At 50.5% G+C, this 60,948-nt stretch overlaps 1 protein-coding gene across 1 annotated transcript; it reads left to right on the top strand.

Moving 5' to 3' along the window:
• Positions 1–561: 561 nt before the first annotated feature.
• CHRDL2 (chordin like 2) lies at positions 562–35,120 on the top strand. The gene is made up of 11 exons (XM_068989122.1): positions 562–643; positions 11,786–11,898; positions 16,893–16,986; positions 18,872–19,014; positions 21,663–21,756; positions 23,429–23,484; positions 25,470–25,638; positions 26,527–26,721; positions 29,813–29,986; positions 34,285–34,377; positions 35,041–35,120. The coding sequence occupies exons 1-11, from the start codon at positions 562–564 to the stop codon at positions 35,118–35,120; spliced, it is 1,293 nt and encodes a 430-aa protein (XP_068845223.1).
• Positions 35,121–60,948: the final 25,828 nt, after the last annotated feature.

Raw genomic sequence — 60,948 nt, 5'->3', positions numbered from 1 at the left:
CAAAGTACAAATGCGCCCGAGCGCGGCGCCTGGCGCCCTTGGCGTGCACAGCCGGCCCGCGCACAGCCTCCCCCCGTGGCCGCCGCGCCGTCGCCGCCGCGGGTACCGCCGCGCCGCCGGGCTCCAGGACCCGGCAGCCCGACCCCGAGCTCTGCGAGCAGGGGGCGCCGGCCGCTTCTAGCCCGCACGCCCGGAGCAGCCCGCCGGCCCCGCGCGCCTGGCCCAACGCTGCGCGCTCGGCGGACTCCGGTCCCCCCTCTCCCGTCTTTCTTCTCCTCCCCTCCCTCTCACCTTCTCCTTCACTTTAATTGCTTTCCGCTCTTGCATACCTTCCTGTGTCCCTCCAACCCTTTTTGCTTTCCACCTTCCTCCTATTCCACCTTGGACCTCCCTTTTTGTCCTCACCACCTTCTTCTCAACCCTTCTCTGAATCTCTAACCCTAACCCTCCCCGGGTCTGTGGATTGCTTTGTGCCCCTGGGCGTCGGTGTCCCCCTCATCTCACTTTCCCCCAAGTCCCCTCCCGGCTCAGCGCTTGAGGGCCTGGCCCTGGGGAAGAAGGATGGTTCCCGAGGTAAGGGTCCTCTCCTCCTTGCTGGGACTCGCGCTGCTCTGGTTCCCCTTGGACTCCCACGCACGAGCCCGTAAGTAGCGGAGTGGGTGTGCTGGGTGGCAGAAGAGGGGACCCTCGGGATGTACTGGAAAGTGCCGGGACTTGGAACCCCAGACTGTTCTGACAGCCATCCAGGGAGCACCTGTGCCGGGAGGGTGGCGGCTTCTCTGCGGACCAGTTCGGGCTGACCAGACTGGGGGGAACTCGGCAAGACTCAGAGCCAAGGGGGCTGCGGCCACGGACCCGAGGGCGAGGGACCTGAGAGCGGTGGGAGAGAGGGCAGGGCACGGTGCTTCTTCTGGAGGAGCGGGGGATGCTTACTCCTAGCAGAGAGTCTGGCATGTTTGGCAGCAAGTGTGTGATGATGAAGTTATTGCATTTAAAGAGAGCCGGCGGAAAGAAAGAAGAGTTAACTAGGAGGACTTTCCCATTGCTTTTCTCTTTTGAGGCTTACAACACTCCGGTCAGGTGGGTATTATCATTTGCATTTTACAGATGAGAAAACTTAGACTGAGAGAGGAAGAAACTTGCTCACTGTTGACAGAGCTAGTGAGCCATCCGAAGCCAGAACCCTTTAATTCCCAATCTGATGCTTTCCCCCCAGTCCCACAGCACCTGGAAGGAACTCTGATTTTGAGCTGTGACACTGGGAGGCAGCAGGGCACAGGGAGATAGACCAGGGTCTTCATTATCCCAGATCTGCTGACCACCAGCTGGTAGGAGGCAGATATGTCTCTGAGCCTCAGTTTCCTAATCTATAAAATGGGAGTGAAAATCCCAGGACTGTTCTGAGGATTCAACTGAAGAAAACATGGAAAGCAACCAGCACCAGCAACTAGCTGGTCCATGGTAGGTTCTCGAAACACACGTTCCCTAAATCATGTTTTTCCACTTGTACACAGTGTAACCTCAGTCAGTTGATATCAACTCTCTGAACCTCAATTTCCTCACTCTTTCCACGGTAGGCTGGTGGCAGACCTCCTACCCATCTTTTGACCCTCTCTTGGAAGGCTGGGAGGGTGAAGAACAAAACCAAAGATTCTCTTAAAAAGAAGGAAGCGTCTTAGTGTAAATGCACACATACCCAGTAAAGAGACCAAGGCCCAGCACGGGCAGTGGTCCGCCCCAGGTTACGCCGGGTGCAGCCTGGGATGAAACCCCATTTTCCCAGCCTAGAGCACGTTCCTCTTCACAGCTCAGCTCCTCCATCTCTGCCTTCTTTTGCACATGACTTTCTGGAGCCAGCATTGCTGGGTATTGTTTCATTCCTGTCTCTGATCATCAGGGCAGGCTGCATGTCTGTTTGTCTCTGGGCGGCCACCAGCATGAGATTCACAGAAGTCCTTAGTAACAAGTCCTAAAAAGAGCCCAGTGTTAGTTCCAGTCCTGGCTCTGCCTCTTGGTAGCTGTGTGGCTTTTTGGAAGTGACAGCCTCTCTGAGCCTCACTTTCGGCATCTAAGACACACACTCACCTGAAGGCTTCTTGGGAGGATTAGAGGAGATGACTGTTAAGTGCCCAGCACAATGCCTACTGCTCTGTCCGTGTCTCTTCCTCCTCCCTGAGGCCTGGAGGTTTCCTCCCAACACCTTCTCGTTGCTTCGTAAAAGAGAGAATTAGCACAGGATGCCCTTAATGCCTGCCTTCCTTCCACTTGGCACATGGTTCTTAACCCCCAGATTTCATTGCCCTGGATGCATCTTTGAAAGATGGCCTAGAATCATCTTTATGCAGATTGCTCATATCCTCCCCACACCTCTCCTCCTTGCTGCCCAGAGCCTGTCAGCCCTCTACAGCCTAGCTTAGGTCACACCTCTTCCAGCAAACTCTCCCTGCCACCTGATCCACTCTGATCTTCCCTCCTCTGTGCTTCCACTCTTTGGGCCATACTGCTCACTAGGTGCTGCCAGTATTCCATCTCCCCTAGACTGGAGCCTAGTTACCGACATGCAAGAAAAACCTTGGAGCAGAATTGTTGAGTTAAGGTGACATGGAGGTAGTCAAAGGGGTGTAAGATGCTGCGATTTCAAAGCTGAAAGAACTTTTGAAAGTCTTCTGTTTCTACCCCTCAGTGTACCAATCCTTACAGTTAAACCGAAGCCCAGAAAGGGCAAGTGACTTGCCCAAGGTCACACAGCAAATTTATTAAAGAAAAGAACAGAGACCTGGATCCTAGTCCCTGATTTATCACTGACTGGTTGTGTGAATTAGGACAAATCATTTCCTTCTTTGAGCCTTATTCTGTGTAATGCTAATAACCTATGAATCTAGAAACAATCCTATAGTCATTTGCTAAGGTCTTGTTTGAAGGTCTCCTGTGAAGGCCCTCACTGGAGAAGGAAATGGCAACCCACTCCAGTGTTCTTGCCTGGAGAATCCCAGGGACGGGGGAGCCTGGTGGGCTGCTGTCTCTGGGGTCGCACAGAGTCGGACAAGACTGAAGTAACTTAGCATCAGCAGCAAGGTCTTGTTTGAAGGTCCCCTGTGAAGGTCCTCATCTTATTTTAGTAAGTTTAGTTAGTAAGATCTGGAGCCTATTGTAAGTAAGAAACCTCCTGATGACATCTTAGGTGCTTTTAGAAGTTGTACCCACAGATAGAAATTCTCAAACCCTGTGATGTCTGATTCCTGAGATGGCCCCATCCTGCAGAATGTGTAGGGCCTGTGAACATGTATGGCAGCTTGCTCATTAGTTTAAAGTGTAAGGGTATTCAAGCAAAGGTTATTCTCTCCTTGGCTCTATTTCCAGCCACAGATTGAGCCTTGATCCCAGCCCAGACTGAGTCTCAACTCCAGCCACAGACTGAGCTCTAATCCTCAGACGCTACTATGGATCAAGCCCCATTTCCATTCCCACCTAGAGCCCTTAGCCAGGGTGAGCCCCTGATCTGGTCGCTCGCCAGTGCAGTCCCAGGCTGAGCCACATGCGTGTATGACGTCAGTCACGTTGGGCACCCATCCCCACTTCTGTCTGTGGAATGAGAACCCGCCCAGTTCCTTGACTCCCTCTCCAGTGTTCTCTCCTCTGTCAGCTCCTCTTCTTTGTGCTCTTCCTTTGCCAACTGTACCCCCTCTCCTAACTTCCCCCCCCCCACTTTAAGGTGTACAGCTGCTTCTGTCTTTTCATCTCTCCCTCCATCCAATCCTGACTTCAGGAGAGAGTTGGTTATCAGGCAAAACCACCAGCTCTTCTACTTCCAAGGTTTATGTATACTATGGGAATCAAAGTTTTTGGTCCCAGGTGACAAAACCTCAGACCCCAGAGGCAGGGTGGGGCAGGAAAGGAGCTTCCCTGCTATGACATGGTACAGATGGAGTCAGAAGGTCAGGGCTCCGGTCCTGGCTCTGCCTCCAGTTCCAACTGTGACCCACGGCAGGTCGCCTTTGTCTGCCCTTGACTTTTCCCAGCTGTAGAGCAAGACGGTGGGAGTCAAACAGATAATCTTTGAGGACCTTTCCAGCTTTAACATCTCATGATTCTAAGACCTAAAGATGCTATTGCCTTGGTTCAGGGTCTGCTCTGGCTTTTGGAAAAGGGAATTGGGGGAGTGTGGGTCTGCAGCCTGGTACCCTTGCCCTCCAAGGAGGAGTGGATAGACAGACATCCACTGAGAATCAGGCACCAACAGAAAGGGCCTAGAGGGCCTGGGACAGTGGGTACAGAGGGCTGACATCTGGCTCCAGTCAGACCCCTCTCTGCCTCTATCTAGAGGTTCTGCACCTCTCTCCCACCAGTAGAGGTCTCTGTCTCACTCACTCGCTTGCAGGCTGTCGAGCAGACAGAGCTGGGCAGCAGCTGTGCAGTTGTTCCAGCTGTTGCACCTGTTCCAGGGCTGGCCTCTCAAGTTCCCCTAGCCGCCGGCCATGGCACCAGGCTCTGGGAGAGAGACTTTGAATCCTTGGACTCCAAAAGAAGAGGACTGGCATGCGAGCAGTGCTGCTGGAAGGTGCAATGCAGAGGTCATTGCCAGCATCCCTCTGCCTCTGGGCAGGATCTCATCCCAGAGAAGCCTGTTTCATACTCTTTTACCCATATTTATAGTCAGGATTCTTCCTTTATCTCAGCTAAATCCTTCCGTTTGCAATTCAAACCCATTTCTTCCGATCCTGTCCCTTAGGGGATGGGCATTCCTATGAGAAGCCCCCACCTCCCTGGATCTGAAGACTGGCATTGGAGTTCATGCTGGCAAAAATGAATTATCTTAGACCAGGCTCAGGCTCTCTTTGGAACTGTGTCCACATCTGTAAAATAGGGGATTGGACATAATCTCTCAATCCCTAACTTTCTAAGATTTTGTGTGTTAGTCACTCAGTGTGTCCAACTCCTTGCGACCCCATGGACTTAGCCTGCCAGGCTCCTCTGTCCATGGAACTCTCCAGGCAAGAATACTGGAGTGGGTTGCCATTTCCTTCTCCTTCTAAGATTTCTTGAACCGATAAATGTATTAATACATGTCCATGGAAGAAGAGAATGTAAAAAGAGAATGTAAATGTAAATAGTTTCTTCTCTACCCACTGACCCTTGCCAGGCAACTGAGCTGTCTTTCCTGGTTTGCTGACTCTCTCCTTTAAGGTCCTTCTATGCTCCTGAACATTTGTCATGTGCCAGATAAGAATTCAGGTTCAGAGAAGCCAGGGTCCTTTCCCTAGACCGCACAGCTCATCCACTGAGGAGCCGAGGTTTTTACTTCTGATTCCCTTAGGAGGCCTCCCTCATTGAGTGCCAGTACCCAGCACAGAGCTTATGTCTCAGAGAGGAGCAAGTTTGTTGGTGTGAAAGGGAACTATAAATAAATAAAGTACAGCAGCGTGGGCATGAGGGAAGAAATGTAAACGTTCTCACATCCCCATGCAGGCTGGCTCACTCAGGTTTCCTGAGTTCTTGCAGGCTAGGGTCAAGCCAGTCGCAGTTCCAGCCCCAGGTCCACCTGGTGCCCTTCTCTTGGTCTCATCCTGCCTGTTCTGCAGCCCGGAATATTCTTGCTGTCTTTTCTGCCTCCTCTTGGAAGAATTCCCAGCAACACTACCCACTCCTGACTACTCCTTAAGAGATCTTAAGAGATCTTAAAAGACCATGAGAGTCTCAAGGCAGACTGTTGGGATGACCTTGGATGGGACAGCTTGGAAATTTGGACTTACATGTGAAGATCATGAAATCACTCAGCCTCATACCTTCCTGGGCTCCTGGCTTTTTTGTGCATAATGTTTGGTGAATAGTTTAGGAGTTCAGATGATGGGAACTGGAAAGGGGAGGTCCAGAGCCAATTTCTGTTAGGCGGCAAGGTCAAAGTGCCCAAAGAGATTTGGCTCTTCTGTCACAAAATGAAGTTTTCTTTTTGTTGAAGCAGGAGGTTTCCAAGATGAAGGACCAGCAATCGCCTCCTCCTCCAGAACCTCCCTTAACTCCATTCTTTCATCCCACATTCATTTACCAAGCGCGGATTCTGTGTAGGCTCTGCACAGAACACTGGGGATACAGAAATGTATGCCATTGGCCCTTGCTCTCAAGAGACTCACAGTTTAGTAAGGAAGAGAAGTCCATTCAAAAAGTACTTCTAACCTAGTATGATGCAAATTGTGGCAGAGGGCTGAACTCAGTCTGTAGGACTGCCAGAAAGGACTGGCAAGTGTCCTGGGAGTTTGGGATGGCTTCACAGGATGGCATTTAAACAGGCTTTGGAGGATGAGGAGCTGGTCCAACATTGGAGATGGAGAATCACATTCTAGGTGAAGAAAGAGCATGGGTTAAAAAGGTACAGAAGCATGAAGGAGCAAGGGTAGGGGCTGGGTGGGGATGGGAAGAGTGAGAAATTTAGCAGGAGGATGTGAGGCTTAAAAAAGGGCCACCACAGAGAGTTCTGCTGAAAAAGCAGGTGGGAGCCTGCTCATCATAGGCTAGAGTGACGTGATAACACTATGACAGATAGCAGAGTCTGTCTGATAAACGTGAGTGAAGTCATTCAGTCGTGTCCAACTCTTTGTGACCCCATGGACGGTAGCCTGCCAGGCTCCTCTGTCCATAGGATTTTCCAGGCAAGAGTACTGGAGTGGGTTGCCTTTCCTTCTCCAGGAGATCTTCCCAACCCAGGGATCGAACCCAGGTCTCCCACATTGTAGGCAGACGCTTTACCATCTGAGCCACCAGGGAAGAGCCCTGATAAACGTAGCGACCTTGAATTCAGATTAGGTCAACGAAATTCAATCATCAGGCTAGGTACAGAGATTCGGCTTTGGCCTAGCCAAGTGGGTGTTTCCTGCAGGGAGAGGAGCTAGCACCCAGCATACCCCAGCCACCTTCAGGGGACTACATGGACCACAGTCACTCCTGCCCCTGTGCCTTTGCATGCAACTTCTTCTCTGCCCGACTCCACCTCGTTAACTCCTTCCAGATCCAGTTCAGGCATCTGCTCAGGGAAGACTTCCCTGAAGATCCCGTGCTTCCACTGTTATGGCATTTGTCTGACTGTATGTATTATATCTATCTGTCTTCTTCATTAGGCTGTAGCTCCTTGAGGGTGGGCACTATGTCTTATTTAGGCATGTACCAGGTCCATGGGCACGTATAGCTTGCTATACAAAATGCTCAGTACATGAATAAAGGAACCAATGTTACTATTACTAATGATAATAAAACATCAAAATTAATGATAACATTTACTGCCTATGTGCTAAGAACTCCACATTCACTTGGTTATTCAGGCATGAAACCCCAGTCCCACCGTTGACTGCCCCTTCACCCTCTCCACCCTTATCAGTCTGTCTGAAAGCCTACCCACTGTACCTAGTAGGTAGTGCTCAAATCTGTATTTCTGTCCCCCAGCACTGCTTCTGCCTTGCTCCAGGTCAGCATGATCTCAGAAGAGATGACTGTAACAACCTCCTGTGGTCTCTCTGCCTCCAATCTTGAGATCTAGAATGTTTGGCCTTAGTGGCAGGTACCATGATGTTCTGGGTACCTGGGGTCTGCCCGTGGGATTCTGGGAGTAAAAAGAATAAACTATGAGAAACAGAAATTGTTAGGGTAATTTGGGGTTAGCAACAAGGTCTGCTTTTTCTCTCTTTGTTTTTAGTCTACCATTTGGCTGAGCATCTAATATGTAGCAGGCATTAGTCATATTATATATGTTATTTGACTTAATTCTGCAATAACCCCCAAAAGGTCAAGAATATTACTCCACCATTTGACAAATATGGAAACTGGGGCCCGAAGTGTTTAAATAGCTTGTCTAAATGCATGTCGCAAATAAAGCCAAATTCAGTTGGAACCCCAGCCTATCTGACTCTGAAGTCAGAGTCTGGGGACTATATACACACTGGGTGAGGGGTATGAGACCTGTCCCTGTTCTTCTCTGTCTCTCTAAAGTCTAGAACAGCTCCAGTCATCCTCCTCAAGCAAAAACTTCCTCCACTAATGTCTTCCTGGATTAGACATCACTGCTGGAGGCCATTAACTCCTTAAGTCCCCTGAAAGAAGGAGCAATTGGTCCCCAAGTTGGAGACAGAGATGATGGGTGGTCTGAGATGTGGTGGCGGGGTGCCAGGGCCGGAGTGGGAAGGCCACAGAGGACCACAGAAAGGAGATGAGAAGGGAGGCGATGTGAGAAACAGACTTTGCTCCTTCTCTGTGTCTCTCAGGATCGGCTGCACTGACTGCCTGGGCCTCATCCTACCCTGTTTGGAGCCCCTGCGAGCCTAGGTGTACAGAACCATCAACATATCCTGAATCATGGAAGCCTGAGTGATCAAATCTTAGAATCACAACATCATGCAGTTCTAGAAGCTTTGTTGTCTCATGATATGTAGGCTCTCAGAAGCTTGGAATTCTCAAATCTTAAGTCTTAGAAACTTAGAACCTTAGAGTCTTAGAATGTTGACATCAAGGATTCATAAACTATCTGTACAGAAAACCTGTGAAGATCAGAGTTCATGCCCACTCCTTATTTTGAAGATGGGAAAGTGAGGCCCAGAGAAGGGAAGCAAGAGTCTTCCTCAGCATCACACAGTGAATTCGTGGCATAAGGAGCTACAGCCCCTTACCAGCCAAGTGCAGGGATGGGGCGAGTGCCAGAGCTGCACGACAGAGGCAGCCTGCAGTCTTGCCAGTTCCTTCTCCTGCCTGGTTTTGGTGTGGCCTTGGGCACTCACCTCCCTAGAAAAAGAGGGAGCTCCAGGCAATGCCACCCTTCCTTGTGCTTCTCACCTTGGAGGGCGTGGTGAGGTGGGAATTGTAGCTCCTGGGGTTGAGGGACAGTTTGCCAGGCCCCCCATATTCTTAGCTGCTGCCAGGTCCATCAGTGGGGGGCAGGCGCCTCCTGACCTGGGCATGGGCTGATACATTCTCTCTGTCTTCATGCTCTAAGCAGGCGAGGGGATGGAGTGGGGGTGCCAGCTGGCACAGGGGCCAGGCTGCAGGGAAGATGGAACAAGATTTCTTCAACAGCAAGGCTAAGTCCTAAGGCCGCAGCAGTGTTGCAATTGCGCCCTTTCCTGGTCGGGGGAGGGGACTGAGAAAGAAAGACATTATTCAATCCTTGGAGAGTTGGGCTGGCTCTGACAAGCACCCCAGCTGGGCCTGTGTCCTGCCCTCTTTGCCAGCGGAGGCTGAGAGATAAACACAGCTCATTTGATACGGGCCAGCCGGGGCCTTGCTGGGAATGGGATCTGCTGTCTGATCCCCCCTCTACTTTGTGGGGCTGGGGAGCAGATGGGGCAAACCAAGCCGTGGTCCCCAGTGGCCACTGAAGCACAGACCCTGAGGGCGTCATGGCCATGGCCTCAAATCTTTGTTCTGGGAAACCCAAGAGACACAACAGAAGCAGTGCAGGGAGCTGAGGAGGCTGCTCTCAGCTTCTCACAAAGGCAGCTTTCTAAAGGTTAAGAATGGCCCTTAGCTCCTGTCCTCCATTCCAGCCCACCCTCAACGTGGAGGGGGAATTCCTGTCTCGAGGGCGAGCGGCTCCTGCTACTGTACTGCTTCCGATGCTCTGCGATTCTGCAGAGTTTAGGCGTCTAGGAGAATGATTCAGAAAGTGTGAGACTCTAGAAAGTGTGCAGGACGGAGGCATGGAGAGCAACCTCTGGATTCTAGATTAATAGAGGACCAAGAAAAAAAAAAACTCCAGTACTTTGGCCACCTCATGCGAAGAGTTGACTCACTGGAAAAGACCCTGATGCTGGGAGGGATTGGGGGCAGGAGGAGAAGGGGATGACAGAGGATGAGGTGGCTGGATGGCATCACCGACTCGATGGACATGAGTTTGAGTGAACTCTGGGAGTTGGTGATGGACAGGGAGGCCTGGGGTGCTGCAATTCATGGGGTCGCAATGAGTGGGACACGACTGAGTGACTGAACTGAACTGAACTGAACTGAAGAAAAAAAATTTGGGAAAGGGGGATGGTGGCCAGTGCGGACAAGAAACCTCTAGGCCCTGAGTTTGAGCCAAAAACCGTAGCAGGTGAGGTGGACTGCAGGGAAGTCTGCTTGGGAGCATGGGGTCCTGGGTTCAAATCGATAGCTGGGTGGCCTCAGGCAAGTCAACTTGGTCTTTGCGGCTCCTCAGTTTTCTCATCTAGTTTTCTTACAATTAACAATGGTAAGTAACAATCCCCCCCCCCCCAAAAAAAACAATCCCAGTGACCCTGCAAGAGTGCCTTATCCTCTTGAATCTGGAACAGATGATAATGCCCATCCAACAGGGTCATTGTTACCATAATCGTCATAATTATAGCATTCAACTATGTGTCAGGAACTGGGCTAAGTGAGTGTTTTCCAAGCATTATCCAATTTAATTGTCAAAACATTGATGCTAATAAGATAAGTAATTTATATAAATAGAATATCATTGATAAACATTGGTTCCTTTCTCCAAATTTCAATCTCATTTAATTTAGTATGTCTTTATGGACACTTAGCTTGTTCTGGGCTTTCCAGATTCCCCCCTAAAAGAGCTTAGATTATTCTTTATGTAATGGAGAGTTTTTTGTAGAATGATAGCATCCCTTCTCTGCTGTAAAAATCACGAGGTACCTGTATGCAGGAGGGTTGGCAAGGGATAGGGCCATAGGCAGAGCAGCAGGGCAAGGAGGCCTCAGCCCCCAACACGGAGCCCTGACCTGGGGCTGAGCTGGTGAGGGGTGAGGACGCGAGATTCAGGACAGAGCTCAAAAGACTGGGCAACTGACTGGCTATGAAAGGACAGAGGGGTGGAGGTCTCAAGAAATCAGGATTGCAGGAGAGATACTTAACCCACATAAGGAAATAAACTATTTCAATCATTCTTAAAAGCATTCATCCACATATTGACAACATATCAATATGACAACATATCAACATATCAATTGCTTGTATCAGTTGTAAATCATTTGTAAATATCATTTGTAAATCATTACAAAACAATCAATTGATGTGCAAGTCGTAGTACCATTGACCATTTTTAAGGATATTTTAAAAGTCAGTTTTGTAACAGCCTTTCACTGGGCAGCACTTTGTTTTCCTGATTCAAACACTTAACGATCAGAGCTCACTGAGATATAGGGACACAGCATAGTATGAAAGCAGGAAAGCTGCTGTCAGTAGCTTTATTCGAAAGATATATCTGTGGCCCAGAGTGTGTGTGTGTGTCTGTGTGTGCGTGCATAGGCAGGTGAGCAGCAGGGGGCAAGAGAGGATGGTGCAGAGATGTAGTAAATGAATAAGCCAAATGGGACAAAGGAAAGGGAAGCAAGCGTGACTGTGAGAGCAGAAGGAGCCCTGCTCTGAGAGTCAAGAGACTCCGGGTGTCATCCTTGCTCCATGACTGACTTCCTGTGTGTCCTAAGAGGTATAGTCTGGCCTCTCTGGGCCTCAGATTATTCATCTAATTATAATAACTAACATTTCTACCACAATTTAAATCTGTAAAAAGCGTGTTCACTGCTTGATCCTCTAACCACTCTGTGAGAGAAGTGTCAAAGTTCGGAGAGGGCCAGTGACATGCCCAGAGTCACACAGCCAGTCAAGCTGATACTGAAACTCAGTCATTCTGGCCCCCTGACTAGGAGAGCATGTCCTATGGATTCTCTTTTGCTTGAGTGTTCCGATGACATCCTTCCTAGAGCCAGAACGAAGGAGGGATGAAGCAGGGACTCCGGGCTGGAGCCTCCTGGGACTCACAAAGTACTGGTTGGTTTGCCAGGCCCAGACATGTTCTGCCTTTTCCATGGGAAGAGATACTCCCCCGGCGAGAGCTGGCACCCCTACCTGGAGCCTCAGGGTCTGATGTACTGCCTCCGCTGCACTTGCTCCGAGGTAGGTTCCTCTGGCCTCATGTGACGGTATGTCTGGGAGACTGAGGGAAAGAGGACAGCCTGACTTTGGAGTGGAGGGTACTCTGGAAACAGGCCCCCATAGAACTGGGATCTGTCGGCAGCAGCTGAGGGACTTGGGGCCACACCACTTCACTACTGAGTACTCAGGCATGGGCATACAGGCCTACTGTGGGCCTCCCAAGAGAAATTGCGCAGTGAATCAGTGGCTAGGCTGGGAATGAGCACACGGACCTCCCCTCTCTCACCCAGCCTTCTTTCCTGCTGCCACCAACCTCCCGTGCCTACACAGCAGAAGGCAGAGCCTTCCTGACCTGACCCCCTAATCCTTCCTTTCCTCCTGCTTTCTCCTCCAGTGGCCTTTCTTGCCGCCCAGCCTTAGGATGCATGTCCCAGTGCCGCTGGTCTAAATGTTCGTTCTTTCCAACTTTGCACAAATGCCACCTCCACCAATAGCTTTACCTGATCACCTGAAAGTATTTTCTTCTTCTGGGAGGCCACATAAGTTTCTCTGTCCCTTTCTCCTGATCACTGTCAACCAAGTACAATGGTTGTCTGTCTGTCAGTTACTGCCCCTCCTCCATGGAGCTCTGGGAGCAGGTCTTCCTGGGTACTCACTCTTGCCCAGGTTGGGGACTTGCTGAAGGCTGTGCCAACTAGGGCAGAGACCAGATTTTTTTTAATTAATTTATTTTAATGGGAGACTAATTACTTTACAATATTGTAATGGTTTTTGCCATACATTGACATGAATCAGCCACAGGTATACATGTATTCCCCATCCTGAACCCCTCTCCCACCTCCCTCCCCATCCTATCCCTCAGGGTCATCCCAGTGCACCAGCCCTGAGCACCCTGAGAGACCAGATTTTTTTGTAAACCTCTGTCCTCCCAGCCCACCCCAACCCAGCACTCTCCACAGGACCTTGTATAGCCAACAAGGTGGGGTAAATGAAACTCGTATGGGCTCCAGAATTCTCAGGCCAGGTGTGGGGCTAGAGGATGGAGAAGGAGAGAGTGATTGAGGAGGCTTGGATCCCCTTGGCCCTGGCTCAGCTGCCGGAGACCAGCCTCACTGGTGTGAAATCCAGAGCTCTGTCTGTCCAGGTGCTGGTGCTGGGGAGGGGGTACCTAGTCCCAGCTAGGGCCAGCCCCTTGGACCCCTCTTTCCCTGCACAGCCAAGGCTGTGAGAGCCTCCCTTGTTAAAACAGTCCTCAGGGTGGGAGCAGGGAAGACCTTCTGAGGAAACACCAGAAGGTGGAGGGGTGTGGGCCAGCCCCTCTCCTGACCCTGACCACGGGGGTCTTAGTCCTTTGGGGTCTTTTCCTCTGACTCCCAACTGCTTCTACCATGTTGGCCCCTGGTCAGACCTGATGCCAGTGGGAGCACAAACCCCAATCCCTGCTTCCCCTTGGTTTCTTAGCACATCTGAGGCCAATCAGCCTTTTCAAAAAGAACTTTGTGAAATATAGCCAAAAAACAAGAAGGAAACCATAACAGAAAATTCCAGACATATCATGCGGTCCAGTTGACCAAGTCCAAGTTTTGTGATCAGTGGAGCTAATTCATTTCTCCCTCCCTGGAGTTCACACATACACAACTTCCTCACCCCAAGGGGCTGCAGCTGACATCCCCAAAATACACTCTGAATTCCTTCCTTCTTTCCATCATCATCACTTCCCCTAATCTAAGCCGCTTTCCTCTCTCACCTGGGCTGCTGTGTGAACATCCCAGTCTCCCTATACCCCTTTTCCCTTTTTTAAATATTTTTTGGTGTTGACCACTTTTAAGGTCTTTATCGAATTTGTTACAATATTGCTTCTGTTTTAGGGTTTTTGGTTTTTTGGCTGTGAGGCATGTGCTATCTCAGCTCCCCCCCAGTTAGGGATCAAACTCGCACCCCGGCATTAAAAGCAAAATCTTAACTCTTGGACTGCCAGGGAAACCCTCTTCCTGTGCCCTTTCTAATCTGTCCGCTGTATGGCAGCTCAAAGGATCTTTCCTGAACATAAAACTAATCATGTCATTCAGAAGCTCTTAAAACCCTTCAATAGCTTGTATTGCACCTAAAGAAAAATTCAAATTGCCCGCTGTGGGATCGACACTATCTGAACCATCTGATTTCTGCCTTGTTCTCCAACCTCATCTCCTACCTGCGTCAACGCTGCAAACTCATTCCAACTTGCTCCTCCACTCGGAATGTTCTTCCCCCAGATCTTCCCAGGAATGGTTCCTTCTCATCTCGCAGTGCACGACATAAAGTTACCTCCTTATGAGGCTTTCTCTACAGCCGTTTCTAAAACAGTCTAACCTTGTTAGCGCAATCACGTTACCCTGTTTTATTCCTGTTATAAATTTAACATCTGACATGATCTGGCTCCTACTTGTTTACTTTTTATAGTCTGTCTCCTCCGCTAGGATGGAAGCTCCGTGAGAGCAGAACTCTTGTCTCTTGCTCACTGTCCCCAGTGCAGAAGAGGACATGGCACCCAATTGCCATGCAGTAAACATGGAGTGAATGAATGAGGCCCTGTTCCCTCCACCTGAGGCATTTCCGGCATCACGGAAAGTGCACAGACCTACACAGTGCTCACCTGCTGTGTGTCTTAGGCAACCTCTCAGAGGCTCTTTTCTCATTTTGAAATCGTGAATAATAATACCTACCACTAGGGTTGTTGAGAGAATGCAGTGAGATAATACATTTCTATATAACATAATGCCTCTAGTATCCATTCAATAAATGCCCCTAATTATTAAAGGCCCATTTATTTTAGAGAGCCGGCAGCCCACCAGGTTCCCCCGTCCCTGGGATTCTCCAGGCAAGAACACTGGAATGGGTTGCCATTTCCTCCTCCAATGCATGAAAGTGAAAAGTGAAAGTGAAGTCACTCAGTCGTGTCCGACTCCTAGCAATCCTATGGACTGCATGCAGCCTACCAGGCTCCTCCGCCCATGGGATTTTCCAGGCAAGAGTACTGGAGTGGGGTGCCATTGCTTTCTCCGAATTATTCAAGGCCCATTTATTTTAGAGAGCCTATGATAGAGATGCTAAAATGTTCGAATTTATGAGTTACACTGCAGTGGTTAGATTTTTATGATTTTGCAACTGTACTCCTTATACTCACAAAATTTGTCTTGTAAAACCTGTTTTGGGGGGTAAGTTTGATAAAATCATTAGCCCTCGCTGATACACCTTAACGTTACATATTTGAAATCATCAGAACCACTTGAATGCTTCCTCCATGAAAGCTGTATCTTCAGTAGCTGGAATAGTACCTATACAAAATAGCTGCTTAATAAGCAGTTTTTATATAAATAAATAGAACCTCATTTTCTTCGATTAAAACAGAATAATGACTTAAAAATAAATAAATAAATGCCCCTAGTAGCCATTCCATAAATGGTAGTTATGATTTTCCTGAGAGATACCCTTTGACTGCAAGGCCTCATGCCTAGCCGCCACCACCACCTTTTGTGCCCTGGGTATTTCTACCTTACTTCCTGCTGCAGCTCACTCATCATCTCCATTCCTTGCCACCTTCAAGGCCAGAATCAAGAGACAGATTCTAACTCTTCAGATACCAAAGTTCCTTGCATTCTATCCCAGTTTCTCATCTGAAGGGCTCCATTCATGCTCTGGATGTTTATCCAGCACCCCTGGGTCCCAGGCCTCAGGAAGGCCACTTTTAGAGCTCAGACAGATTCTGTGGACTCTAGGATGCCCTTTAGCACTGATTAATCCTTGTGATCACCTCTGGCCATTTTAGGAAGCAGTGAGCCCAGAAGGACTAAGGCCTGGTCCAGGGTTCTCCATGGGGCAGGAAGCTGCTTTGGTAGAAGTGTTTTGGGGGCTCTCAGGTGGGCCAAGGGTCTGGAATGTCACTCGGCAACTTCAAAGTTTAAACAAAGCTGACTCCAGTTGACCAAGAAAGAGACCATCTCTCCCCCTGCTGGTTCTCATTCATTCACTCATTCAGACTTCAGCAGGCACTCGCTTGGAGCAAGGCCCCGTGCTGACAATTCCGAGATGAACATAATGAGGTTTTGTTGTTGTTCTGCTGAACAGAAGAGACAGATGTACTGTTACAACCCAGGGCAACACCTCTTAGAGCAGAAGGGGAAGGTGTGGGGTGCCTGAGACAGGCCGACAGACTGCCCGGGAAAGCTTCCAGGGGGGCCTCTCCCTCCAGCTCTTCCACGTCTGCCCGTTGTCCTGTGCACATTTCTCTGCCCCTTCTCTCTCCTTTGCTGTATTTGAAAAAGCCTAAGAACTTCAGGCCCTTCCTCTGGTTCCAGTCCCAAGGCTGTGTGTGGGATCACCCACACCTCTCTGAGACTTAGGGAGCAGATCACAGAGCCCTGAGTCTTCTCCACGTCCCTGTCACCTGCCTTCATGTGTCACAGTCCTGCATTAGCCACGAGGCTCAGATCCAGAGGTAAAAGAACAAAGCCTTGGAGTTAAGACAGCACAGTCAAGATCAATGTTGAGGGACTAATCTGGCAGTCCAGTGGTTGAGACTTGCAATGTAGGGGGTGTGGGTTCACCCCTGGGGACGCTAAGATCCCATGTACCTCAGGGTAAAAACCCAAAACATGAAACAGGAACAATGTTGTAACAAATTAAATAAAGACTTTTTAAATAGTCCATATGAAAAAAAATCTTTAAAAAAAGCCAATATCAAAATAACCCAAGTCTTTTACTCGGATTTCTCTCCTTAGTCCCTCACCACTAAGGGACACAAGATCTGTGCAAATCCAGGCACGTGGTGTGCTCCTCCTTGGTGGGAAGGAACATGGATGAGTGCGCCACACAAGTGAGCAGGCGGGAGGGAGACTGGACATGTGGAATTTGTCACTTTTATCCCACTGCAGGCTGAAAAGGAGTGCAGCGCCCCATAGTTAGGAGGGGGTTTGAGGAGAGGACAGTGGGAGGCAATGGCTCTTTGGAAGCAGGACTGACCCCTGTGTCCCCTTCAGAATGCCCACGTGAGCTGTTACCGCCTCCACTGCCCGCCTGTCCACTGCCCCCAGCCCGTGACTGAGCCGCAGCAGTGCTGTCCCCGCTGTGTGGGTGAGTGGCCTTGCGTCTGCCCCTGTGCCAGCCTCCCACCTGCCCAGTGGCCCTTGACCCACTCCTGACACACCCAGAGGAGGTCCCTGGAATGAGAAGGGCAGACTCCAGCCACCAGAGCTGCTGAGACCCCAAGGTGCTCACGGAATGCATCCTCCATTGATCCGTGAGGAGGGCTGGGGTGGCCACAGACTTCTCAGCCTTGAGTAGCTGTGCTTGGCAGGAGGAGGGAGGGAACGTGGGAAAGAGCTGAAGGAAAACAGGCGTGCTTGACCTCTTGATGGCACAAGTGGGCTTCGTTCTCTCAGGGGCTGGCCAAAGCCTGAGAGAGTGGATTTACCCTGTGTAAGTGAAGGTGAGTGAACTGGGGCTGGGAGGCCCTGCAGGGTGACCCCGGGGTTACCGCCTGGGGCTGGAAATGGCCACAGGAGTTGACTATGTGCTCTGAGACTCCTCCTGTGCTGTGGTTTAGAGGTTCTAATATGTGCCCCAATGCTAAATGTCCATGATTTTAAGAATCTACGAATAGCCTCTGAGACTGGGATTCCAGGAAGCAGAGGTAAGAGAGGAGAGAGGGGAGGTGATCTGAGAAGAAACTGACATAACCAAGGGGCAAATGAGGGGCAGTCAGCAGGGTGGCCAACTCAGAAGGCAGGAGGAGGACCCATGTTTAGTAACATCGAGAAGGTGATGAGGGGAGGGAGTCCCAGGCTGTAGCCTCAGCTCCAGACTCTGGAAGCACCTCTCTTGGGGGACTGGGGACCTGTGCGGAGTATGGGCGTAGGGGGGCTTCTATTCCAAGTGGGATCCCAGTAGGGATCTGACTGTGACTCCAGCTTGGGTCATGGTTTCCTGGCTCTGGGTTCACTGGGGAGCGGGATCTCTAGGCTTCATCCTGCCCAGTGAGGGGGCATCACACCTCCTCCCGGCTGAGGCTGACCGCAGGAGTCCTGACCGCTCCCTGCTGTGCCTCAGCCCAGCCCCCTTCTTTCTGCCATGCTCCTCACTCCCTCTTTCCCAACCTTGCCCCTTTGCCTGCCTTGTCTGCATATTCCTGAAAACTCACCTCAGCCATCGGCCCCTTCAGGAAGCCTTCCCTGACAGCCCTTCCCGGCTGAGTTAGGGGCGCCTCTTTTACGCTGCCACAACTTCTGTGTTCCCATCTCCCCTAGCCCAGACCATACCAGTGTCACTGCTTGGGGCCTGTCTCTCTACCCAGTGAGACCATCAGTTTCCTGATGTGAGGGGGCTGGGCCTTATTTGCACTCCATTCCCAGCATATAGCATGGCACCTGGTGCAGAGAAGGTGCTTAGGAATGGTGCCTTGAAAAAAGGAGCAGGAGGGCTACCCCTCTATCCAGTAGGGTGAGGACAGGCTAACTGGCAGGTGATGCGGGGGGTGTCTGGTGGCCAGGGAGTGGAAGGCACTTACTCCAAGATCAGGCACAGTCCAGATCACACCAGTGAACTCCACTCAGATGAAACTCCATATGGAACCTTGTTTTGTTCTCTTCTGTATCCCCAGAACCTAGAACAGTGCCTGGCACTAACAAGTGCTCCATGGATGCTTACTGAACGTTGAGTGAACTAGCACAGGTCTAAACTGAGTGGCACTCAGTGGAGCTGAGGCTTCTGGCCTTGCCTTATTGCTGCAATCAGAGCCACCTCTGACACTCAGGGGCTTAAAGGCCATGGGAGGGAGTGACATGGTCAGAGAGGAATGTCAGGGTTCCTCTTGGTTCATCAATATGAGGTCTGGCTGGGAAGGCTGAGGCCAGAGCTTGGTTTAAGGGATAAGATACAAACATTTCAGAGAAGTGGCCCAGTTAGTTCTGATAAAGCTCTGGACCATTTTCTTCTTCCTCCTTCCCCTTCCCACCTACAGAACCTCATACCCCTTCTGGGCTCCGGGCCCCACCAAGGTCCTGCCAGCATAATGGGACCACGTACCAACATGGAGAGATCTTCAGTGCTCACGAGCTGCTCCCCTCCCATCTGCCCAACCAGTGTGTCCTCTGCAGCTGTACCGTAAGAACTTCAACTCGCCTCTCATGTAGGCCAGTTGTCTGGGCCCTGGGGGATTGTCCCTCCTGGCCAAAGGGCATGAGAATGACTGGGCTCCAGGGAAGGGAACATCTGTGGGTGGGAACCTCCTGCTCAGGGCTTCCACGCAGTTCTGAGCTGCCTGGTCACCTCGCTCTGGCCCTGGCCATTTCTGTGTCCTCTGTAGACGGCACTCCTTGAGGGCAGGAGACATACTCAGCTCATTTCTGTATCCTGCAGGGCCCCCAGCTCAGGGCCTGGCACATAGCATGAATGAATGATCAGTGATCAATCCTGGGGTGCAGAGACAGGGCCAGAGTTTGTAGTAAATGTAATTTAATCTGAAGCTAATTAAACTCCCCCTGCTTTGGTCAGAGCTGGGCCTAGGGTCAGGTCAGGCAGAGCTGAACCAGCAGTGTTATCAGGAGACAGAGACTGGAGTCAAGCAGGACCTGAGCTGGAAAGTCTTCCCCTCCACCTCGGGGGTTCCAGGCGTGGCCCTGCTGCACATTTGTAGGTGGCCTTCAGCATGTCATCCTCACCCTTGGGCTTAGTGCATCTGTGCCCTGGTGGGAGAAATCCCTGCTATCTCGATTTCCCTACCACCTGCCCAGCAAACTTCTCTGAGCCTCAGTTCTTCTGAGTGCTTAAGGGGGTCTAGGCTTCCCTAGTGGTGCTAGAGGTAAAGAAACTGCCTGTCAATGCAGGAGACATGAGACATGAGGCCGGGAAGGTAGTCTGCAGGAGGGCATGGCAACCAACTCCAGCATTCTTGCCTGGAGAATCCCACGGACAGAGGAGCCTGCTGGGCTACAGTCTGTAGAGTTGCATAGAGTTGGACATGACTGAGCATGCATGCACGCACAGCCGGGAGTCTAACAAGGTGATCTCCAAGGTCCTCTCTGATTAAATAATCATCTGATTCAGCAGTGATGAGAGGGTACGAGGTCCATTCTAGGTGTCAGGCACCCAAGTTTCAGCTCTGGTTCTGCCATGGTTCCATCCGTGACCATCAGAGACAGTCATCTCTCTCGGATCTGTCTCCCATCTTTTCAGTGAGAGGATCCCATCACTCTGAGTCTGAATTTCAAAGTATCTGTGCTGCAGAGCAAACAACTTATGATAAAAGGGACCACTTAGAAATAAACCTAGACAATGGTTATTTTTGCAAGGCCTGGGCCTCTTGAAGTAAACTAGGGCACTGTACCTACTAGGAAATGCCTTATGTTTATATACAGTATCCCAAAGGCCCTATGAGAAGGCTATCACTAATCATATTTTATAGATAAGAAAACTGAGGCTCAGAGCAATTAAACAATTGGCCTAAGGTCACATGACTTCTCAGGTGGCACAGCAGTAAAGAATCTGCCTGCTAATGCAGGAGAAACAAGAGATGTGGGTTTGATTCCTCAGTTGGGAAGATTACCCGGAGTAGGAAATGGCAACCCACTCCAGTATTCTTGCCTGCAGAACCCCATGGACAGAGGAGCCTAGTGGTCTATAGTCCATGGTGTCACAAAAAATCAGACATCACACACACACACACACACACACACACACACACACACACACAGCTAGTTAAGTGGCATACTCAGAATTCAGACGCAGGGCCACATGGTTCCAAACCCACACTGTTTTACCTGTACTGTGCTGCACCTGGATGAAGAGGGGGCTGTGGGAAGAGAGAACTCATGGTAGGGGAAGGTGTTATCTTGGGGCCTGGAGTGAGTGGGAAAGGTGCAGGGACCCTCCTCTGAGCTGCCTGGGCCTTGCCCCAGTGCTTGTGATCCCTTGTCCCTTCCCCCTGGATACTTGGGTCTCCCCTTCTTTCTTCTCATCCCTGTTTATATGGGACTTGTTTGAAGGATCAGAATCCTTACTTCTGAGACTCACTGGAAAAGGAATAGGGGAAGGATTCGAAGTAATCTCACTCCTTCCCAGGGACACATTGTGCCTTGCAGTTTAAAAGGGGTTTTCATAACTGTTCCCTCATTTGATTTCACAACCCAGATGAAAGTGTCCCCGTTTCACAGATGAAGAAGCTGAGGCCCAGAGAAGTGACTCACCAAAGGTCATCTGGCCTCCTGACTCCCAGAAGGCCCTTTCTGCTGCAGTCTTGCCTTTCCAGGCTGGGTCCTGAAGTTGGGGACCTAGAGTTTGCATAAGAGCAAGATGAGCTCAAGGAGACATGCCCTCGTCCTACTCATCTATCCTGGGCTCCCTGTTCTAGGCCAGGGGAGAAGGACATTGACAGCAGGAGGAAGAGCCTGAAACATTCTGCCTGGCTGTGTCTCTGACTTCAGGGGATTCAGGCCTCTCCATAGTCCCTTCCCATCTGTAGGTTGGGAAAATCTCACCTCACTAGGTTGCTGTGAGAGCCTAGGAAGAGCCTGGGTATGAAAAGGCTCAGAAGCTGGAGGATAACTGTTACCTTGGGGCCTGGAGTGAGTGGGAAAGGTGCAGGGACCCTCCTCTGAGCTGCCTGGGCCTTGCCCCGGACACTGTGCCGCTCCCCCTCTGCCCACCTCGGAGGAGACCTCAAGCCATGGACCGCCAGAGTGGGGGCTATCCCAGCCCCAAGGCTGGTCCCCAGCAGAGCTCGTCTCCCAGCTCCCGTGTGTTCTGTCTGTCAGGAGGGCCAGATCTACTGCGGCCTCATGACCTGCCCAGAACCAGGCTGCCCCCCACCCCTCCCGCTGCCCGCCTCCTGCTGCCAGGCCTGCAAAGGTGAGTCTGTCCCTACATCTGGCAGTGCGCGCCCACTGCCTCAGGGACCCAGCCATGGACTGTTCAGGGGACCCTCAGGGGTCACCCGGCCCCTTCCTTCCTCAGGATGGTGGCTTAGCTGCACCCCTCAGACAGCTGAGCCTGCGCCAGAGACTGATGTGCAGTATTTGTATTATAATCCCAGGGAGCAGGAAGGAGGGGACAGAAAGTGAAGCAGGGAGGGAGGCAAAAACAGCACAGGAATGTGCTGGGGAGCTGGCCTTGACTTGACATCAAGCGTGACCTATTGCTCCAAGTAGCCTTCTGCTCCTCAGAAAGGTCTGGAGGTGATAAGAGGGAGAGGAGGAATTGGTCCACCAGCCACCAACTCCCACTGGTCAAAGATTCACCCCAAGGCGGGGTCACTCCCTCCCGCTCCCCACTGTGTTGGGCTATCCTGGGAATGGGAGAGGGAGTGGGGATGGAGGGGGAGATAAGACATGGGGGCAGAGACATGGAGGAGGTGTGGCATCAGGGCACCTGCTGCCAGATTGAGTCTGAAGGAAGCTGGCTGCAGTCCATGTGAAGAGGGTGCTGCTGCAGTGCCTGCAAGGAGGGGACAAAATGCCTGCCAAGATGAGGCCAAGAGGATCAGAAGAGGCACAGGAGAGGGGTCTGTAGAGCAGAGACCATGTCTCTTCCTGTCTTCCTCATCACAGAGCTGGGCACAGGCCTGGGTTCACTGGGGCTCCAAGCCCCTGTGTCAAGCAGAATCCTGGTAGCATCTCTGTACGGAACAGAGAGAGACAAGACAGTGGCGAGTGCAGGGTGAGCAGCTTGGGCAAAATGAAGTGCGTGGTTGGCCAGATTGTTCCCTGTGGGCTGTGGTAGTCCAGGAAAGCTTCCTGGAGGAGGCAGACCTCAAGGAGGGTGGTACTCCACCATGAAATGCTTCCCCAGATGTTGGCATTGTGGAAGAGCACTAGATCAGAAACCAGTTTAGTCCTGGTCCTTCCAGTGAATTCCTGCAGAGTCCTTCCCTTCTGTGGGCCTCAGCCATGCTGTGTATGCACGGAGCGAGTGCGCTTGGTGATTTCTAGCAAGCAGTCTGATTCCTGCGTTCTGGGTCTTTGAATCCAGATTGCTCAGTGGCAGCCAGACTGTATGTGAGGCAGGGGTAGGGGGGCTCTAGGAAGTTGCAGGACTTCACAGGGTTTTGAGTGCTGGGGCCCAGACAGGTAGGGGTGGAGGAGTCCTAGGCTCTTCCAGTGGGAGGGACAGAGAGGCTAAAGGCAGCCAGGGAGTGTATAGTGTAAGCCAAGCCTGGTGACTTCAGGTGTGGCTGGGCTGAGAGGCTGCTGGGGGTGGGATTCACAGCCCCTACACCATCTGAGACGAGCACTGAATGACATGCTCTGGCCTAGCCAAGGGGTTCAGTCTTAAGTGACCAAGAGGCCAGTGTGGAGATACAGTCTGCAGTTCAGTTGTAGGGATTTCATCAACCCAAAGGTGAGGAGACGTGTAATGGGAAGTAAGAATAAATACCCATGGGGCCAAGGGAACTACTGGTATGGGGCTGCAGGAGTAGGGCCAGGCTTTGGAGGGGCAGAGTCTAGAGGTGGGGAGGCCCGCAGGGCTCCGGCCAGGAAGGCTGAGGAGGTGGAGGCTCACGGACTACCCTTTGGGTTTCTAGATGGGTCCAGTGAGAAGTCGGCTGAAGAGGACACTACGCAGCCACACCGAGGGGTGGTGAGTGCATAGCTTTATGGAGAGGGTGGGGAGGGGGCGGCGAGGGGGCTGGTATCCTGGGCCTGAATCTCCTTGACTGTGGAGCAGGCAATCCCAGTTATTGCCTTCATGTCTCATTTGTCGCCTGGGTCGGTTCCATTAGCCACCACCAGGTTCCAGGCTCCTCTTTAACTTCCATTACAGCTCCCAAAGTGGCTGGTGAGGAAGGAGAGGGCTGGGGGGAAGAAACAAAAACGCCACACAGGACAGAAGCAGGCCTCAAGCGTCCTGATTTCCCTCCTGGAAAATTCTAACACTGTCCTGTCCAGAGCCTGTGTCTGTCCTTCTTCAGGCCACCTCTGGGCAGCATGTCTTCAGAGGGAGTGGCCTCTGACTTGGGCCAGCCTTCCATCCCTCTGCTAAGGTTCCAGTTCTGTGGGGCTACCTCACGTTTCCGGCTCCGTCTTGACCCCTCTCCATCTTGGTCTAGCGTTCAGATGAGCTAAACTGCCTGACTCTCTCTGGTCAGAAAGAAAAGAGCTGGGAGAATGGGCTCACACCCTGCCTCACGTTCCCGTACACCAGCCGTGCTATGCCTACCCTGTGAACAGCTCCGCCTGTGCTTACCGCCTGGCTCACCTGGACCCTGGGGCAGTCGAAGTGGGACTCCCCTCCCCAGAGACTCCCCAGAGGTCTGAACTAATGAGCCCTCCCTGCTCCTCTGCCAGCTCACCCCCTTCCCACTCTGGGCCTTCTCTGGAGGGTCCTGACCATGCCCCCACCTTCCTCCCCGTCCCTGCCATGCGTGCACGTGTGCTGTCGCTTCAGCTGTCTCCGAGTCTTTGCAACCCCATAGACTGTAGCCCGCCACACTCCTCTGTCCTTGGGATTCTCCAGGCAAGAATACTGGAGTTGCTGTGCCCTCCTCCAGGGCATCCTCCTGACCCAGGGATTGAACCTGCATGTCTTATGCCTCCTGCATTGGCAGCCAGGTTCTTTACCACTAGTACCACCTGGGAAGCCCCTGTCCTTGTCATAGGAGGCAGCTAAGTGAAACCCACCAGACTTAGTTGCAGTAAGTAGTTCCAGCTCTTCACTGAACTGCTGGATGACGTGGGTAAGTCATATAGGGGTGTTGGGCTCTTCAATTCCTTCTTGCCTCTACTTTACTTGACAAATATTTCCTGGCTACCTCCTGTAGTCCTGGGCCCGTGCTGGGGGCTGGGACATAGTATTCACTCTGGGAACTCCTGTGGGCTCAGTGCAGACATTGAAGGACTGTCTCAGAGACTGTACAGTCAGGAAGGGGCTGCAGAAGAAGGAATGTGACTCAGTGTCAGTGAGGGGGTGATAAACTCCACCCCTGTCCCCAGCCCACTTGCTCCTTTCTCAATCCCCAATTTTTGGACCAGGGAGCTCCTGCTCTGTTTCACGGCCATCACACACACCTTTTGCTTTCATCGCCAACCCTCTCAAGACCTGATCTGGCAGTGTGGGGTCTTGAGGTGTTGGATTCAGAAAAGGGGCTCCTAAGATCCATCATCTCTGGACAGGACCTGCTCTCAGTCCTCTCTCCTAGGGGATTCTGCAGTTGGGTGGGATCTTTGGAGGTCCATCCCCTGTCCCATCACCTAAATCTTCTCAGGCAAAGAATGTCCTGACGCTCATGCTCACTCCATTTCTTGAATATTAAGTTCTTGGGGTTCCTGATCACTCACACTTTCCACATCAAGACCTCAGCCCCCTCTGGTTACTTTTCAGCCCCAAGGTTCTGCCGCTGCCAGCTGAAGAAGGGCTCTGTGAAGGCTGGACTTCCAAACCACTGACCTCCGAGAGTCTTCAAAGATTCGTTGCCTGGGAGTGTCTTTGACCCTATCAGACCTTCCTTCTGCCTAGAGCCTATGCCGTCCCAACAGCCACCTTCAGGCCTCTCACTGCAGCCTGTTTTTCTGCTTCTGCACTGGCAGCGGGCCTTCAGTGATCTTCATCTTTCCTGCCCTTCGCAGAGACATTCCCAGGATCCGTGTTCAGGGGACAATGGGAGAAAGAGAGACCTGAGCACCCCGTCCCCCACTGGGCCCAGCGCCTCTCTGGGCTTCATCCCTCGCCACTTCCGACCGAAGGAGGCAGGCAGCACCACAGTCAAGATTGTTCTGAAGGAGAAACATAAGAAAGGTGGGAACTGGAGCCTCTGCTGACCCTGAGGTGGAAAAGGGGACCCCTGTCTGCTCCCACTTCCCATCCCTGCAATCTCAACTTGGCCATGGGCTGGTAGACTCATAGAACATTAGATCTAAACTTCCATCTGACAGATGAGGACACTGAGGTTCAGAGTATTGAGTTAGAGACAGAACCAGTCCTGGAACTAGGACTACGGGCCATGCAACAATATTCTTTTGAGCATGATTTTGCTGGGAATTGAGGGGCAGAGAAGAGAGAGATGAAAATGGTCCCTTTCCTCAAGGGACTCATAGACTAGTAGGGGAGACAAGCATGTAAATCAATTATTACAAGATAAGGAGGTATTGAGGGAAAGGTTTTGATGAAGGAAGGGGGAAGCAGAGCTGGGCTGCAGGAGGATGGTTGGGATGGATCAGGGAAGCAGGTCAAGGAGACAACTGTGGCAGCAGACGGGCAGAGAGACCTCACTGCATGTCACCCTGATTGGTGGAGAGGGAGGAGCCACAGTGGCATCTGACAGATGGGACACTGAGGCTGTGAAAACAGACGGGACCTGCCCACGCTCGCATGGCCCACTATTGACAGCACAGGTCTACCGTCAGGCCAGCCCTCTCCACACCCCACCATGGGTGCCCATGGCAGGCAGGGAGGACTCTTCATCTTCAACAAGAACTTACCAGTCCCACCTCTGTCCTGAGTGCTGAGATGGGGGATGTTTGGGACAGGGGACTGGTTTATTCCCTGGCCTCTGCTTTACAAGCAGTGTGGCTGGGCCAGACTGGTGAAGCAGGGGCACCCCAAGGACCTACCCCCACCCATTATTGGACTCTGTCCCAAGCCCAAGGTACTGACCCTCCTCCCTTCCTGCCTTCCTCGGCCCAGCCTGTGTGCACGGTGGGAAGACATACTCCCATGGGGAGGTGTGGCACCCGGCCTTCCGCTCCTTCGGACCCCTGCCCTGCATCCTGTGCACCTGCCAGGACGGCCGCCAGGACTGCCAGCGGGTGATCTGCCCCACTGCGTACCCCTGCCACCACCCTGAGAAAGTAGCCGGGAAGTGCTGCAAGATTTGTCCAGGTACAAAGAGAGCCTGGGGGCAGGGAGGGCACTGGCTAGAGCAAGGCCTGGGTCTCTCTCCCCAGGGCACAGACATGTAGAACATCCTGTGTGGGCTTGGATAGATGGGGTAGGGGCTCAGAGTCACGGGATTCAGGGGCGTTTAGATGCACAGAATGCTAGAAAGATAGCAGTGAGAAACGCCCAACTCAGTTATGAGGCTTACAGAACCATGTAGTGCTACAGATTCAGAGGCTCTCAGGCACACACAGAATCAAGTAATGTCCTGGATTCGGCGAAGTCATAAAAGCTTAGGCTATTAGGACTTCTTTTTTAACTAATTTATTTTTTTATTGAAGGATAATTGCTTTACAGAATTTTGTTGTCTTCTTGCAAACCTCAACATGAATCAGCCATAGGTATACATATATCCCCTCCCTTTTGAACCTCCTTTTAAGAGGAATGGCCAACATTTATTGAATACTTACCATGTGCCACATAGGTATTTGGCATGAGTTCATGCAATCCTCACCACAATGGGCAGGGCAGTCACCTACATCTTCATCTCCATTTTACAGAATGAGAAGAGAAATACCTTGTCCCAGGTCCCAAAACTGTAAGTGACAGAGTTGGGATATGAACCCTGTCTGTCTTATTCCAAAGACAATGCTCTCTCTCTCTTTTTTTTTTTTTCGGCCATGCCATGAGGCTTGCTGGATCTTAGTTTCCCTACCAGGGATTGACCTCAGGCCACAGCAGTGAAAGAGCCGAGTGCCAACCACTTGGACTGCCAGGGAATCCCCACAAACACAATACTCTTGATCACTATTGTCTTCCTTCAGTCCTCATAAACACATGGGAAAACTGAGACCCAGAGAAGGGAAGGGACTTTCTTAAGTTACACAGTGAAGCTGGAACAAGAAGTCCTTCTAAATCCTCTCCCGTATCACACTCATCATCATCATCACTGCCACCATCACCTCAGCCTCTCCCAAGCCTTTCCTGCTATGTGTGTTCATTGTGAGCCTGTGTTTGGTGGTATGAGTCACTCAAAAGACTTGATTCCTTCCCTTGACCTTATGGGTCTATTTTAGAGAGAAAACACAGCCGAGCAGTTTTAAGGCAATGCAGGGCAGTGTGGGATTAAGGGCATGAGTGGAAGGCAAAAGCAGGAAGGTTTTAAAAGCTAAGGGTGGGAGGAAACAGCGGAGGGTGGGGGGAACAAAGCTTCTAGAAGTCAGGCCTCCAGAGTTGCCGGCTGAGTTCTTTCAACAGTGACCTTAGGATTAATGGCTGCGCAGGAAAAAACGTCAGAGCATCTCATTGAGAAGAGCAGCCTGTGACTGTCAGCAGGAGCTGTTGTAAGGGGCGGGCCTGTTCCCTCAAGCCTGGAAGGAAGGCAGGTGGGGTCGAAGGCACTGTCCTGGTCATGTCTCTGACAGGGCTGGCTACAAAACTGAAAGGAGAAGAACGGGGAAGAAACAGAGGAAGGAAACGCTGAGAACCAACTGTGCACCCAGTATTGTACTATGATTTCAGAGTTTACTTAATTTTTCCATCTCAGTTATTTCACAAATGAGATAGCCGAGTGGCTATGATTACCCTAAGTCTCCACCTGCCCCAGAATTTGCTGTCAGGAGATGTGTTTGCATGGGTTCGCTCCCTGACATACTCATCTACCTAACTTACTCTTCTAGGCAAAGACAGGTTACTTTACCTTTCTGAGCCTTAGACATAGAGTTGATGAAAGTGCTTTATGAATTGCAAATCAAAACCTAGACATAAGGGATAACAGTCACTTATAGATTAATAAATGGTAGGGGCAAGGTGAGAGAGAAGCATGATGGCATGATGGTTGAGGGCTCACCTTGAATTCTCTTTTTTATTTGGCCATGCATGCAGCTTGCAAATTCTTAGTTCTCCAACCAGGGATCAAACCCAGGCCCACAGCAGTGGAAGTGTGGAGTCCTAACCACTGGACAGCCAGGGAATTCCTTCTCCTTTCTTTATTTTAAAATAGATTTCTTTTCTTCTTCTTTTTTTTTTTTTTTGGCTCCACTGCACAGTTTGTAGGATCTTAGTTCCCCAACCAAGAGTTGAACCCAGGCCCTCAACAGTGAAAACACAGAGTCCCAGCCACTGGACCACCCAGAAATTCTCTTGAATTCTCTATGAGAATGGCTGCGGCTCGCTGCTGGGCTCCTTCACAAACACATATAGTCTTGGGCTCACCCTCAGATCCTACTCCATTTCCTCTTAAAGATATTGAGACAGCTTACAGCTTTTAGCTGGACACCTCAAAGGTCTTCATAACTAGAAGAGTCTAGAAGGTGGGGAGATGCATAGGGATTTAGTCCTTTAGTCCCTGAAAGACAATCAGGGAGTATTGATACATGGAAAGTTCTGGGAATGTCCTTGAAATTCCAACATGTCAAGGCTTTAGGACTGGATCCAATTTGTAGGATCCAGAAACAAACTTACCACCATCCCCATCATCCTCACCCCCCCACCCCCCACCCCTCCCACCACCCTACAGTCACCATCATCATGGTTATCACCACCTGTTCCATACGATGCTCCATCATCATTACTGCCATCAGCGCCTCAACCTCTCCCAAACCTTTCCTTCTGTTCATTGTGAGCCTGTGTTTGGGGATGTGAGTGACTCAAAGGACTTAAAGAACAGGATTCCTGCCTTTCCCCCTGTGGGTTTATATTAGAGAGAAAACATACCCAAATGAAGCAACCACAAGGCAATGCAAGGCAGCATGGATCTAAGGGCATGAGTGAGAGGCATAAGCAAGAAGGGTTAACAAGCTATAGGTGGGAGGACATAGGGTGAACTAAGCTGTTCCAGGTGGGCTGCCTGGAGGAGGTGGAATGTGAGCTGGGCCCTGAAGGGTCAGAAGCTTTCTGACAGGCTAATCAATGGGAGGAGACTAGGGGAGAGGCCCCCTCTCTGTTCCCCAGAAATCTCCTTGTCTTCCCAGGGGCACCAGAACTTTCCCAAAGGACCCTAATGACCCTGAGGGAGATGTCAGCCCAGTGGTCCCTCTTCCTGGGCTATCAGGAGTGGGGAGACAGAGCGTTCACAGCTCCTTGTCTCTCCCAGAGGACAAGGCAGACCCGGGCCACAGTGAGATCAGTGCCACCAAGTGTCCGAAGGCGCCAGGTCGAGTTCTCGTTCACACATCAGTATCCCCAAGCCCGGACAGCCTGCGTCGCTTTGCCCTCGAGCGTGAGGCCTCTGAGCAGGTGGAGATCTACCTCTGGAAGCTGGTGAAAGGTGAGCACTGGCCCGTTCCCACTCTGGCCTGTCCCCCTGCCTGTGCTCCAGCCGCCCCCTCCCAGGGGTGTTAGGGAACTGATTAAGTGCCTCTGGCCCAAGAAGACCTGCCTCAGGTCATCTTCCAGCTCTGAGTCCCAGATTCCAAGGAGAGGGGGACAGTGACTCTGACAGTTGCGATACTCTCACCCACTCTGAGATGCCAGAGCCTGGCAGTGCTCCCTCTCCTGGGGGAAAGGGGTTGTTACACTTTGTGAGGAGCCAGGACAGAGTAATGCCTACCCCGAAGAACCAAAGAGCTGTCCATTGGTAGAATTTCAGCAGACTGGGAGGAGAGATCTTTTCAGGCAGGAGGGCCCTCACAGCACCCTCAAATCCTCAAGGCCAGTCTCATCTAGCCTTTCCTTTATGGTGGATCCTATCCCTCTATGGTAAGTCGACATATTTCTCATTCTGTGAGAAAATTACCCTGATCAGTAGGCTGCATCTATCACCAACTGAAGGTTAAGAGAAGGGAATTGCTGAGAGTTCAGCTTTGGGGCTCTTCCTGTTAAACGTAAATCCCCTGGGTAGAGTAAAACAAATTAAACCTTTAACTGGGAATTAGTTCTAAGGTCACTTTTCTCTACTGATGTGGTTGGCTGGCAGTGGGGAGGTGAAGGGGATGGGGGGTGGAAGAGGGAATGATAATAAGAATGATGACAATGATAATAACAACCAATGTGTGAAGCACTTTGAAATTTACAAAGTGCTTTCACATTCATCATCTCATTTGATCCTCAACGATCCTGAGAGTTAGGTATTATTATCCCCATTTTACAGATGAGGAAACTGAGGCTCAGAGAGGTGAAGTACCTGGCCCAAGGCCACACAGCCAGTAAGTGGAGGAGCTAGAGCCCAGGTCTTGTGACGTCAGATGCGGCTCTTTCCCTGCTCTACTCTGCCCCCTGTCGTGGGAGGAATGGACCAAGAAAGCGGAGCTGTTCAGCCTGGAGAAGAGAAGACTCAGGGGAACAGGACCGCTGGCTTCATGGCTCTGAAGGACTGCCCCAGGCAGAGGGAGCAGTTGTGCTCTGAGTGACCACAAGGGTCGAAACAACAAGCAGGGGCTTTGGAATCAGACAGACCTAGGTTTGAATCCCGGCTCTGCCATTTCTTAGCTGTGTGGCCTTGGGCAATCACTTGACCTCTCTGGGCCTCAAATTTCTCTTCTGTGAATGGGGGAGAAGGGGCTTGAGAGGCTTAAGTGAAATGACATAGGTACCAGCCCCTACCCATAGTAAGTGCTAAAAATGTCTGCACCCTTCTCATCCCACCTCATTGGCTGAGTTAGAATGGCAGAGAAGCACATTTCTGTTAATGAGAGGAAGTGCCTTCTCAACCTGAAGTCTTCCTGCAGTGGAAGGCAGGGAGCAAGTTCCATTCACAGAAGTGTGTAAGCAAGAGCAGGGAGGGGACTTGACCAGAGGCTGAGGGGGAGATTCAGTAATCCTTATGGTTGCTCTGAGCGTTGGGAGTCCCTCAGTCCCTGGACAGGTGGGGTTGCAAGTTTATGCTGGGCCTCCTCCCATCTGCTCTGGCACCACAGAGAGTAAAAGGCTGAGCCTCTGTCCTCAGGCCCTCATGGCTTGCAGGAGCTCTCTGGGAGTCGAGCTGGTCAGGGAAACCTTCATGGAGGGTGGGCCTGGACTGGACAGGATGTAAAAAGGCAAGAGGGGCACACTGCAGCGACAGCCTCAAACTCTGGCTCCAGAGCCCATGCTTATATGTCCGGCGCTCTGTGACTGGTGAGTAGCAGGTACTATGTATAACGTGTTGCAGTTCACAGGTGTAAGAAACCGGAAGGGTATGTATTGTATTAAGCCCCCATTTTGCAGATAAGAAAACTGAGTCTGAGAGGTAAAAGGACTTGCTCAAAATCACACAGTTTAAACAGTAAAGATTCAAACCCAGGTCTTACTGTCCCCAGTGTCACATCCACAAAGGTGACCTTATGCTTTTAGGGAAGGACCCGAGGAAGGCGCAGGATGGCAGAGATGGGGGAGTCACAGCTCAAGGCCAAATCTCATTACCCAGGGTGCAGTGAAAAGGAAGAAGTGGGGAGGACTCCTCAATTTCACAATCCCCGGCCCTGCCACCCTCTCACTAGCAAACCTACCCACCCTATCACCTCCTAAGCCCCTGGGTGGCTGAAATACCCCATCAACACCCCCATTCCCTCCCTGTCCCAGACAGAGAAAGTCAGAACGAACTCTCCCAAGGGCCGATTGTCAGTGGGAGACTGTTGCTCTTTCCTCACCCAGACAAGTGGAAACAGCAACCTTGGGAGCCAGCAGAGGAAGAGGAGAATTGACCTGGAGACAAAGTGAGCTGAAAACTGGGCTGAGGCCACCCCAGAGCGGGGCCAGCTCCAGGCCCAGAATCTGAGCAGAGAACTGGCTTAGCGTTAAGGATTTTTCAAGTCTAGCATTTCAAGAGAAGGGACCTCAGGGTTCTCAATTCCTCCCTCACTAGGGAAGGAAGTTCCTCTGTTAGCCTCCCTGATGGTCTTGAGCCCCTGACTGCACTCAGCCCCACCTCACCTCCAGACAAGGTGGTTCACTTGCCATTCTGGGAATGGCTGTGCTCAAGAAGGTTCTTCTGTAAGCTGAGCCTGTCCTGTCTCTTGGAACTCACCCACCACTACACCTCTGCCTGGGACACACAGAGCCCAGCCACTCTCAGGCCTGGAACACCCTTCAAAGGCCAAAAGGCACAACCATGACCCTCAGACAAGCTCTTGCTTCTAGGCCCAAGAGCCCAGACCTTTCAATCATGCTTTGCAAGTGACAGCATGGAGACGACCCTCTTCCCAGTCACTTCTCCAATTTCTGTTTGGGGGTTTGTGCAGCGGCAGGCGGGGGCACCAGGACCCATCCCCATCTCATAATTGTGATGGCCTGGGCCTCTGGAGCAAGTCTCTCCCATATTCTGTCCCTGGCACCTGGGGGGGCGGGGGCGGTGGGGCCTGAGCACAGCACTGGGCATTCCCAGCTTCCTCGAGCTCAGTCCCAGGACCAGAGCAGTCTGTGCCCCTAGGTGGGACCCCACCCGAATTCCCATAGGCAAGGCCAGTTCTTGGTTTTCTTGAGGGTGGTACTGGCCTAGCAGAGGCCTTGCTGTCACATCTGTTCTTTCTGGCCACAGCCCCTGGTGGCAACAGCTGGCGCGACCTCATAGCCCAAGTGCTCAGGGCTTTAACACCATGTGTGGTGCCCGTGGCCAGCTCCCTGGGGGATACAAACATCAGGAGATCCAGCTAATACCTCATTCCCCCTCAGGGCCTGGCCTAGACTGGGTACTCATATATTTGCTTATCCATGCATCCAGGGATTCATTCATTCATTCCTTCAGCATGCCCAATATGAGCCAGGTTCAGGGAACCCAAGAAGAGAGTCCTCTCCATTCCCAGTCTGGTGGAGGAGGCAAGAACAGACACAATGGTAGCATATTAGAAATAGGAACAATCACAAACAGAAGCCAAGAGGTGTGGGCAACCCAAGGAGGAAATTATAACTATTTAAGGGAGGAGGGAGAATCAAGAAGACTTCCCAGGTAAGGCTGGGAGGATGAGAAGTTCACCTGTGGCAACAGAAGCCGGAGTTTGGCAGAAGGGATGGCAAATGGGAAGGCTTCACCCCTTCAGGGACCTCAAGGAGCTGGTTAGACCTGGAGCACAGGCAAGGGATGGGGTGAACTGAGCCTTGAGTGGAAAGGGAGCCTACAGCCCTGACACCTGTAGTGCTTTGGTGTCTGAAGCAAATCACCTGTTGATTTTTATCATACGTTCTACAGTCCAGAAAAAAAAAGACTGATTAGGCCCTACAGGCCTGGTGGCTTCCCAGCCTCGCTCCCTCCCTTCTTCCCTCCTTGCCCCTCTGCACTGTTGACAGGTGAGGGGTGTGAGCACAGGATGATGATGGTGAGAGGAGCAGGGTCATGGAAGGAGGGGGTGACAGGGTAACAGGCATGTTTTCCAATGCCTGCAGCCGGGATCACAGATGAGAGGCGGGGTTAAAGGTCAGAAGTCTAGGGTAGTGACCCAGGTAAGACACGATGGGGCCTAGAGGGGAAGGGTGACATTGGGGGATAGGGTGAACAGATTCAAAATATTTAGGAAACTGAGTCCTCAGGATTCGGTGTCTGGTCAGAATAGGGGAGGGAAGGGAGGTGACTGGGTCTGTCCTGGGTCTAAGTCACCCCATTTCACTGACCACACACCTTCTCTTTCCTGCTCATGCCCTTGTCTTTGCCCTCAGGAATCTTCCACTTGATTCAGATCAAGAAAGTCAGGAAGCAAGACTTCCAGAAGGAGGCGCAGAACTTCCGGCTGCTCACCGGCACCCACGAAGGTGGGACCCTGGGCCAAGGACAGGGGCCTGGGAAGAGAGTCGGGCTAGAAGCTGGGGAGTTCCAGGCTGCTGGTGCCGGGAGGGGGGTGCTGTGAGCCACAGACGTCAGTTCCCGGCACAGGAATCCAGTGGGTGTCTGGGCCAGAGATTTCCCAACTCAGGCGCTCGAGAGCTCGGGAGCAGGAAGGTGAAGCAGAGCCAGCTGGATCTGGTCTTGGGGCAAGGGAGACAGGGCTGTCAGAGGGGACTCTGAGCCCCTAAATCCTAGTGCTGAGTAGGCCCTCTACTGGAACCTCTCCCACTGAAACCTCCTAACCGCGTTGCTACAGAGGCCCCCAGCTTACTCCCCACCACCCTGAGGAAGACGGATCCAGGTGGGTGGAGAGGAAGTCACAGAGGGGAGGGTCACCAACAGGTGTCAGGTTAAAGGTGGGCTCCTATGCCAGAACCCTTTGGGATTATGGGGGTAGGATGGGGTCCCCATCTCCTTCCTCTCTGGGCTTCAAACCCAGCCTACTCGGTCCTCCTTGTCCCAAGTTTTCCCCACCCCAGTCACCCTGCCTCAGTTGTGCACATGTATGCACACGCACATAGCACCAACACACCCTTACACATACATAGACTGCACATCCACACACAACTCTTCCTCTTTTCTCCATTCAGGTCACTGGAACATCTTCCTAGCCCAGACCCCGGAGCTGAAGGTCACGGCCAATCCAGACAAAATGACCAAGACCTTATAACAAAGATCTGAACAGTTGCAGATATGAGCTTTATCATTTTTGTTGTTATATATTAATAAATAAGAAGTTGCATTACCCCTTAACCCTGCCTGTTGAGTCCCTTTCCAGTCTCTGTGTGTTCTCATGATTACAGGCAGGCCTGGTCATCCCCATTTTACAGGACTGGGAACTGAGGTGCAGAAGGGGCAGAGGCTGGCCCCAGTCCTCACAGAGTGGTTTTGAGAGCCAGGGGTAGTACCCACCCCAAGCCCCACCCTGCCTTCTGACCCAGGCCCTTGTCTGCCATCATGGCCTCTCCCCTGCTCTGGGCTGCTGCTGTCCCCGGCCCCCCAGCTACAGCACCTCCTGCTTTTGTGGGCAGCCCCCCTTCCCATAACTCTTTGGCACTGAGCCTAGTGAGGGGGATTGACTCTAGTCAGCCAGCCGAGGGGTATGCATGGAGCCTCAAAGTACTTTCCCGGCAGATAGTGCAGGGGTCCTGACAACCGTCAGCTACACTCTACAATGAGGACACAGAGTTGAAGGAGGAGCAGTAATTTGCCTGAAGCCGCAGAGCAGGGTGGTAGCAGATTCGGAATTGTATGCCAGGTCTCTCGCTCCAAGCTCGCACTCCTTCCCATTCCACCGTGACCAATGTTATAAACCCGAATATTCTCACCTCAGAGGCTTTCCAAGGCTTGGCAGTCAGATTGCCAACCTTGGCACCACGGTCTGGGAAGAAGGCCTAACAGTTACAATTAAAGACATCAGTCCTTTATCCTGCCCATGGGTACAGTTCCTTTCCCTTTCAAAGACGTTTTAATGCCCATGATTCTACTTAAGGTGAACAATATAGGAATTACTCCCATTTTAGAGAGGAGAAGACAGAGGCTCAGGATCACCCAGTGTCTTCCCCAAAGCCTCACAGTGATGAGTGGTGAAGCCAGGACCAGAGCTCGGACCTACTGACTTGCAGACCTGTGCTCTCATCCACAGTCATATGTCACCCCCCCATCCCCAAACCTGATGGGAAGCCATGGAGAGATGGTGTCAAGTGGCCTGTAAGCTGGATTTTGCCACCTGCAGCCACTTGGCTCTGCTCTGAGCCCCTGTCTTGTCCCTGGGCATCTGAGGTTGGGGAAGTCAGCTAAGCTGCCTCCCAACACTGCCCTCATTGAGCAGGGAGGGGTATCATCCTCCCCAAAATCCCCCTGCCCACTCCCAGGGCCTTTTCTGAGACAGTGGGGTTTGAGGAACATGCCTGAAGTCTCCCCCTCATCCTTGGAGTAAGAAGACATCCAGCTCCTCCCAGCTTCTGCCTGTCCCTCCTGGAGAAGACTCCTCATTCCAGCCTGGCTTGCTCACCACATGGGGTTAATGTGAAGTCCAGGGTGGCTTCTGAATCTCCTGAGTTGAAAGCCTAGGAATCAGTTACCACTGTTAACTGGTCATCCTTCAGCCTAGCTCAGGTGTCTTCTACTCAGTGGAGATTTCCCTGCCTCCTGGAACCTACCCCTGCCCCTCCCAGCACAGGGACCCCTTCCCTCGCTGGAGAATGGGGTTGGAGGCAGGGATCTGTGAGCAGAGGCATTTCCTGGGCCTCAGGACAGGAATGACTTCCCCGTATACTTGTCCTGATGTTGCAGGCCAACTGCCTCCCTGGTTTCTCTGATGGACTTATTTGAAGACTGTGCTATACACCCCAAATCTTTCCCACTGTGGGAGGTATGTTCAGCACATCAGAACCTCCTGATTTTGGTCCAGAGCTTTCTGAGTGTGTCAACACACTCAGAATCTCTAAGCTGCTCTCCCAGGGTTTGACATCACTCTGACTTGTCTTTTCCTTCCCTTTATTCATTCTTAAAACACTCTCTGAGCTACTCTGGTCTAGGCCTTGTGCAAGACGACCAGCATGATATAAGGAACCAACATGGTTCCCTGCCTGTCCTGAGTGAGCCAAAATCTTGAGCGGATGAGTCTTTACAACACCATGAGTGCAAGGGCTGTGACCCCAGGGCCATGGGGAACACAGCCCCTGCCCAGATGGAGAACACTTCGCTGAGTCTGAAGGATAAGCAGGAGTTAGAAGAAAAGGTGGAGGGGAGGGAGGGGAAGGTAGGTGGACAGTGGCACAGGAAGAGACCGCTGCGGGGAGGTGAAAAACAGCTTCTTACAGGGAGGACCACAAACAGTTCACTGTTGCTGGATAAAATGTGAGGCAAAGAGCAGAGGGGGCTGAGGCTGAATACCGGCATCACCCCGAGGGCAGCAAAGAGCCCTGGAAGCATTTCAGTGCTTCGGTCAGGTTTGTGGTTTAGAAAGCTGGCCCTGCCTGCTGGTGAAGGGCCGGGTGGAGGAGTGAGACGGAGACCAGGTAGGAGGCTGTTGTGGGATCCAGGGAAGGGAGGACAGTGCCTGGGCAGGAGAGTGGTGCCGGGGCTGGGATAGACGTCAGGCTGAGGAAGAGCAGGGAGTCTGGTGGAGCTGGTGCCTCACGGGGTGGCTGAGGGGAGAACCCAGGAGTTTCAGCTAAGCTGAGTCTCAGGCAAGAACCCCAGTCCTTCGGGTATACTATGGTCTAGAAAGGAGGCTGTGCCAGAGACAGAGATTTGGGAGCTGTTGGCCTGTAGGTGGTAACTAACAGCTGGAGATGGGAGATGCTGGCCTGGGAGAGACGGTAGAGTGGAAAGAGGAGGGAACTAGGACAGAGCCCTGGGGCGTCAGCAAAGGAACCGCATGGAGGCAAGAGAGGTCAGGAGAGGGCATGGCTGAGTCCAGTGGATGAGACCTGGAAAGGGCTCTCCACGGGGAGAGGGGGCTTCTGGGGCCCATGGCAATGGCCATGTCAGGGAAGCTGGGAGGCAGGAGCAGGTTGTGGGGGGCTGAGGCAGTGTCTGGGAGAGGAGGAGACAGATTGAGTGGTGAAAGAGGGGAGAGATGCAGGGCAGTGGCTGGCAGTAGACATAAGATAGAAGAAGCGGGTTTTCAGACAGGATTCAAGCAAGTCTTGGTGATGAGGAGATCTCATGGGAAAGGAAAAAGTAGAAGAAACAGGAGTGAGGATGGAGGAAGGGAAGGTTTAGGAACAAGTTAAGATCCACTCATACCAGGGGCTTCCCTGGTAGCTCAACTGGTAAAGAATCTGCCTGCAATGCAGGAGACCCCGGTTTGATTCCTGGGTCGAGAAGATCCCCTGCATAAGGGTTAGGCTGCTCACTCCAATATTCTTATGTTTCCCTGGTGGCTCAGCTGGTAAAGAATCCACCTGCAATGTGAGAGACCTGGGTTCGATTCCTGGGTTGGGAAGATCCCCTGGAGAAGGGAACAGCTACCCACTCCAGTATTGTGGCTTGGAGAATTCCATGGACTGTATGGCCCGTGGGGTCACAAACAGTCGGACACGACTGAGTGACTTTCACTTTCACTTTCCATTCACTTTCCACTCCATAGTGACTTTCCATTCTTCCTCAGTCACCAACTTGCTGCCTAACTCTGGCTGGGCTCCCCATGAGTGTGATGCAGGAGGAGGATGGAGTGGTCTCCAGGTGCTCCCCAAGACTGCTGTAGGGAGTCCCGTGGGATCCGCCATCCTGCTTGGTGGCCAGGCTGGGCATAGCCTGGGCTCTGGGTGAAGCACGTACATCCCCTCCCACATGCACGGTCAAATCCAGTGTCTTATCTGATGCCCAGGACGACCCAGTGAGGTGGAGACTGTCAACTACATAGTGAAGAAGAAGAAACTTCTGGGCAAGGAAGTGACCTAATCAAGATCACACATCAGTAAGTGGCGGGGGTTGTGGGGGAGGGGGTGGATTCCAGGACGAGGTCTGGGATTCTGCTCCTGAAGGATCCCAGAGCACTGGAAGAGCCAGGTCTTGGGCTAGGACAGGCACAGCCTCTGCTCCACTCAACTTTCTCACATAGCTTTCTGGCCTCCAAACTTGATCATCCTGTTATAAGGCCAAGCCTGGCCTCCAGGTTTCCTGGAGAGGCTCCCTCCTCCTCCTCTAGCAACTGTGAAGCCACCTCCCCGTGTCCCCTCACGAACCCTGGGCTCTGGGAAATGGCAGTATTTCTGAGAAACAGGACGTGGCCTGTGGTTTGGGGCTTGCCTGGGGGTGAGGGAAGGCCTGGGGCCCCACCAGGCACAATGGCATCTCTCTCCAGGGCAGGCCTGGCCACCCTCCTTCCCCTCACCCTGGTCCCTGGAATAGACCCACTGCCGGCTTTCTTCTTCTACAGGCTCAGTCTGTGGAAGATTAACAGGAAGTGCCTTAGGAGGTTGGCTGAGGTTGGGAAGGGGTGGGGTAGCATGGGTTTCTGCGCATAGGAGTTATCTTCAAAGTCAAAGTGTTAGTTGCTCAGTTGTGTCTGACTCTTTGTGATCCCATGGACTAGAGCCCGCCAGGCTCTTCTGTCCATGGGATTTCCTAGACAAGAATACTGGAATGGGTTGCCATTCCTTTCTCCAGGAGATCTTCCCGACCCAGGGATTGAACCTGGGTCTCCCACATTGCAAGCAGATTCTTTACCACCTGAGCCATGACCTTCTCTAATGGGAACTGGGACGAGGATCTCTGGCCCCCAGCTCAAGGCTGTTTGAATGACCACATGACATCTAATGTCTCTCTCCACATTTATCCACCCCCAGCACAAAACAGAGCCCACATAACTCACCCAAAGTCAAAGAGCAATGAAGAGCTGGGGCTGTGACTAGAACCCACAGGGTCTGCCCTCTTCCCTCTGGCCCATGATATCTGGGGTGAGGATGAGATCTGTCTTCTCACAAGCCCCCTGCCATCAGCCTCTCCTCTTTACCCCTTCTCCTTCCTAGCAAGTCTTGCCTATCAAAACAGCATGATCTTTAAAAACACAGATCTCATCCTGTCTCCCCTCCATTAAGCACCTGCTTTAATGTCTTCCGTTTGTCCTCAGAATACTATTGAAATTCCCTCCCCTGGCCCTTGGGGATCTGGCTCCTGCTGCTCCAATTCTCTCACCTCTTCTCCCAGCTGCATCCCAGGGTCCAGTTTGCTGCTTCATCTGATCAAGCTGGGATGAACGTGGGCTCTAAGAAGACTTGGGTCACAGGTTTCGACACCATCAGGGTGTTCTCTCTCTCTGTTTCACCCTGCATATCAGCACTTCCTTTCCAATCAACTCTTTTAAGAAGCAGACATACTGTGAACTGTTCCTGATAGCTGTGAACTGTTCCTGATAGGAGAGGCTGATAGCATCCTGATAGCTCCCTGTCAGATAACATACAAAGGCTCTTCCCTTCCAATTCCAATAGAAAGTTCCTAGGGAAGAACTTGGATGGTCCATCTTGGGTGATCAGGAAGGAGGTATTAGAATTCTGTGATTGGATTGGGGGAGTAGCCTCCCCAAATAAGAGTGCGGATAGCACACACAGGGTCAAAAGGAATCCCTGTTTCCAGGCTATCATTTCTTAAACTACTGTCCTCACTTCCATAACTTAAACATGCTGTTCCCACTTTCTGGAATGCCTTTCCCTATTCTCCGCCTATAGTGGCCCAACTTAGATTTTAAGCCCTCCTCTGAATGGCTCTTCTGGTCCCCTCTGCTGCCCCCAGCATTGTACGTTCTTCTGTAATTCAACTTTCTGTATCGCAAAGACCTGTCTTCCTGAGCCTTTATCCCACTGGTCAGTAAGCTTCTTGAGCCAGAGACCACATTGCAGTCATCTTTGCATTCCCAGCCCCTATCACAGCCCCCATAATACATGCTTTTTTCAAGAAGAAAATGAGGGAAATAATGATAGTGAAGACAATGGTGAAGTGATGTGGTGGACTACTGAACTGTAATAGATGTTCAATAAATGTTGAGCCTTCAGATGATCACCACTACAGTTTTCACCATCATCACCACTATTTGCACCACCATTGCTGCTGCCTCCATCACAAAGACCACTCCTCTCATTTGCAGGGTCCAACCAAGAATACAAATGGAGCCTACTTATCATATCCTAAACATTTAAAAGCTATAAATCAAACTGAACAAACTATTAAATAAATATCTTCTATCTTCCTACTTAGACAAACGTAATTTATTAATGACCTGGAAGGCCAAATTTTAAAATTTCTGACTTCTCTGAATTCTTTGCCAGAACATAGAAGCACAGGAAGGGCAATCCCCAGGTTCCAACTTTTGGCCCACCTCTCTTCTCATTCCAGCTCTGCCTAAACTATGAGGGGGCTTCATACACACATGGACTAGGTGGAAATACGCTAGCCTGCATGTCTTTGGTGGTTTTAAAACATGCCTAACATGTCTACAAGTGCTTTTATACTGCTCTCATTGAGAGGCGTGGCCCATGTCCCCTCCCCTTACATTTGGGTAGGCTGTGACTCATTTGTAACCAATAGATTATGCTGGGTGACTTCCAAGGCTAGGCCAGGAAAAGCAACACAGCTACTTCTCTGTTTACTAATATATTTGCTTTAAATAAGAAGTCCAACTACTCTGAGGCCACCATACTGTGAGGAAACCCAGAGCACATGGGGAGGCCATACACAGATGCTTCAGTCAACAACTCCAACTGACCTCCTAGCCAACTACCAGTATCAACCATCAGATATACAGATAAAGACCCCTCCAGATGACTCTAGCCCCCCGTTACTGAGTCATCCCAGCTGAGGACCAGACATTATGGAGCAGAGATGCACTATACCTACTGTGTCCCATTCAAGTTCTTGACCCACAGAATTCACAAGCATTAAAAAACAATTGTTTTACAAATAGTTCTGAAGTTTGTATTGAAATACAAAAAACCTAATAGACAAAATAATCTTGAGAAAGAAGAACAAAGCTAGAAGTATGGTGCTTCCTGATTTCAGACTATACTACAAAGCTACAGTAACCAAAAACAAAAACACACACGTAAGTCAGTGGAGCAGAATAGAGAGGATGAACCCACACTTACATAGGTCATTAGCATACAATAAAGGAGGCAAGAATGTACAATGGGGAATAGACATCCTCTTCAATAAATGGTATTTGGAAAGCTGGAGAGCTACATGCAAAATAATCAGACTGGACTGTTTTTTCATACCATATTCAAAAATAAAGTAAAAATGGATTAAATAGTTAAATGTAAGATGTGAAATCATAAAACTCCTAGAAAACATAGACAGTACACACTCTGACGTCAGTCTTAGCAGTATTTTTGGGGATGTGTCTCCTCAGGCAAGGAAAACAAAAGCAAAAATAAACAAATGGGACTACATCAAACTAAAAAGCTTCTACACAGCAAAGGAATTTATCAACAAACTGAAATGGCAGATTAAGTGAATGGAAGAAGATATTTGCCAATGATACATCTGATAAGGGGTTAATATGCAAAATATACAAAGAATTCACATAACTGAACATCAAAAAAAACAATTAAAAAATGAGCACAGGATCTGAATAGTCATTTTTTTTCCAAAGAAGATAGACATATGGCCAGCAGACAAATGAAAAGATGCTTAGCGTCACTAATTATCAGGGAAAAGCAAGTCAAAACCACAATAAGATATCACCTCACAACCTCAGCATGGGTATTATCAAAAAGACAACAAACAACAAGTGTTGGAAAGGATGTGGAGAAAACTGAACCTTTGTGCATTATTGGTGGGGTGATAAATTGGTGCAGTCACTATGCAAAACAGCATGGAGATTCCTCAAGAAATTAAAATTAGAACTACCATATGAACCACAATTCCACTTCCAGGTATTTACCCAAAGAAACAAAAATACTAATTTGAAAAGATATGCACATCAATGCTCATTGAAACACTATTTATAATAGCCAAGATATGGAGGCAACCTAAGTGTTCATCAACATATGAAAGGGTAAAGATGTGATATATATACCTACGTACAGAACCGAATATTTCTCAGCCATGAAAAAGAATGAAATCTTGCCATTTTTGATAACATGAATGGACTTAGAAGGCATTATGCTAAGTGAATAAGTCACACAGAGAAAGAGAAATACCACATGATCTCATTTATATGTGGATTCTAAAAAACAAAACAAACAAAATAAAAACAGACTCATAGATACGGGGAACCAGTGGATGGTTGCCAGAAGGGAGGGACGTGGGTGGTAGGCAAAATAGGTGTAGGGGATTAAGATTACAAACCTCTAGTTATATAATAAATAACTCACAGGAATGTAATATACAGTACAGCATAAAGAATACAATCAACAACATTAGAATAACTTTATATAGAAACAGATGGTTACTAGACTTGTAGTAGTAATTGTTTCATAATGTATACAAATATCAAATCATTATGTAGCAACCTGAAACTAACATAATATTGAACATCAATTACATTTCAATAAAAAATGTAAAATTCCCTCCAAAAATATTTGTTTTAAACTAAGCTTTGGCATAATCTGTTATGTAGCAATAGTAACTAGAAAAATGTCCCAGTTTCATCCAAACCCTCCTCCCTCTGCCCATTCCCCCCAGGAAACACCCCTCAGGCTTAGAGAACAGATCTGGGGAAAGGACTGCACAGTCCTGGAAGCAGACTTGGGCCGTCTGGGCAGAGAATTCCAGAATCCTGGGTTCCCTGGTCTAAAAGCGGGATAAGTACACATCCTTTTGAACCTATGGACTCCTTGCACTACATGGGTAGGGGTGCAGTTGAAAGGGGGTCAGAGTGGGGCCCTCTAGAGGGTGTGGTCCAGGATGGTGGTCCCCCCTGCCTGGATCTAAGGGTGGTCCTACCCTTCACTATCACCACCACATCACCACCCATTACTACCAGCACTGGTGACGTAACTGTCCACCGTGTCTCAGTGTACTCTCAAAAAGATCCCAGTCTGATGAGGAAGAAAGCCATAAACATGACAGCTGAGGGTGACAAGCACTCTGATAGCAAAAAGCACTGAGGGGCTGTGAGAGACCATGGTGATGGGGGAGGGGTTTCAGAAAAAGCTTCCTGGAAGAGGGGATACCCAACTAGTGACTTTAAGGGAGTAGCCAGAGAAAGTGGGGAAATCACATTCCAGCCCTAGGAAACAGCATGTTCAGAGGCCTGGAGACAAATAAGTGTGGTACATCTGGAGAAGTGCAAGCAGATCAGCCCAGCAAAACAGTCTGGCTGGGCAGCAGAGGCGGGCGGTACAGGCAGCCGGGAGCAGGAGCAACAGGCTCTAGAGGAAAGCCTGGAGAGGTAGGCAGATGCCAGCCCTTGCAGGGCCCTCGGAACAGGGATGGGACTCAGGGAGGATGCCCTCCCATGGCTGTCAATGCTGATGCCTATTCTGATTGCCCAGAGCCTATGCCAAATCAGGAGTAATTCTGAATATCACCCCCATTTTTTTTTTTTAAGCCTGGAAGTGTTTTTAGCAAAGAGGTGACTCAATCACATTTGTGTTTTACAATGATTCCTCAGGCTTCTGTGGGAGACAAAGCCTTGGAGGGAGCCAAGAATGGAAGCCATCCATGAGTAATTTATCACAGCTATCATGAGAGAGATGATGGCAGCAGGACTAGGGTGTGGCAACAGAGAAGCAGATGGGGTTAAGCACCATTCAGAGGGTAGAATCAAGGAAGGCAAAGGTAAGTGAGACATGGCCTCTATATTCAGTGAGCTCACAGTGCAAGAAAGCAGAAACATGTGGACGTGCATAGCAATTAAAACCAGCTCATTTCACCCTCATCATGAATCTCAGAGGCAGATACCAATATTTCTCTTTTGCAAATATTCTGTGGCAGATGCTGTTGGTTGCCCCCTTGGCAGCCATTCCCCAACCTCCTCTTTGCTAGCAGAAGCCCATTTGGTTAGGTGTTCAGCAACTGGAGTGAACCATGACTGACCAAATGCAGCTCTGGCAACCCCACACTCCTCTGCCAGTGACTGGTCTAGGGCTGCGCCTCAACCCCATTTCTGGCGGGATGTCGGTGGGGGAGGGGCACAGGGCTTGTCCTCCACATTGCAGAGAAGAGTCACAGGAGAAGAGAGCCTTCTTGCTGCTGCCCTCCCTCTGCCTCCTGCTTCCTACTTCAGAGACGATCAGTTAAGGACATAAGACGTGGAGCTGAAGCAGCCATCTTGTGACCATGAGGCAGAGGATTATGAACGTCAGTAATGCTGAAGAAGGCTGTAGGTAACTGAATTGATGAACCACAATGACCCAATCTGGGGGCCACTTACATTTTTTTTTATTAAGAAAACAACATATATCCTCATAGCTTAGGCCACTGTAGCAGTACTGCCAATGACCCTCTCATCCCTTCCATATTTTCATACTTGTATGCTTCCAGCGTTGGAGAAGGCGATGGCACCCCACTCCAGTACTCTTGCCTGGAAAATCCCATAGATGGAGGAGCCTGGTAGGCTGTAGTCCATGGGGTCGTGAAGAGTCAGACACGACTGAGCGACTTCACTTTCACTTTTCACTTTCATGCATTGGAGAAGGAAATGGCAACCCACCCCAGTGTTCTTGCCTGGAGAATCCCAGCGACGGAGGAGCATTGTGGGCTGCCATCTATGGGGTCGCACAGAGTCAGACACGACTGAAGCCACTTAGCAGCAGCAGCAGCAGCAGCATGCTTCCAATGTGCTTTCACTTCCAACAGTCAGTATCGATTTTTTCTTATCAGAAGACTACCCTCAGGTTGCTGGAGCCCACATTGCCTGTGAGTGTGGAAAGCCAGAAAAGCTTGGGAATTTACACACTCCCTCCCGCTCAAAGGTGCCCCTTAACCAATGATGGATGAGTATGGAGGTATTGGTCCTCCAGCTTCCTTGCACTGATCTGTATAGCTCTGAGGAGAGATCTGTACTATCCCCAGAAATCCTCTGCAAGATGGCACCAAAGTTCCCTTTTGTGGGACTTGGCCTGTAGAGTCCTCTTCTCTACAATGTGGAGGACTCATCCTCTCAGTCCCACTTCTCTCCTTTCTTACAGCTGGTTTGTCTTGGAAATACTTCCTAACACAACATTTTCACACTCTCAATTTCCTCATCTCAAATTCTGCTGCTGGAAAGCCATCATTGGTCAATTTTCTGTACTTTCAACCTAAAGCATCCTAACAGATATAACCCAGCAAGGTGAAGGTCTCATAGCAAGCTTGCACAAAGGTAGGTTTCCTGCTTGCAAATTCTATTTGTTAAATTCACTAATTAACAAGCAGAAGATTAAAAACTTAATTTTGTAAAGTGCTATATTCTAAGCATAATAACAATGGTAGCTAATTACAACCATTTACTGAGCATCTCCCATGAGCCTGGCACCAGGCTAAGGCTTTGTGTTGCGTGTGTGTGTATCAGGTCGCTTCAGTCGTGTCCAACTCTTTGTGACCCTATGGACTGTAGCCCACCACGATCCTCTGTCCATGGGATTCTCCAGGCAAGAATACTGGAGGAGTTTCCATGCCCTCCTCTAGGTGAATCTTCCTGACCCAGGGATTGAACCCATGTCTCTTGCATCTCCTGCATTGGCAGGTGGGTTCTTTATCACTAGTGCCACCTGGGAAGCCCAAGGCTTTACTTTAGTGACCTCTTAATCTTTACCAGAACCCTACAGAGTAGGTACAATTTATATCAGTTTTCTAGACTAAGTAACAAACTACCACAAATTTAGCAGCCTAAAACACATTTATTATGGGTGGGGCTCTGGGCAAAATAGGTGAAATAGGTGAGATGGATTAAGAGACAAAACTTCCAGATATAAATAAATTGCAGGACATAATCTACAGCATTAAGAATATAGTCAGTGATACTAATAATTTTGTATGATGGCAAATGGTTACTAGACTTGTCAAGGTGATCATTTTGTAATGTATTTGATTGTCAGGTCACTATATCGTACACCTGAAACGAACATAATACTGTACATTAACTATTCTTTTAAAAAAATACATTATCGCACAGTTTACATAGGTCATAAGTGTGAACACAGCTTTGCTGGGTTTTCTGCTTTAGTGTCTCACCAGTTCATAATCCCCATGTCAGCAGGGGCTGAGGTCTCATCAAAAACTTGACTGGGGGAAAGATCCACTACAAAGCACTCTTGGGTTATTGGCAAAACTCAGCTCCTTGTGGTAAAAGGACTGAGGTCCCTGTTTTCTTGCTCACTGTCAGCTAGGGGCCACTCCTGGTTTCTAGAGACCACCACATGCCCTTTACATGGGCCCTCTCACAACACAGGGTTTCCCTTGTGGCTCAGCCGGTAAAGAATCTGCCTGCAACGTGGGAGACCTGGGTTCAATCTCTGGGTTGGGAAGATCCCCAGGAGAAGGGAAAGGCTACCCACTCCAGTATTCTGGCCCAGAGAATTCCATGGATGTAGTCTCACAACATAACAACTTACTTTTCTTTTTTTTTTTTTTTTTTTTACTTTACAATACTGTATTGGTTTTGTCATACATTGACATGAATCCACCACAGGTGTACATGAGTTCCCAACCCTGAACCCTCCTCCCACCACACTCCCCATATCATCTCTCTGGGTCATCCCAGTGCACCAGCCCCAAGCATCCTGTATCCTGTATCAAACCTAGACTAGTGATTCATTTCTTACATGATAGTATACATGTTTCAATGCCATTCTCCCAAATCATCCCTACATCTGTATCTCTTTTGCTGTCTCGCATACAGGGTTATCATTACCATCTTTCTAAATTCCATATATATGACAGCCTTCGGAATGGGAGAAAATAATAGCAAATGAAGCAACTGACAAACAACTAATCTCAAAAATATACAAGCAACTTATGCTTGTTTCAGCATCAGTTCAGAAAAATAAATGACCCAATCAAAAAATGGGCCAAAGAACTAAATAGACATTTCTCCAAAGAAGACATAAGGATGGCTAACAAACACATGAAAAGATGCACAGCCTCTTTAATTAATCACCCATCTAAAGGTTTAAAACATTTAATCAATATCAAAGACTATTTCATCTCTGAAGGAAGCATATCATTTTCAGAAAGCAGTTTTTATACTAAAACCATAGAATAATTTGTATTAGAGTTGTAAGGCATCCTCTGTACTGATACAAGAGCTCCAGGCCCTATTTTGGGAATTAGAAAAATTGAAAGTTAGCAAGTCCCAGAAAATTTAGTTAGTTAAGTCGTTCAGTCGTGTCTGACTCTTTGCGACCCCGTGGACTGTAGCCCACCAGGCTCCTCCATCCATGGGATTCTACAGGCAAGAATACTGGAGTGGGTTGCCATTTCCTTCTCCAAACAACTTACTTTTCAAAAGTCAGCAACAGAGACTATCTGACTCCAAGGAGGGTCTGGTTCCTTTTAGGAACTTTTACTTTATTAAATTAGGCCCAGGCAAGATAATCTTCCTTTTGAGTAACTCAGAATCAACTGATTTGAGACCTTAATCACATCTGCAAAATCCCCTCACCTCTGACATACTCCACTGGCCGGAAGCAAATCACAGGTTCCACTCAGACTCAAAGACGGGCATTGTACAGGATATGAAATCACAAGGGCCATCCCATAGTCTATTCGCTACATGAATATTGTCCAAATCACATAGCTGTGGAAACTGAGGCAAAGAGGGATTTTAGTAATCTTACCCAAAGTCATAGGCTTCCCAGGTGGCTCAGGGGTAAAGAATCCACCTGCCAGTGCAGGAGACTTAGGTTTGATCCCTGGGTCAGGAGGAAATGGCAACCCACTCCAGTATTCTTGCCTGAAAAATCCCATGGACAGAGTAGGCTGGTGGGCTATGGTCCACAGAGTCACAACGCGTTGGACACAGCTGAGTGACTGAGCATGTACCCGAAGTCATACTGCCAACGAGTGGAGGTAGAATTTCAATGCCCTCTAGTGCAAAGTCTGAAGTCTTAGCCATGACACTGCAGTGACTGCCCCCAAGCACTTTCCCTTTCCTTAAGTCCCCGAATCCCCTCAGTAATCACAAGGAGGAAAGAGAGGCTCAGAGAGGTTAAGGAACTTGCCCAAGGCCACACAATCATGGCAACAAATCAAACTTCCAAACTCAAGATCTTAACCAGTGTAGATGGTAATTAGTGCTTTAACAGAGGACTAAATAGTGCTGGAGTATTTCGTAGAAGACTGATGCAGGGGCAGGGTGGGGCAGGAATGGAGGTAGCCCTTCAACAGGATAATAAAGCAATGACAGAATTTGTCTATTTGAAAATGGGGGAGATGAGAGAGGGAGGGAGTGTTATGTCCAACTGGGACAAAGGCAAGGAAGCAGGAAAGCACAGGTGTCTGTGTAGATTCCGGGAACTTAAGGACAGGGTTGCTAAGTCGCTTCAGTCATGTCTGACTCCGTGAGACCCCATAGACGGCAGCCCACCAGGCTCCTCCGTCCCTGGGATTCTCCAGGCAAGAACACTGGGGTGGGTTGCCATTTCCTTCTCCAATGCATGAAAGTGAAAAGTGAAAGTGAAGTCGCTCAGTAGTGTCCGACTCTTTGCAACCCCATGGACTGCAGCCCACCAGGCTCCTCCGTCCATGGGATTTTCCAGGCAAGAGTACTGGAGTGGGGTGCCATCGCCTTCTCCATGGGACAGGGTAGGGATGCTGTTTTGGAATAAGATGGGGGACTATAAGAAAGGAGGCTGGAGATAAGGCCAGGACCCAATTTAGAACGTTAGGCTGAGGAGTCAGAGTTTTAATTTGAAGGCAGTCGGGATTCACAGAAGGGTGTTGAGCAGCATCAGTCATGCACACACAAAAATGCCTTTAGCGGGGTTGGTTAATGGCTGTGAGTGGGAGAGGGGGCTGTTTCGGGTTTCTTGCCGCTAATACCCTTTCCCACAAAAGGGCACCTCTGGTCCTCCCAGAGCCCCAAAAGGGAGAGGGGATGAGCCAGGCTGTGCCCGTTTTACGGACAAGGACACTGAGGTCTAGTGAAGGACATGCTGCTCTATGAGGGGCTCAATGTCCCTCTTGCCATGGTGCTGGGGGAGTGGGGACCAAGGATTACATTTTTTCCTGCAGACTATGGAAAAGCCATAGTCTTCATTCACCCTCTGCACACCCCATATTCGCCCACAAGAACCAACATGGGGACAGTTCCAAGTGTCGGTTCTGGGACCCCAGGTCATAGGTTGAGATTCAGCAGGTGTGGAGTAAGGCCAGGCTTTGGCATTTTAAACAAGCATCCCAGGCAGAGCTGAAGGTCCTGGCTACTCTTTATGAGGCCTCAAGAGTGTAAGGGTCAAACCTCAGGTAGTAGAAGGCTGCTCATGGTGGGACCTGCCCCTTCAAGGTCCCCTTCTCACCGCCCCCCCAAATCTGGTGGCTGCCTCAGCCCCTCATATGGGCATCACAAGCCACTGGCTCCAGTCCCAACCCTTCAACTCCCTCTGCCATAGGGCAGTTGCCAAGTGAAATTTCCAAAGAGCCAATCTGCCCTTTCTCACCCGTGTACAGACACACACACACACGCACACACACCCCACCACACCAACCCCCCACCCCTGTTCCCTGGCCTCTCCCCTAAGAAGCGTTTTCGGTGCTTTGCCTCAGGGCTAGCCCTCCTATTTCCTGATGTCACCCCTCCCAGCGCCCACGTTAAGGGCGGGCTGACCGGGTGAATGCTATTATTAACGGACACACCGAGGTTCAGAGAGCCAAGAACGTGCCCCGGGTCCCTCCATTGTAAAAAGGCGAGATTCGAACTCAAGGCGGCTGCTGGGGAAGGCTCCAGTTCCCGCAGCAGCCAGCAGGGGTACGCGGAGCCCGGGGGATCCGCGAGGCTGAAAGGCGGGGGTCGGGGCGGGGACGCTGGAAGAACGGGGGCTTTGATTCCCATCTCCCGGCGCAGACCCAGACACTAATTAAAATCGCCTGGGCCGCGGGGGCGGCGGGGCGGGCACAAAGCCGGCTTTGACCTGGCGGCGGCGGCGCTGGCGGGCGCGGGGCCGCGCGGCACAGGGGCCGCTTGTGGGCCGTGTTTGTTTTCGCTCGTAAAGCGCAGCAGCCGAGTGGTGCCCTGGCGGCGAGGGGGGCCGGGGCCGGGAGAGGGCCCCTGAGGCCACGACCGCCCGCCCCTGCCCGGCCTGCCCCCCGATCGGCGGCTCTCGCCGCCCCCCACCCCCACCCCACTCGGGGGGCCACCTAGAGCCCCATCTCTTCCCTCTCGGAGTGTCCCCATGCAGTCCATGGTAAGGATGGTAACCTAGTAGTATCACTAAGAGTTCAGATTTGTTGAGCGCTTACTGTAGTACAGGCCCTGGGCTAAAACTTCTCCCACTTCACTTTGTCTCCTACCCTCATAGCTCATTGGTAAAGAATCCGCCTGCAACGCAGGAGAACCCGGTTCGATTCCTGGGTCGGGAAGATCCCCTGGAGAAGGGATAGTCTGCTGCTGCTGCTGCTAAGTCGCTTCAGTCTTGTCCGACTCTGTGCGACCCCATAGACCGCAGCCCATCAGGCTCCACCGTCCCTGGGATTCTCCATGCAAGAACACTGCAATGGGTTGCCATTTCCTTCTCCAATGCATGAAAGTGAAAAGTGAAAGTGAAGTCACTCAGTCGTGTCTGACTCTTGGCGACCCCATGGACTGCAGCCTACCAGGCTCCTCCATCCATGGGATTTTCCAGGCAAGAGTACTGGAGTGGGGTGCCATTGCCTTCTCCGAGGGATAGTCTACCCACTCCAGTATTCCTGGCCTTCCCTTGTGGCTCAGCTGGTAAAAAAATCTGCCTGTAATGCAGGACACCTGGGTTCTAATCCCTGGCTTGAGAAGATCCCCTGGAGAAGGCAACGGCACCCCACTCCAGTACTCTTGCCTGGAGAGTCCCATTGACAGAGGAGCCTGGTGGGCTGCCGTCTATGGGGTCGCACAGAGTCGGACACGACTGAAGCAACTTAGCAGCAGCAGCCAGTATTCTGGCCTGGAGAATTTCATAGGCTATATAGTCCATGGGGTCACAGAGTCGGACAGGACTGACCGACTTTCACTTTCACTTTTCACTTTCCCCATTTTACAGATGGAACCCCGGGGAGGTTCAGTGCCTTGCCCAAGGTCACAGAATTCTAAATGAAGAGCCAGGCCTGGAATCCAAGCCCAGGGACTGCAGAAGCTACAGGAGGCTGCCTCTCAGCAGAGGGGGACCAAGGCTCGGGCCAGTGGGGAGTGTCACAGGACGATGGGTTTCAGCAGGAATTATTTTCCTGGTCAGAACCTGCTCCCTGCCTGTCAAGCAGCAGGTCACAGTGAGCGCCGCAGTGCTGGAGTATTCAAGCAAAGACCCAGCAGGAGCAGGGCAGCTGTCTGAGGTCCCTTCCAGACTGATCACTAGGTTCCCCTGGGAATGTACCTGTGGCACTGCCCTCCAGGGGAGACTTTCATCCTGGGCTGTCCTGGGTGGTGGGGTGGAATGGAGTAGTGTGTGTGCCTGCAGGGGTGCAGGTCTGTGTGGGTGGGAGCCTCCTCCTGGGGAGCCCCTGTGTTTGGAAGGTTCCCCTGGCCACTCAGGTCACAGAATCACTGAACTGTAGGCCCACTCTCTGGGCCTTTACACCAGGGCCTCCTGTGATGAGAACTTGCTCCCACCATGTGGAAGTCCCTTCCAACCACTTTTTCACCTGACTTCTACTCATCCTTCAGTTGTCAGCTCTAAGCAGGTGGCACCGTCTCAGCACCCTGGGAAGATACACTGATTGAGCAGTATTTCAATTCAAGGCATTTCTGGTGCCTTGGGATCAGAGTTCAGCCTCAGTCAGAACAGACTCAGTGAAGACCGGGCAGGGGACTTGGGGTGAGGGTGGGCATCATTAGAGAGATACAGAGCCTACTGGGGGTCTGGGTTCATCACATGCATGCAGTAGGGGGCGTGGGGGGATGACAGACCAGGCAACTGACAGTTTCCATCCAGTGACATGACCACTGACAGAAGGGCCCTGTGTCTGGGACCTTCCCGTCTGAGACTGGGCCTCTGCTGAGCCCAGCTATAAGCCTCTTCACCTCCCTTCCGCCACATCAATCCCCCCGCATTTGCCCTGTGTCTACAGATGCCCGGCTGGGGAGAGCTCTGACCTGGATGGAGCCCACCACTGATCCCAGGCACCTGTGAGGAGAAGAACACAGATGAGGAGGAGGGGAGGAACAAGGAGGGAGGGAGTTCTTCTCAAAGACTCTCTGCCTCCCTAAGCCCTGGGAGCCAGAGTTTGGACAGAGACACTATTAACACAAAATTTGCAAACATGGCTTCTAAAAATAGCCCCAGCTGGCAAGGCCCACCTGGCACACGCTGCACCTTTGCGGCTGCTGGCCTGCTCCCCTCAGAGCGCCGCCTTGGTCTGTCAGCAAGCGTGTCACTCTGCCCTCCCCCCACCCAGCGTGAGGGCGGCCACAGCCCTGGGTCCAACCCAAGGGAGAAGCTGAGGCTTGTCCCAGTCTGATGGGGGCTACAGGGATGTGCAGGCCGAGGGGAACGACGGTTTTGCCTATAAGGTGCAGCCTCCAGGGAGCTCCCCAAATCAGGGCAGAGGTCAGGGATGGGGGTGGTTAGGACACATAAGTACAAAGAGACCAAAGTGGCCTTTAAACACCTACAAAGAAAACAGCCCGATTAGAGTAAAACATACCAAGAAGATGAAGGAAGAAAACAGGCGTGGAGGAGGTGGGACCTGGAGAATGGTTCATGGATCCAGATGCGGGTGAGCATGTGGTCAACCCCGAGCACACCCTTAGGCTCTCAGAACTGAGAAGCAGCCTGAGGGCTCTTCTTATCCAACCCCCTTGTTGAACAGATGAGGAAACTGAGGCCCAGAATGCTAGTCTGACTTGCTCGAGGTTCCTTAACAAGCCAGTGGCAGGACTGGGTCTGCCGGCCCAATGCCCTTTTCACAAGGCACCTTGGTCTCCTCTGTTGGCTGATGGAGTGACCCTTGTTAATAATGAGTCTCAAAATGCTCCTTTCCCATTATTGGCTTATTCAGGAAAGATTTATTGAGCACCTGGTGCATGCCAGACTCTGGGTTCACAAAGGTGAACAGGACAGGCAGGCCCCTGCTTCCTGGTAAGTCCTGTTACACTCTAATGGCCAGAAGGACTCAGGTGTGCACAGAGCTCTGCTGTGTTCAAGGTGCTTTCACGTGAACCTTCAAAACAGAATCCATATCGTGTTTCCCAGGTGCAAGTTGAAGAAACCGAGGCTTGGGACAGTTGATGTCTTGTCCAAGGTCAGGCAGTAAAGTTGGGATTGGAGCCTCTGCATATTTCCCTAGGAGGCCTTGGATTCCTTCTCAATCAGTGAAGACAGCCTGTAGGAGGCGTCACTTGCCTCTGGAAGCCTTCTGTCCTGGATGTCCGTGTGGATGCGAGCTGAGAGGGCCCTGGGACGTCCCGTGACTAGAAACACCAGATTGCCCTCAGTCCCTCATCTTTGGCTGGATTCAGTGGCAGCCTCTGGACACGTTACACAGGTTGATCCTGGTCCTCAGAGAGTCATGGCAGAGCCTGGCTGCTCCCTACTAGGTAGCTTCTCCCTGACCCCCCCACAAGTCAGACCAGATGCGAAGGCCCTTTCCTGGAATAAAAGCCAGGGCTGTAATCTTCCTGGCCCTCACACAGGCCACATGCAGGATCTAGAGCAGGAAGGGCCAGTGGTCAGCAGTGCAGACACCTGACTTCCCTCCAGGGGGACCTGACTATGCCGGGTCCCTCACGAGAGCCCTGGGCATTGCCCCCTGTGGTCTCTAGAACCCCAGGCTTACCAGGAGTAGGGGGCCTACATACCATTTCATCCTCTTTTGGCCTTGCCACAGTGAATTCTACTCTGCAGTGGGCTCATTCCGGGTGGGCTTCTCTGGGGCCTGCACAGTCACTCTAGCCATTCCCCTACACCCACAGGGGCACCTAACCACATCCACACCTGCCCACTTGTTGCCTAGAACTTTCCAGAACACCTCGATGCCACAATTGCCTTGAGTCCTCATCTATCACACATCTGGTTGGCTGACAAGGTTCTGACCGTGAGCCTAGGGAGTCACTGACTGTTTCACTCTGTTCACACTCCGAGACTCATCTACAGTGAAGAGATGACTCTTGCCTTGGGGAGCCTGCTACTTGCATAGCCCCTGCTGATGAAAATGGCTCCTGTGGACACATAAATTGACAGGTTTGAGTTACATGCCCCTTCTACCCACCACACCTCAGGCAAAAAAAACCCCATCTGTAGACTGGACCTCAGAGAGACTAGTGTTCACCCTGGCCTGCAAATCCTGCCCCTAGGGGCACTCCAGGATAAGTTGTTGTTGTTCAGTTGCCCATTCATGTCTGACTCTGCAACCCCATGGACTGCAGCACACCAGGCCTCCCTGTCCCTCACCATCTCCCAGAGTTTGCCCAAGTTCATGTTCATTGCATCAGTGATGCCATCCAGCCATCGCATCTTCTGAAGCCCTCTTCTCCTTCTGCCCTCAATCTTTCCCAGCATCAGGGACTTTTCCAATGAATCATCAGTTCACATCAGATGAACAAAATACTGGAGCTTCAGCATCAGTCCTTCCAGTGAATATTCAGGGTTGATCTCCCTGAAGATTGACTGGTTTGATCTTTTTGCTCTCCAAGGGACTTTCAGGAGTCTTCTCCAGCACCACAGTTCAAAGGCATCAATTCTTTGGCATTCTGCCTTCTTTAAGGTCCAGCTCTCAGAACCGTACGTGACCACTGGGAAGACCATAGCCTTGACTCTACAGATCTGTGTCAGCAGAGTAATGTCTCTGCTTTTCAACACACTGTCTAGGTTTGTCATCGCTTTCCTGCCAAGAAGCAAACATCTTCTGATTTCCTGGCTGCAGTCACCGTCCACAGTGATTTCGGAGCCCAAGAAAAGGAAATCTGTCACTACTTCCACCTTTTCCCCTTCTATTTGCCATGCAGTAATGGGGCTGGATGCCAAGATCTTAGTTTTTTTTAATGTTTAGCCTTAAGCTGGCTCTTTCACTCTCCTTCTTCACCCTCATCAAGAGGCTCTTTAGTTCCTCTTTCCTTTCTGCCATTAGAGTGGTATCATCCAGATATCTGAGCTTGTTGATGTTTCTCCCACCTATCTTGATTCCAGCTTATAACTCATCCAGCCCAGCATTTCTCATGATGTGCTCAGCATATGGGTTAAGCAAACAGGGTGACAACAGACAGCTCTGGTGTATACCTTCCTCAATCTTGAACCAATCAGTTGTTCCATACAGGGTTCTAACTGTTGCTTCTTGACCCTCATACAGGTTTCTCAGGAGGCAGGTAAGATGGTCTGGTATTCCCATCTCTCTAAGAGCTTTCCAGTTTGTCATGATCCACACAGACAAAGGCTTTACCATAGTCGATAAAACAGAGATAGATGTTTTTCTGAAATTCCCTTGCTTTCTCTATAATCCACCGAATGTTGGCAATTTGATCTCTAGTTCCTCTTCCTTTTCTAAACCCAGCTTGGACATCTGCAAGTCCTTGGTTTGCATAATACTGAAGCCTAGCATGCAAGATTTTAAGCATGACTTTATTAGCATGGGAGATAAGTGCGATTGTCCAATAGTTAGCATCCTCCTTTAGGGATCTGAATAGTTCTGTTGAAATTTCATCGCATCCACTAGCTTTAATAACAGCACTGTTTCTTAGGGCCTGCTTGACTTTGCACTCCAGAATGTCCAGCTCTGGGTGGCTAGCCACACCATCACAGTAATCCAGTTCATTAAGATCTTTTTTATACAGTTCTTCCATGTATTCTTTCCATCTCTTCTTGATCTCTTCAGTGTCCACTAGGTCTCTACCATTTTTATCCTTTATTGTGCCTATCTTTGGGTGGAATGCTCCCTTGATGTTTCCAATTTTCCTGAAGAAGTCTCTAGTCTTTCCCCTTTTGTTGTTTTCTTCCATTATTAAACACTGTTCATTGAAGAAGGGCTTCTTGTCTCTTCTAGCTATTCTTTGGAACTCTGTGTTTAATCGGATATTTCTTTCCCTCTCTCCCTTGCTTTTTGCTTCTCTTCATTCTTCCGCTATTTGTAAAGCCTCCTCAGATAACCACTTTGCTTTCTTGCTTTTCTTTTTCTTTGGGATGGTTTTGTTTGCCGCTTCCTGTATAATATTACAGACCTCTGTCCATAGTTCTTAAGGCGCACTGCTATCTAGATCTAGTCCCTTGAATCTATTCATTACCTCCACTGTGAATTCATAAGGGATTTGATTTAAGTCATACCTGACTGACCTAGTGTTTTTCCTGGTTTTCTTTAGTTAAACCTGAATTTTGCTATGAGAAGTTGATGAGCTGAGCCACAGTCAGCTCCAGGTCTTGTTTTTGCTGACAGTATACAGCTTCTCCATCTTTAGCTACAAAGATCAGTTTGATTTTTGTATTGACCATTTGGTGATGTACATGTGTAAAGTCATCTCTTGTGTTGTTGAAAAGGGGTATTTGCTATGATTAGTGCATTCTTTTGGCAGAATTCAGTTAATCTTTGCCCTGCTTCATTTTGTTCTCCAAGGCTGAACTTGCCTGTTACTCCAGGTATATCTTGACTTCCTACTTTTGCATTTTGGATTCTAATCCCCAATGCCATCTGGTCCCATCACTTCATGACAAATATATGGGGACACAATGGAAATAGAGACTTTATTTTGGGGGGCTCCAAAATCATTGCAGATGTTAATTGCAGCCATGAAATTAAAAGATGCTTGCTCCTTGGAAGAAAAGATATGACCAACCTAGACAGCATATTAAAAAGCAGAGACATTACTTTGCTGACAAATGTCCATCTTGTCAAAACTATAGTTTTTCCAGTAGTCATGTATGTATGTGAGAGTGGGACTATAAAGAAAGCTGAGCGCCAAAGAACTGTGGTGTTGGAGAAGACTCTGAGAGTGCCTTGGACTGCAAGGAGATCCAACCAGTCAATCCTAAAGGAAATCAGTCCTGAATATTCATTGGAAGGACTGATGCTGAAGCTGAAACTCCAATATTTTGGCTACCTAACGCAAAGAACTGACTCCTTGGAAAAGCCCCTGATGCTGGGAAAGATTGAAGGCAGGAGGAGAAGGGGACAACAGAGGATGAGATGGTTGGATGGCATCACTGACTTGATGGACATGAGTTTGAGCAAGCTCCGAGAGCTGGTGATAGACAGGGAAGCCTGGCATGCTGCAGTCCATGGGGTCACAGAGTCAAACACGACTGATTGACTGAACTGAACTGAATCGCTGATGATGAATAAAACATTCTTTTTAGGTATTAGTTCTAGGAGATCTTCTCGGTCTTCATAGAACTGATCAACTTCAGCTTCTTCGACATTGGTGGCAGAGGCATAGATTTGGATTACTGTGATGGATAAGTAGAGGATAAGTAGAGGCAAAGTCAATCTGAAGGCAGTAAGGATATTCACACTGGCTCAATGGTAAAGAACCCACCTGCCAATGCAGGAGACTCAGGAGACATGGGCTTGATCCCTGGGTGGAGGAGATTCCATGGAGTCAGAAATGGCAACCCACTTCTGTATTCTTGCCTGGAAGATTCCATGGAGGAGCCTGGTCGGCTACAGTCTATGGGGTCACAAAGAGTCTGACCTGACTGAGCACACGGATAAGGATGTTTACAGCCTAACCTGTCCAATATTTTCTTCTAGTAAAGCAGCTACCCTGAACTCTTTTGAGAAAGCACTGCTGGGCAGGTGTTTTTGTCCAGGGAAGGCCACTGATCTGTCGAGAGGTCAGGAGAGCATCGGCTCTCAGGGTCTCTGGACCCCTAGTTGGTGTCTGCAAAGGGTCGGCTGGTGAAATGATTAGCTCACCAGTGGTGACTAGCTCGGCCTGTCTGCATGTATCCATCCCTGCAGGAGTCTGGACTGAGCGGGTAAGAGCAGTGGCATGTGAGAGTGGAGTGGGTGGAGGGCTGCCTTGGTGCCTGAGCTCTTCCCAGTTCCAGACCATGTGTCCCCTCAATGCAAAAATTGATTCCTAAGAAGGCCTGAGAGAATGGTGCTCCTTGCAACCAAAACGCTTGTCTAGCTAACAGATTCTGTGTTTTAGGGGGTTTAAGTGGGAGGTACAGAACACAGGCAGGAAAGAGAAGCCGACACTGCAAGAGGCTGGGTCATGGGACCAGGAGGGGCTAAGGTGGGAGCTGAGGCTGCACCTCTCAAGGGGTCTGGAGGGGCTGCTAAGCCAACAAAGCCACAGTTTAGACCCTGGTATCAAAAAGGCCATTCCTCCTGAGAAGTCCCATGCTCCCTCGCCACCCCAACAAGTACCCACAATAATCAATGGGTCTCCGTTCCTTGCAACCTGGAGCAACCTACACTTAGCACTGGACTCCTGCAAAAACCCTCGGGCTGGAAGGGAGAAGAATGCCCCAGCCATGGCATTAACTGCCAGGTGACCCAGATCAGTCACTCAGCCTCTCTCAAGCTCAGTTTTCCAATCTGGAAATTGGGGCAACCAATTCCCATTTCTCCATTTCCTCTTGCAAAACATGATGTTAGCAGGGGGCGGGGCTGTGCGAATAAAATGAGATCACAAATTGGAAACCACACGGAGACTCAGCATCCAATTACACGTGATTCATCGTTTATGACCTCAGCCGCGTGAAAACACCAAATGGCAAATCCTCGCTTCTTCCCTCTCTCAGGTTAGCAGATTCTTCAGTTATTTTCAGGAAAAAAAAAACCTTGGGTGCCTGGCACCATTTGGGTCTGAGGGGCAGAAGAGAAAAAGACCTTAACACAGCCCTCCAAGGGTTCATTGTCTGGGAAGACGGGACTCACACAGAACATAATTGCCACCATTTTGGAGAGCACCCACTGTGCCAGCGTCATGCAGAGGGTGTGCTCTGTACATGATATTTCATGGAATAAATCAACCCCATCAGGAGACTACCCCATCAGGTATTATTCTCAGGCTGCAAATGAGAAACTGAAATTCAGCGAGGCCACTGGGAGGCTTGTCCTGCTTTGTACTGTTAATGGCAGAGAAGCTGTGCTGTGCCCAGGAGGAGCTGCCTCTGAGCATGTGGTCTTTACAGCATCCCTGGCTGCCTGTGGATTATATTGAGAGGGGTCTGGATGAAGCAGGAGGGGCTGCCCACTGTGACTCCCTAATGCCTACTCTACCCTGGCCTTATGCTGGGAACCAGCGTCCAGAGCAGAATCAAACTTTTACCCCCAAAGAGCATGTGGTGGGGCCAGAACTGCCTCTCCACCCCACATCTCCAGGTGTTCCCCTCCCAGGACATCTGCTCCCGTCCTGGCATATCTGATCCGTCAACAGTAAGAATCACAGCATGTACACCACTAGCTCCTCAGAAAGACTGTGAGTTCTGTGACAGGTTAGAGGGAAGGAATCCCCCTCATTTTGACCCTCCATGGGGTCAAGCCCTGGGTGGGACATGCTTGTTAAGGTCTAAGGAATTGGGTACAGCTCAGGGTCTTGGCAGAGCACCCAGTGTGAGCCCAGGACATCTGCTGGAGACACACAGGTGCCCCTTACTGTAGGTAAATGTGTGTGCCAGGCTCTGTGCTGGGTGCTCACTCTACACCGTCTTATTTAACCTGCACATGATATGTTATTGTGATCCAATTTTACAGATGAAGGAATGGGAGCTCAGGGATGTTCAATGACTTGCCCAAGGTCACACAACTAGTAAATGATGGAGCTCGGTCTCCATCCTGTCTCTTGACTCGCTATGCCTCACAGCATCCTTTTGGCTAAAGATTAAATTCATCTGGCATTTGAAACCTTTTGCAGAATGACCTCTAAACCATGCAGCAGTCTGGTCTCTCTCATCACTGTACTCAGGCAGGCCGGCTCATTCCCACCAATACACATCTGTGTTTCAGAAAACTAGAGAAAGGGGACGTACGAACACTGGAGGAGAGGCCGTGTCTCCTTGGGACTT

The sequence above is a fragment of the Capricornis sumatraensis genome, chromosome 16 (genome assembly GCF_032405125.1).
Source record: "Capricornis sumatraensis isolate serow.1 chromosome 16, serow.2, whole genome shotgun sequence".
Classification (NCBI taxonomy): domain Eukaryota; kingdom Metazoa; phylum Chordata; class Mammalia; order Artiodactyla; family Bovidae; genus Capricornis; species Capricornis sumatraensis.
The sequence above is the reverse complement of the archived record's forward strand: the minus strand, read 5'-3'. Positions and strand labels throughout refer to the sequence as shown.

Coding starts and splice junctions, on each gene's coding strand:
- CHRDL2 (XM_068989122.1), top strand. CDS start 562: ATGGTTCCCGAGGTAAGGGTCCTCTCCTCCTTGCTGGGACTCGCGCTG. Junction 11,899..16,892: donor TCCGCTGCACTTGCTCCGAG/GTAGGTTCCTCT, acceptor TGTCCCCTTCAG/AATGCCCACGTGAGCTGTTA. Junction 21,757..23,428: donor CTGCTGCCAGGCCTGCAAAG/GTGAGTCTGTCC, acceptor TTGGGTTTCTAG/ATGGGTCCAGTGAGAAGTCG.